Source organism: Schistocerca americana, chromosome X (assembly GCF_021461395.2).
Source record: "Schistocerca americana isolate TAMUIC-IGC-003095 chromosome X, iqSchAmer2.1, whole genome shotgun sequence".
Lineage (NCBI taxonomy): Eukaryota > Metazoa > Arthropoda > Insecta > Orthoptera > Acrididae > Schistocerca > Schistocerca americana.
This window is the reverse complement of record NC_060130.1, coordinates 701,747,546-701,819,634: the sequence shown is the minus strand read 5'-3', so window position 1 is coordinate 701,819,634 and position 72,089 is coordinate 701,747,546.

Genomic DNA, 72,089 nt, shown 5'->3' with positions numbered 1-72,089 from the left:
TACGTGAACTTGCCACTACATTGCAAGGAGAATGGTATAAGATTCCCTTGAAAACCATAAAAGTCCTGTATTTATCCATTCCGAGACGAGTGGCCGCTGTTTTGAATGCCAAGGTGTTTCAAATGCTTCAAATGGCTCTGAGCACAATGGGACTCAACTGCTGAGGTCATTAGTCCCCTAGAACTTAGAACTAGTTAAACCTAACTAACCTAAGGACATCACAAATATCCATGCCCGAGGCAGGATTCGAACCTGCGACCGTAGCGGTCTTGCGGTTCCAGACTGCAGCGCCTTTAACCGCACGGCCACTTCGGCCGGCGCCAAGGTGTTTCCTACACCGTATTAGATATGGTAATGTGTTGCGTTTTTTGGTGTTTTCACAATTTGGCTGCCCTCTGAATGTAGTAGTAGCGGCCTTGCCGCAGTTGATACACCGATTCCCGTCAGATCACAGAAGTTAAGTGCTGTCGGGCGTGGCTGACACTTGGATGGGTGACCATCTGGGCCGCCTTGCGCTGTTGCCATTTTTCGGGGTGCAGTCAGCCTCGTGATGCCAACTGAGGAGCTACTCGACCGAATAGTAGCGGCTCCGGTCACAGGAAACCATAACGACTGGGAGAGCGGTGCGCTGACCGCACACCCCTCCTATCCGCATCCACCCCTGAGGATGACACGGCGGTCGGATGGTCCCGATGGGCCACTTGTGATCTGAAGACGGAGTGCTTTTTCTGAATGTATTATAGTTAGTTGTACTTCAGCATAGGTACTGGATATACAGAGTATTTAAGAAAGGAGATCATATTCTTATAGGTGATAGTACTGGTCAAAACTAGACAAAGTCCTTCAAACATAGGCCCAGAAACAAATACTTGTTGAGACATTGGCCATTTTACGAGTGTCGAGAACGGTCAGTCCTCAGTGTTAAAGGCCACCTTATTTATTTATTTGTTGCCTTTTAGTTTCATGACCATACCAACAACCATAGTTTACATAAGTTAAAATATCAGTTTTGACTGTTATCTACGTACAAATGTAAATCCATTAACAGCAAAGAAGTATAATTTTTATAAAATTGGTAAGAATACGCTACGCTTATTTATGTACAAAGTTTAAAGTCAGTCACAACAAAAGATGTACTATTTTTAACAAAATAAATATGAACAAATACACTTTGCCTTATGTGTCCGATTTGTCTTCTGTTGTATTGGGTAATTGGGGTCCTTTCTCAAGCCAGTGCAGATCTTCGTTTCTGTTCTGTCCCCTCGGAGTGGCAGAACTTGCATGTAGTATCGTGTAACTGGTCTCCTCCTCCTTCCTGCTATACTCTCAGGATCTAGATTTTGACGTGGCTCATTATATGGACACTATTAATTCCCTGTGACCTGTGTATATATTTTTATCCACTCTAACGTCTGTTGCTCCTAAAGGAGTGGTAATGCAGTGGGGCCTCTGTACCCCATAGCACTCAGTTCATTTACTGTTCCATCTTTCCTGTCTGTCTGTACGGGACATTTTTGTTGATGTGCATTGCTGGGGTTGTTTGTCTCTGTGCTTAGACCTCTGAGTGTGATGCTGTTTCCACACGTAACATCTAAGAGGGTGTGTCGAAAAGTAATGTCTCCGAATCTGTTATGTGAAAACTCTTAAAGCTTTTTAAATAAAACTAACTTTATTAACATTGTATATATTTATTTCTCAACAGAGTCAACCTGGAGACGAACGCATTTCTCCCAAAGAGAGAACAGTTTGTTGATGCCGTCACTGTAGAATGTTTGGCTTTGTTGGCGGAACCAAAACCTCATCTCTGCTTGCACCATTTCCGGACTATCAAAGGGAAGTCCTCGAAAGTGATGTTTAATTTTTGAAAAACAGATGAAAATCGGGTGGGGCCAAGACATGACTGAATGGAGGGTGATCGATAATAGTCAGTCCAAGCCGTCGGTTGCAGATATCGCAGCGCTCGTCTGCAGTCTGGTATCTTCATGCTGAAGGAGAGGGTGCTCCATGTGTGGACGAACCCTTCAGATTCGAAACTCGATTACACCACGCACTGACACAGTTACGTTACACACTGCGATCTTACAGGCTACAATTCGGAGCCCTGTAGCGGCAGATGGTTGCAACTTGCGTCAGGAAAAAGGGAAAGTTGATCGAGTAATATGGATGACTTACAATACATCAGCCGATATTGACAATAGAATACGAAATTCGGAGTCATTACTTTACAGCACGCCCTCATACATCTGTCTCCGACATAAGCCGTACAGTACGTACCCATTAGAGTTTGTGCTGACATCAGAACAAGCTTAATGATTCAGTGAAGTCCGAACAATGAAAACAGCGAAACCGAGTCCTATTATTTCACTCTGGAAACGGTAGGCAGGATATTTTGCTATACTTTAGATAATAACGTTATTTGAGAAATCATCGAACGACATCCTCATCCCCGCATTTCATTTGGAAAAAAGAAATCAACAGATTGTTCCAGCGACTTGCAGACACGGGATCATCCACTATATGGACGAGGGACCTCGGCAGATCTCTCGCATTTCGCGCGCCGTTTCCGGAGGAGCGGGCGTTACACTGAGTAGAAGATGATCCTCTCATTCCCGCATTTCATTTGGAAAAAAAATCAACAGATTGTTCCAGCGACTTTCAGACATGAGACCATCCACAATACGGACGAGGGACCTCGGTAGGTCTCTCATATTTCGCCAGCAGACCAACATCAACTTATTCTGTGTGCTCAGATCGGCATTTATTAGCAGGCGGAGAGGAATGCTGCCGTCTTATTGGCTCCCTGGGTAAAATGCTGCCTGAAGGGTAGAGCTTATATAAACCATCGTCTAGGTGCAGTCACTCTCATTCTGCCTTCGTCAGTTCGCCTGTGTGGTTGATTGTGTGTTCTTGTGAAAAAAAATTTTTTTTCAGGAAAAAACAAACTAAGACCACGATCTCCTACGACAGCACCAGCAGCGGTTGCAGCAGCAAACACTTTCACCAGGACAGTCTACCATGTAAGATAATTGTTCTAATCACTCAATGTGGCTGTGTGCCTTATAATTTTAGCATCCCTCACAGCACCTGTTTAGATCATAGTCGGTAGAGGCATACCTCTGTACTACCAAGCTTTTGATTGGTTCGCTGCTGTAATTTCAGTGTGCGACAAATTAATTTTTGTTCTGTAGGTATTACAATCCTGATTTTTTTGCTTGTCATTGAAGCCTTCATCCCTGAGATGTTGGTCGATGTACATCGGCAGCTGGAGGCTGAGAGACTGCTGTTACAACAACCTCACCAATAATAATCGAGTCGCTGCAGCCATAGCTTAAGTGCAATAACATGTAGCTGTCAGAGAAAATATATTTTTTTTATTCACGTAATGTATTGTGGTTCTTATGATGAGAACTGAGGACTGTATATACATTTATTTTTCGTAATATTGTGCATTCAGTTGGATCAGACATATTTGTAGCTTTTCTAGGTGGTTCTATGGACGAAGAAGGAAACACAGGGGTATGTGTGGAGGGTGAGAGCCAGGAGCTACCGATTCAGTTTTGTAAGTAGCTGAATACGATTTTCAAATTCAGTGTCTTTCATACATAAGTAAATTCAGTGAACAAGAGAATACAATTTTCTGTTTATATACCATCGAGATAAAGAATACGGTTTTCTGTGTGAATGTCTCTAACATTTTCAAGAAATAATTACGTTCAGTATCTTACTGTCGTAGGTAGCATCAGTGAGCAACATATATGGCCCCAAGGCGAGGGTGAAATAACAGAGTGGGTGCATGAGATGGCAGCTGCTAAGTTAGCGGGAAGGAGCGCCATCTCGTCCTATTGGCGGAGGAGGAGGAATTACTGGATTAGGTGAGAACTACCAGAAAGCTCAACTGAACTTCTCAATCCTTGGAACCAAAATGGAAAAGGTGATTATAATGCAACCGTCCCTCATTACGGTATATAATTATCATTCTTCTGGAATGTTGTTTGTTTGCAGCATATACCTTTAAAAAATCTTGAGTGTTGAACTTAATTTTTATTCGCATGTTACAGTGGCAGCACAGTTGCCACAAGCACCACAACGAGTGGTTCCTAGAGCAGTGATTGCAGTGGCAGGAATGAAACACGCACCCAGCGGTATGCATCACCGCGCAAAGCCCCACTCGTGGATGTATGAGAGGTGACAAAATCAGCTGTGGTCACTGCAGCACTATCCTCCGCACCATCGCTTACCCTCTGGCGTCCATGAGTGATGCAGTCGGAAGAAGAAGAACATAACGATCTCCCAGCCCCCGAGGCTGGCGGTGGTGAAGGCGCCAACAAGCAGCAACAACAGCAGCATCACTGGACACCATCGCCGCAACCAGGGTGCTCCCACTGGGCTTCACCATCGCCACCTCATCCTTCTCCGACTGTTCACATTCCCCAGCAACGGATTATATGTGTGCCTCGACGCATACACCTCACACCAGCAGGGGCTTCCTCCCCAAAACCAGCATCCACTGGGTGGACGCAGCTACCTTCTAGTTATACTGTTAATGATAATGAATCTGTGGCTAGCGATAGTGCTCCATCCCATCCTAATAGTGAAGGACATCAGATTAGCGGTGTCATGACCCCTCCAGAATAGCCAGCGGTTGCTAGGGCCTTTGATGGGCGTATCTCTTTCTCTAGAACTGAGAATTCAGCCAGGGGTTTCTAGAAGCATGTCTCCTGATGCTGGAGACGGAGCTTCTCGTAGCCCTAGATGATCGAAGATATAATGCCATGAGTATGGGATGAGAATTAATCGTAATAAAGCCAACAGGCTTTATTATCAGTACATGGAAAAGAAGACAACCATAAAATAAGACAGAAAACAATTTAACAAGAATTTAAATACTTAGCGACCTTAATAAGGGCGGATGTGACATGCATCCATGAAACTGAAACAAGAATGACAATGGCTAAGCAAGCATTCAAGAGGAAGGAGAAATTACTATGCGGAAAACTGAACAGAAAATAATTGTGAAAAAAACTGGTGAAATGTTTTCTGTGGAATGTGGTTTTGTATGGCTCAGAAATGTGGATACGGAAGGAAGGTGAAAAATAACTGAAAGTCTTTAAGATGTGAATATGGAAGAGGATGCAAATAATTAGCTAGAAGAACGACTTAAGAATGAAGAAGTATTAAGAAGGATTGGTGAAAAAAGATTAATATTATAGAAGAATTTCAAGGGAAAGGAACTTGTTATTACACTCTCTTAAAAAGACAATGCTTACTGACATTTGCTTTAGAGACAATGTTGAAAGGGAAAGAAAAAGAGGAAGAAAAAGATACCACTTGATAGATAAGGTGAATGTGCGAAACATTTATCCGATGACAATAGAATGGCAGAAATCATAGAAAAATGGAGAGCTAATTTTATTTAATACCTACCTAAGGGACAGAACATTAAAATTTAAAAACAAAAAGCTCGTAATCTGCATTATAAACGCTCAATGGCTGTCACTGTACATGGCGGCAGAAAGACACTATGCGGTAGTGCATCACATGATACGTTACACTCTGTTTTGCTGTTGCGGATCACACCACCACACGCTTTGTCAAACACACGGCATTCCAGATGGCCGCATTTGTTGCTAGCTGTGCTTATGAATCCAGATTCAGTTTATTTTTAAATTGTACCAGAATTGTGTAATGACTGACCACAAGTCAGTTAAGTGGGAACGAGAGGATACACGTTCTACATGTTGGAACAGTTTCCAATTGGTCTGGTAATAGTAAAATTCCTTTCGCAGACAGATCATACGTAGAATCAGAAATATTCCAGCTGTTGAAAGAGTTGGCTTCCTTTCGCAGTAAGATTTGGCTTCATGAAGTAATATGACCCTATTGTTCTCAGCTGAAATCTGTAACATTATCGACTTATGTCACAATGAGAAACCACACAGAGGGTGACGCTCGGCGCGCCCACATTATTGTGTAAGCTGCTCCAGAGACTACCGTTAGACCTGACGTGTGCCACAGAGACAGTAGATCTTGACTCCGCCGGAATCGCAAGGTTGGTACAAAACTCCACGAGGAAGCTTCCACTCAATGTGTTCCACGTACTGATGCAATGAATCTATAGAGACAGAATCAGAATTGTTCCTGTGTACGACGATTGGCATCATTCAACATATTTTTCCCTAGCGTGGACTGAAACAGAGCTAATAAATTCCAATATCTCTGGGAAGACCCAACAGCCACCAATATAAGGGGACCAGAGTATCGAGACGTTCCTCTGAAAAGCTTGACGACACAGATAATATAAAAGGTAATAACAGAAATGACTTCGAAAATACAGCAGGATACAGCAGTTAAATTACAAAGCGTTAAAATACTTTGTAATCGTACACTACTAATTAAATAGTTACAACTGACTGTTACAGTAAACATCTAGTGTGGTGTACAGAATGTGTTACTTATCACGTCATGCAGAAGATCCAAGAAATCAAAAGTGCTAAACGAGTTCTATGCTGGTTTGCACAACTTAAGGATGAAAGTAGCTTTTGAATGATGTGTCAGTGCCAAATAACTTAGCTCGTTGTAACTCGGACTATACATAGAAAGACCTGATACAGTACAGTACAGAAGGTAACTGAAAGAAACATGCAATGAGATGAAAATAAACGACACTTTTATTCAAAGACAATAATTATACCGAAGTCAAATTGTCTCCTGGGCATTACAAAAGGCGGGACATAATTCTTGATAGGGTTTGTGATCAACAAGAATGGCAGTGGATGCCATGCAACATTCTCCCATGCTGAGCACAAAGCTGGTAAGGAATTCTTGTGGTAGGGCGTTCCATTCCTCCACCAGCCTGATTGACAGCTTCTGGATGGATGGATGTGCATTTTGACGTGCTGCTATACGATTCTCCAACGCATCTCATACATCTTCAATGGGATTTAGGGCAGGAAAACAGGCAGGCCAGTTCACTCGCCCAATATTCGTTCGTTCCAAGAGCTTCTCCACCCGCAAATGATGAGGGAGTACATTGTCACAATAACATCGACCGGTGAATGTACGATGTTCAAAAATTTGGAGATCAGTACACCCGTGCAATATTGGCCTTCTCACACCGTCACACCTGCACCAGCAAAACGATAATGTCCGACAATATTCCTTGGTGCATTACCTATCCTCGTATGGTCAAAGTTGGAAACACGGAATGCACCCAGGAACATTCTCTAACACGATCGTTTTGGTGACCCAGTTGTTATAGTGTGGGGACACGTAATGTTGCATTAGTTTATTGACCTCCAAATCTTTGAACACAGTACTCTCACCAGTCCATGTTATTATTGGCGCTGTACTTCTTCCCCATGTACTTTTTCAGGGAGCATGTGGCAATGACTTCATTTTTATGAGTGACAATGCGCAACCACATCGAATTGCGAAGGTAGAGGAACTCTTGGAACAAGAAGATAATCAGTGAATGCACTCGCCTGCTCCTTCCCTGACTTAAAGCTCATCGAGCACGAGTGAGATGCGTTGGGGAGTCGTACTACAGCACGTCAAAATGCACCAACGAACATCCAGCAGTTGTTAAAAGCAGTGATGGAGGAATGGATGACCCTACCAAAAGAATTATTTGCAAGCCTTGTAGCCAGTATGGGATCACGTTGCGGAGCATGCGTTACAGTCCGTGGTGATCACACTCCCCATTATAATCCATGTCCCGCGTTTCGTAATGTCTAGGGGATCATCATAGCTCACTGAATCGGTGTGACATTACTGTCTCTGAATTAAACTGTCGTTTCTATTCGTCTCATTGCGTATTTCTTTGTTACCGTATGCGCTTTTTTTCCTATCCTTTGCCATAAGCTAAATAAATAAATAAGTAAATAAATTTCCTATCCTTACATTCTGCACACCAGTATTTACAGTATGGTGAGCCGAAGATACCGTACAAGGCACAGAAACCACCAAACTTTTCATCGTCTTTCAACTCTGTTCTGAAGAAGTTGATCTTCAAAGCAAATTCATCAACATAAATAGAATCTTCCAGAACTGTCACCATAGAACTGCTGACATGCAGAAACAAATCTACATTTGCTATACGAATGTTGCCAAACATAAAAATAAAGAAGCTAGCGTACTATGGTTACTTTCCTTCCATAATGTCATACGGCATTACTTTCTGGGGTAACTCATCAAGCCAAGCTAAAGTTTTCCGAGCACATTATTTGTGGTGTGAATTCAAGAACGTCCTGCACAGAGCTGTTTAAGGAACTGTGGATATTAACTACTGCTCCCCAATATACACTGATGAGCCAAAACATCATGACCGCTGCCCACCGCGACGTTGTAGTCCACCTGATGGCGTTGCAGGCACGTGACGCGGTATCAAAATTACACTACTGGTCATTAAAATTGCTACACCACGAAGGTGACGTCCTACAGACGCGAAATTTAACCGACAGGAAGAAGATGCTGTGATATGAAAATGATTAGTTTTTCAGAGCATTCACACAAGGCTGGCGCCGGTGGCGACACCTACAACGTGCTTACATGAGGAAAGTTTCCAACCGATTTCTCATACGCAAACAGTAGTTGACCAGCGTTGCCTGGTGAAACGTTGTTGTGATGCCTCGTGTAAGGAGGAGAAATGCGTACCATCACGTTTCCGATTTTGATAAAGGTCGGATTGTAGTCTATCGCGAATGCGGATTATCGTATCGCGATGTTGTTGCTCGCGTTGGTCGAGATCCAATGACTGTTAGAAGAATATGGAATCGGTGGGTTCAGGATGGTAATACGGAACGCCGTGCTGGATCCCAATGGCCTCGTATCACTAGCGGTCGAGATGACAGGCATCTTATCCGCATGGCTGTAACGGATCGTGCAGCCACGTCTCGATCCCTGAGTCAACAGATGGGGACGTTTGCAAGACAACTACTATCTGCATGAACAGTTCGACGACGTTTGCAGCAGCATGGACTACCAGCTCCGAGACCATGGCTGCGGTTACCCTTGACGCTACATCACAGACAGGAGCGCCTGCGATGGTGTACTCAACGACGAACCTGGGTGCACGAATCGCAAAACGTCATTTTTTCGGATGAATCCACGTTCTGTTTACAGCATCATGATGGTCGAATCCGTGTTTGGCGACATCGCGGTGAACGCACATTGGAGGCGTGTATTCGTCATCGCCATACTGGCGTATCACCCGGCGTGATGGTATGAGGTGCCATTGGTTACACGTCTCGGTCACCTCTTGTTCGCATTGACGGTACTTTGAACAGTGGACGTTACATTTCAGATGTGTTACAACCCGTGGCTCTACCCTTCATTCGATCCCTGCGAAACCCTACATTTCAGCAGGATAATGCACGACCGCATGTTGCAGGTCCTGTACGGTCCTTTCTGGATACAGAAAATGTTTGACCGCTGCCCTGGCCAGCACATTCTCCAGATCTCTCACCAATTGAAAACGTCTGGTCAATGGTGACCGAGCAACTGACTCGTCACAATACGCCAGTCACTACTCTTGATGAACTGCGGTGTCGTGTTGAAGTTGCATGGGCAGCTGTACCTGTACACGCCATCCAAGCTCTGTTTGACTCAATGCCCAGGCGTATCAAGGCCGTTCTTACGGCCAGAGGTGGTTGTTCTGGGTACTGATTTCTCAGGATATATGCAGCCAAATTGCGTGAAAATGTAATCACATGTCAGTTTTAGTATATTATATTTGACCAATGAATACCCGTTTATCATCAGCATTTCTTCTTGGTGTAGCAATTTTAATGGCCAGTAGTGTATGTAAGCGGAGCAGACACGGACAGGGATCACCCTAGCCAAGATGATGTTGTTGTTGTTATGGTCTTCAGTCCGGGGACTGGCTTGATGCAGTTCTCTTATGCTACTCTATCCTGTGCAAGCTTCTTCATCCCCGACTAACTACTGCAAATATCCTGTGCAAGCTTCTTCATCCCCGACTAACTACTGCAACCTACACCCTTCTGAATCTGCTTAGTATTTCCATCTCTTGGAATCCCTCTACGATATTTCCCCTCCACGCTTCCCTCCAATACTGAATTGGTTGCCCCTTGATGCCTCAAAACGTGTCCTACCAATCGATCCCTTCTCTAAGATAGATTGTGCCACAAATCCCTCTTCTCCTCACTTCTATTCAGTACCTCCTCATTAGCTATTTGGTCTGCCCATCTAATCTTCAACATTCTTCTGAAGCACCACATTTCAAAAGCTTCTATACTCTTCTTGTCTAAATGGTTTATCGTCCATGTTTCACTTCCATGCATGGCTGCACTCCATACGAATACTTTCAGAAAAGACTTCCTCACACTTAAATATACACACGATATTTACAAATTGCTCTTCCTCAGAAACGTTTTCCTTGCCAGAGCCATTCTATATTTTATATCCTCTCTACTTCGACCATCATCAGTTACTTTGCTCCACAAGTAGTAAAACTCATCTACTACTTTTTGCTTCTGTCGATGTTCATCACATATCCACCTTTCAAGATACTGTCCATTCTTTTCAACTGCTCTTCCAGGTCTTTGCTGTCTCTGACAGAATTATAATGTCGTCAGTCGTCAGCAAACCTCAAGGTCTTTATTTCTTCTCCATGGATCTTCATTCCTACTCCAAATTTTTCTTCTGTTTCCTTTACTGCTTGCTCAATATACATATCGAACATCATCGGGGATGGGCTACAAACCTGTCTTATTCCCTTCTCAACTACTGCTTCCCTTTCATGCCCCTCGACTCTCATAACTACCCTCTAATTTCTGTACAAATTGTAAATAGCCTTTGCGCCCTGTAATAACCCTGCCACCTTCAGAATTTTAAATAGAGTATTCCAGTCAACATTGTCAAAAGCTTTTTCTAAGTCTGCAAATACTAGAAACGTAGGTTTGCCTTTCCTTAATCTATCTTCTAAGATAAGTCGTAGGCTCAGTATTGCCTCGAGTGTTCCAACAATTCTACGGAATCCAAACTGATCTTCCCCGACGTCGGCTTCTACCAGTTTTTCCATTCATTGGTAAAGAATTCGTATTTGTATTTTGTAACGTGATTTATTAAACTGATAGTTCGGTAATTTTCACACTTGTCAACACCTGCTTTCTTTGGGATTGCAGTTATTATATTCTACTTGAAGTCTGAAGGTATTTCGCCTGTCTCATGAATCTTGCTCACCAGATGGAAGAGTTTCGTCATGTCCGACTCTTCCAAGGCTATCAGTAGTTCTAATGGAATGTTGTCTACTCCCAGGGCATTTTTCTGACTTAGGTCTTTCAGTGCTCTGTCAAATTCTTCATGCAATATCATATCTCCCACTTCATCTTCATCTACGTCCTCTTCCAGTTCCATAATATTGCCCTCAGGTACATCCCTCTTGTATTGACCCTCTATATATTACTTTCACTTTTCTGCTTTCAATTCTTGCTTAAGACTGGTTTTCCATCGGAGCTCTTGATATTCATACATGTGGTTCTCTTTTCTCCAAATGTCTCTTTAATTTTCCTGTAAGCAGTATCTATCTTACCCCTAGTGATATATGCCTCTACAACCTTACATTTGTCCTCTAGCCATCTTTGCTTAGCCATTCTGCACTCCCTGTCGATCTTATTTTTGAAATGTTTGTATTCTTTTTCGCCTGCTTCATTTACTGCATTTTTATATTTTCTTCTTTGATCAATTAAATTCAGTATCTCTTCTGTTACCCAAGGATTCCTATTAACCCTCGTCTGTTTGCCTACTTGATCCTCTGCTGCCTTCACTATTCCATCTCTCAAAGCTACACATGCTTCGTCTACTGTATTTCTTTTCCCTGTATTTGTCAGTCGTTCCCTAATTCTCTCTCCGAAACTTTCTATAAGCTCTGGTTCTTTCAGTTTATCCAAATCCCATCTTCTTAAATTCCTACCTTTTTGCAATTTCTTCAGTTTTAATCCACAGTTCATAACTAATAAATTGTGGTTTGAGTCCACATCCATCCCTGTAAATGTCTTACAATTTAAAACCTGGTTCTTAAATTTCTGTCTTACCATTATATAATCTATCTGATATCTTCCAATGTCTCCAGGCCTCTTCCATGTATACAACTTTCTTTCATGATTCTTAAACCAAGTTTTAGTAATGATTAAGTTATGCTCTGCGCAAAATTCTACCAGGCGGCTTCCTCTTTCATTCCTTACCCCAGTCCACACTCGCCTACTACTTTTCCTTCTCTTCCTTGCCCTACTATGGAATTCCAGTCCCCCATGAGTATTAAATTTTCGTCTCCCTTAACTATCTGAATAATTTCCTTTATCACTTCATATATTTCTTCAATCACTTCATCATCTGCGGAGCTAGTTGGCATATAAACTTGTAGTACTGTGGTAGGCGTTGGTCCCGCGCTCCTATTTTTTTATTCATTATTAAGCGTAATCCTGCATTGCCCCTATTTGATTTTGTATTTATAACCCTGTATTCACCTGCCCAGAAGTCTTGTTCCTCTTGCCACCGAACTTCACTAATTCCCCCCATACCTAACTTTCACCTATCCATTTCCCTTTTTAAATTTTCTGACCTACCTGTCCGATTAAGGAATCTGACAATCCACGCTCCGATCAGTAGAACCTCAGTTTTCTTTCTCCTGATAACGACGTCCTCCTAAGTAGTCCCCGCCCGGAGACCCGAATGGGGGACTATTTTACCTCCGGATTATTTTACTCAAGAGGACGCCATCATCATTTCACCATACAGTAAAGCTGCATGCCCTCAGGAAAAATTACGCCTGTAGTTTCCCTCGCTTTCAGCCGGACGCAGTACCAGCACAGCAAGGCCGTTTTGGTTAATGTTACAAAGCCAGATCAGTCAATCATCCAGACTGTTGCCCCTGCAACAACTGAAAAGGCTGATGTCCCTCTTCAGGGACCACACGTTTGTAAGATCTCTCAGCAGATATCCATCCCTCGTTGCACCTACGGTACGGCTATTTGTATCGCTGAGGCACGCAAGCCTCCCAACCAGCGCCAAGGTCCATGGTTCAGTTGGGGGGGGGGGGGGGGGGGGGGGGCGGTGGCTAGCGAAGATATGGGCTGCAAATGAGGAAATCTATTGAGATAAGCGACTCTGACAAAGTGCAGATTATTATTACGCAGAGCCTGTCAATGCGTATTTCGAAAACGGGAAAGCGGGTGAAATGTTCACGTGCTATTGTCGTAAGCATCTACGGGAAGAGATAGAAGGACAATGAAACTACCACTAGGCACGAAATGGTTGGACGTCCACGACTCTACACAGACTGTGAGTTTCGAAGGCTTGTCTGTCCTTTAAATTAGGATAGATGGTGGTCTGCAGCATCTCTGCCGGATGAGCACAATGTTGGTGCACGCACAAGTGTTTCGGAATACACTCCATTCATCGTACATTGTTGAACATGGAGCTCCGCAGCAGATCACCTCACGTCTTCACATGTTGACCCAACGGCATCGTCAGTTACGATTGCAGTGCGCACGAGACCATAGGGATTCAACAGTCGATCAATGGAAACTTGTCAGCTCTTCGGGTTAATCCCATCTTTGCTGCACTAGACCTATGGTAATCTCCACAAACGCCGTCATCGAGATGAACAGCGGCTCGAAACGTGCAGTGTGCCAAGGACGTAGGCTGGAGGGAGCATTATGATGCTATGGGAGACATCCAACTGTGCTTGCATGAGACATATGATGGTAATCGAAGACACGCTGACAGCTGTGAACCACCTGCATCCCTTCATGACTGATGTCTAGACTGACGGCGATGTCATCTTTCAGCAGTACAGTTGTCTGTGTCTCGAAGCCAGAACCGTGCTAGAGTGGTTTGAGAAGCATTATATGAACTCACACTGATGCCCTGGTGACCAAATTCACCTGATGTAATTCCTATAGAACCCTACGGGGTCACTATTGGGCGCCATCACCGCGTACGCAAATCAGTGGCCCGTTATTTACGCAAATTAATGACCTGCGCGTCACCTGATGTCACATACGTCCACAAGCCTACTAACAAACTATCGGATTCCTGATACGCAGAATCAATTATGTGTTTCGTTCCAAAGACGGACAAACAAGCTTTTGAGCAGGTGGTCATAATGTTTTGGTTCATCAGTGTATGTATTCCTTAATGAAATTTGCCATTAGAAAGCCAACAGCTCAGTTCATGGAATCAATACTAGAAATAAGAATAGCGTTATCAAAGATTTAACGTCACTGACTTTGGTTCAGAAAGGTGTCCACTATTCAGCAATCCAGATTTTCAGTAACACGCCAGCAGCCATAAAAAGCTTAACTAACAATAAAGTTCAGCTTTAGAGGAGTCTGAAGGACTTATTGATGGCAAACTCCTTCTACTCCACTGATGAATTTGTTAGCAGAACCACTTGATGCATGTGTGTTATTAGTAATACCACATAATGTGGATATTGCGTACAATCTGACTTCTGTTTTTTGCAGTATTGCGACCGTTGCAAATAAGTGCTGTGAAGTGTTTTCTTTTACTTTTTTTATTTGATGATGCGTAGATATAATAGCCTAAAAATTATCATATGCACCTAAATGTACTGAACATTTGTTATTTGGTGATAAGTTTTATATCCTTTTAAATGTAAATATGCCTACAGATTCTTTTTTCCTAATACATTCCACATTCACAAGGGCAGTTTCATTTGGGATCTGTGGAAGGTACATTAGCATATCTGTTCTTATTTTGTAATTATTTATTGTGTATTCTTGTTTTATGACATGTTCCACATAACAGAAAATCTCCTCACTATTGATCAATTGGAACGAAAAGTACATCTAATCTAATATAATCTGTTCAGTAAAATCACTTCCATCCGAGAAAACAACAACCATAATAAAATCAAGTAGTAATAAGACTTATCTGGGCGATTAAAAAAGAGAGGGCGCACTTCAGTCGTTAATTACAAACTATAAAAAAATAGAAAGACATCGCGGATGTCACTGGATAAAGGAGGGTTCAAAGTTTCGACAAGTTGCGCTGTCGTTTTTGTAGCAACATGGCGACTACACCACTGAGAAATCATTATGTGTGTTGGAATTTGCGGCGAAGTCAATACATTGTTCAAGTGCAACGTGCATTCCGCCGTCGATTCAGCAAGATGCCGCCTCTGCATACGCAGATTTATGACTGGCATACAAAATTCTTGGAAGTTGGTTGCATATGCAAAGGTAAGAGCACAGGTTGGCTACGCATGTCTGATGAAAATGTCGAGGGTGTCCGAGATATCTTCACACGGAGTCCTCGGAAGTCCACAAGACGGGCAAGTGAGGTACTTCAACTTGCTCAAACAACGGTGTGAGGTGTGCTGTGTTGTAAAACGACTCCTGTATATGAAGCGTTACACGATGTGGTTACTGCTGTAATTATGACCCGGAGACCGTAACAGAAGGTACGAATTCTGCATTTCCGTCCGCCATGATATGGCAGTGGACACTTTTTCCAGACTACTCATTCTTTCGGACGAATCGACGTGTCATCTGTCGGGTACACTAAACAGCCATAACGTAAGAATTTGGGGACCACAAAACCCTGGCGCTGTCGTCGAACTTTGTTTTTCACAAAGTTTACGGACCTTTCTTGATTGCGGAGAAAACTATGACAGGAATGTCATACCTGAACATGTTGCAAAACTGGTTGTTTCCTCAATTCACGAAGATTACAATTATTTCGTTTTTATGCATGTCGGCGCCCTGTCTCACGTTAACCTTGAGTTTCAGCATTAATAACATCGTCTCACAACGTTGGATTGAAAGAGGTGGACAAGAAAATCTTTCACCAGACCGCAAACATAGCGATTTTTTTCTGTGAGGCTATACAAAAGACTGACTCTTTATCCCGCCTATGGCAGCTACTCTTCAAAAGATGAGAACAGGAGTCTGTTGATTCGTGTGTCGAATGAAATGGGCTACCGTTTCGATGTTTCTCGAGCAAAGCATGTATACTATAGTTTCTCTGCGAATATAAAACTTTGAACCTTCCTCTATCCAGTGACATGCGCAATGTTTTTCTGTCTTTCGTAGTTTGTCCTTAATAAACAATTGAAGCCGATTCTTTCTTTTTGAATCATCCTGTACATAAACACATGCAGAAGTTAAAGTTGTTAAAAAACAAGAGAGATGCTACAAAGAGAGCAAACTGCAAGGGATGTTATAGCAGAAGGGTCGTGATTTCAAATGCTGAAGACCGCTAAACACATATTATGGGAACAGGCAATATCTGACAGACGGAAAATAAGAGGAGAAACAGAGAAATGTCAGTGATGAACGTCCCAAACTTACAGTAGAGCTCTAATGGCTGCAGTTTTCAAATGGAGGAACTGAAATTCCTGACACAGCTAAGACAACTTCGCGTCTGCCCCAAGGGAACAATTGCAGATCCCATGGCAGTCCTGTGATGGGGGACTACATCCTCCATAAGACGGTTGTCACTGATGCCGCATTCATCAGTGATGAGTATCACGTTTCACCTGTCGTCGCCGGCCAATGTGGCCGAGCGGTTCTACGCGCTTCAGTCCGGAACGGCGCTGCTGCTAGGGTCGCAGGTTCGAATCCTGCCTCGGGCATGGATATGCGTGATGTCCGTAGGTTCGTTAGATTGAAGTAGTTCTAAGTCTATGGGACTGATGACCTCAGACGTTAAGTCCCGCCCCGCAGGATTAGCCCAGCTGTCTCAGGAGCTGCAGTCATGGACTGTGCGGCTGGTCTCGGCGGAGGTTCGAGTCCTCCCTCGTGCATGGGTGTGTGTGTTTGTCCTTAGGATAATTTAGGTTAAGTAGTGTGTAAGCTTAGGGACTGATGACCTTAGCAGTTAAGTCCCATAAGATTTCACACACATTTTTGTTAAGTCCCATAGTGCTTAGAGCCATCTGAACCATTTCAACCTGTCGTCTCATCACAGACATGCATGTGGTTGCAGTCACAATATATGCTCAGAGGACGGTTAAGAGTGTGCTCGTTGAATTTTCTAGAATATGAAATGTTTAAAATGTGACATCGAACTCCTCCTCTATCTTTAACAGGGAAAACTGTTTAGCCTCATCAGTTCTCAGTACTTATACCGGCAAATACTGGTCCAATGACACACTACAGCAAAGCTTCGTGGCTATTCTCGACCTTTACCAGTCATTAAGAACTCTACCCCTCGCACATGCTATTCAGTAGGAAGTGGCTTCGAATCTTTACGCAAGAGACCACTTCCTCATTTGGATTCGCTAGCAAGACAGAGCACCTCATGAACAAAGGTTGTCGAAATAATTATCAGGAGAGCTAACAAGACGTTATCTCTATTTAACTTCGGGACAGATTCAAGAGTGAGAGGATAAGCTCATAAGCGTGAGACCCGGCAGCTGCTGTCGAGTTTATGCCGTAAAATTTTCTCCGATTCTCAAGGCGGCCACTCCTTTGGTGAAACGATATTTGCCACTCAGTATTCAGGAACAGGAGGACGACGCTACGAATATTCAAGTGCAGTACAGTCTCAATGAACTTCGTAGTATTTCGGGTATCGATGACATAAGCAAAACGAATCGTAAAGGAGAGTAAAGGAAGGATGTGGCACGAGCTCTTGTACCGAATTAAACGAAGGCTGAGTTCCTCTATAGTACGGGAAGCAAACAGTAGGTTCTGAACTCACTGTTTAGGTCACCAATATCAGATTTACTGTCACAAGGGGGTGAATATAGGAGTACCGCAAAGATTACCCAGGCAATGGCACAAAATTATGCTATGTAGCTCATTTGACCACGGGCTGGCCTATAAACGAAACCAATAAACATTGACAGATGTCTGCCCTCTCTCCTCCCCCCCCCCCTCCAATCAATACCATGAACAAACTAATACTACCGTGCACATGTTTACCAAGGTAGCACATAGGATACTTGAACAGGGGTTCCGAAAACTACGTTTTACTCTCAGAGCCAAAAGGTAGGTTAAAAATACAATGTATAAAGGCAATATATAACATTTTTGCAACACAAAACTAAACCAAAAAGAAGGAAAAGCAAGAACAACAGCACATCGTCCTCCTGCCACATGCACAAGCAGTCAGTAAACTAATATGAATAATTCTGGGTCAAGTAGTTATGAAGGCAATCTGCCGAAACAAAACAAAGTCAGAGATGACCGCTGTCGGCAGGCTGCGAGCTCTTGCGATTTATGGATTCAGCACTGAGTCTGGTGTCAAGAACTTTATGCCACCACCTCACCTCTTGCCGACCGAACATTCGCGGTGAAAATGTCTTCCACCCAGGATCCGAACGAGTATATGACGACTGTGAGTGAATGAAACTCGTATAGAGATGTATTGTGTTGACATTTCTGTCAGGCCCAACACACTTCAGGTAATGCACCTCGGAAGTAGGATACACAGTCTGTCCGCTGCTAGTCGTGATGTACTGAAGGATAAATACATTACTATCAAAAGTTCATCCAAATGTTTATTCATTAGTAAAACGTCTTAGAGAAGACGCAGACTACTGCGGCTATCAGTTTGAGCGATTAATTATAAATTTCGATGGGAAAATAAGAAAGAATTCGGCAATTAAAACTGGCGAGAGTACTGCAAAAGATTTAAAAACATTCAAAATTGATGACAACTTAAAATGATTTCCAATATGTGTGGCCTACACGCAGAAATTACGACGAAGAAGATAACAACCATTGGAAATTACCTAAATACTAAAAAGAAGTTTAATACGTGTCATACCCATTGGCAATCTTGTATATGTTGTAAATAAGTTTAATGGAGTACGAAAAGAAATTACCTCCTTGTGCTGTTCTCTGAAAACGACACAATGTCGGCTAAATGTCTCTTGTAATTTGTAAAGCATTCGCTAACGAAGACCGACATGACTGTCCCAAAGTCGGGTAGACCGGTCGCCTGGTGCAAGGGAATCATCGTGGCATTCCAGCTGAGAGATTCTTAGAATAAAAATCTGTACGAGTGGACACCGAACACAAAATCGTTGCAGAGGGAACACAGGCAGATGTCATGCAACTACATGCATTTATTCTTCCTCAGATAAATACACCTTGCCTTAATAAACACATAAATTAAACATTATAAATCCATGTTGGATATTAGAGCTCCATGACTAGCTTATACTGGTCGTATTTCTTCACTCCAACCTTGTTTAGGCTAGTATGCTGTTCCCAAGTGTACCAGTAGAAGTTGCAATTAATATGGCTTACTTATGTCTATGTATGTTTCACATTAAGTTGTTTTACTATTTTACTCACATCTAGGTGGGGAGAGTTAATAATGCATCTCGGAGTAGATATTTGTCTGGAGACAAGTTGCGTAAATCTCGCAATTTCACCTGTATAGAATACTATTTTTGACAGTTAAAATGACAGTTCTCATTCCTGCGATGCTTTATCTTTACAGAATAAATGAAATGTCGCGTGGCGAGGGCCTCCCGTCGGGTAAACCGGTCGCCTAGTGCAAGTCTTTTTAGGTGATGTCACTTCGGCGACTTGCGTGTCGATGATGATGACATGATCATGAGGACATCACAACACCCAGTCCCAGAGGGGATAAAATCTCCGATCCAGGCGGGAATCGAACCCGGGCCCCGCGCATGGCATTCCGACACGCTGATCTCTTTTTTTTTTTTTGTGGATCTAATTTTTTTGTATATTGTTCGTTGTATTTGTTCGGGATGGACGTCGCATGACACCCGTTCAGGTTCTTTGTTGATCCACACACTCAGTTTTTTTTTTAATTTCAGAGGGGAGCTAACCCTATGACCGAACACACTGAGCTACCGTGCCGGCACTACTCATCTATGGAGGCGGACACAGAATAAATCAATCTCTGAAGTTCGGAGGTGGTAGTTGTTTATCATAGAAATTAGAATTTTATTGTTAACTGGGAATCAAATTCTATAAAAATTTCACATTTTTACCTCATATATGCTCCAGCCCCAGCAAAGATGATTTATATGTTTACGATTATTTATTTCATGATAATTTATTTTATGAATATCGTTCCTACAGCATGGAAGTAGCAATTTATGTGATACTGATGTGCTTATAAATGTACATACGTATGCAACCGCCGATAGAAGAGGGACAAAAACCAGCCTGAAATTTGTAAAAGCAAATTAAATTATCGTAAAAAGTGACTGGTTGCCATTTCCTCAACCTTTTAATATATATTTAAATTAATTCCTATGACACGCGTCGTTGACTATTGAACACTGTGCTTTACTTCTAGGTAGAAAACAAATTCTTTGTATTCCTGTATGCTACAGGTGGGAAGTTGTTTATCTCAGGAAGGGTGCCAGGTTTCGCACAATCGTCCCCGCACACCACACAACTGTTCCAGGTCCATTCGAACCGGCTACCTCCGAGTCGAGCGCCGCCGTATAGGTATGCGTTAGCGACCTCGCCTACAGAGGCAGATGGTTGAGTGACGAGAGGGTAGCATAAGCCAGGTGGAACATGAGAGGAACACGGCATGGACTACATAGCAAGTCAGCGGTGCCTGAACATCACTATGAGGGCGGATAGGCTCTACAGTTCCAGAAAGCTCACGTATTTCGTAGGGGGTCACTTACCTTGACCAGCCGGCCAAAGTGGCCGTGCGGTTAAAGGCGCTGCAGTCTGGAACCGCAAGACCGCTACGGTCGCAGGTTCGAATCCAGCCTCGGGCATGGATGTTTGTGATGTCCTTAGGTTAGTTAGGTTTAACTAGTTCTAAGTTCTAGGGGACTAATGACCTCAGCAGTTGAGTCCCATAGTGCTCAGAGCCATTTGAACCATTTTACCTTGACCAACAAGATACGAGAGGGGATGGACACAGTGAACCAGCCAGCCAACAACAATTGCGATGGTGGACACAGGCTCCCATCGTCAAGGGTGCCAACAGCAGTTGGGCTACGAGCAGATAGCTCCAGCGAGGATGGCGCATTGGGAGCGCTAGTAAATACAGGCCGAGAGCGCACAGCGAACTCTGTTGTCGTACAGCGACTGGGCATCACGGGCCAGTACACCACTACAGCTCTGGCTTCCTCCTCAATCCAAATAATCGGAAGTCAGAAATTTTAATAAAAAGTGCAACCAATACTTCTTATTCAATCAAAAATCGAGTTCCACAATGTTGTTGACAGCTGACAGCAGAAGGAGTTTGAAATATCAGTTTTTGACAACTGGGTGGGCGCTTTTATCCCAGTAAATATACCACCCTGATGAAAACTGTATGCAGGGGCCAAATGTTAGCTAACACCGCAATGTGATGACTAGGAAAAATTTGACTGGAACAGTTAACTGATATCTTCGATCAAATAAAAAAATTTTGGTCAGATGTTGTGTGTGGCTCCAATAAAAAACATATATAAAAAGAAAGGGGGCGGGAAACGGATCGCAGTAGATACAGATCAGCAATAAAAACGTGTAAGGTGAGTGCTTTGATGATACAATGTTTCATCGAGCAATTTTCTCCACTTAACACATGGATTTAAGTAGTCGTAAGTTTTAGGTAAGAGACGTTTGTTTGTTTTCTATTTGGTGATGCCGAGCGTCGGGAGTGGCAGTAGCAGAAAGAATAGTCTTCCCATCGTCAAGTTGCCGTCTTTGCTGGTCTACATTGGCTTTAAAACGCCGGCCGATTTCCAAAGAAGACTTCCCGATACGACTCGCACGACCCTACATTACAATGGAAACAAATGAATTTAATAGTTGTAAATTTTAATGATATAAAACATGCAACCATTTCACGTTCAGATTTAGCCACGAGGAGTTGAAATTCGTTCACATAAGGTATTTAAGTTTTATACGTGGCTCGGGCTGATATGTAATAAATAATGTAATAAAGTTATTCAAAGAAGAACGTAAAACATTTTGAAGATATTTGGAAATCTGTTTGACGGTAGATTTGAGGTATGATTGATTTTGGAAAGGCAGTTGTTATTAAACATGGGAGAATTCTTTCAATGTCGAAACTTCATTTATTATGCAATTCAAGATTATAAATGAAATACTGAGGTTTCTGGACTACTGGGATTACGTGGCTGAGATGTGTGGTCTTTATTTAACGACAGTTTGAATGAAATTATCTATTCACAGTTAAATGAAATCGTATCTCTTCTGCAGTGAAGAAATGTAAAAATAACTAAGAAAAAAGATTTCGAGCAATAGTTACTAGTAATAAGACAGAGAAGCTTATGCCAACAACAGTTACTGAATCACAAAAGAAAAACAAAAGTCAAATCACAACCCTGCGGAAGATATTAATGCGGAAAGGCATTGTGTTCAGGAATGAACTTTGATAACAGTGTGATACGAAGATTGGCTCTGAGCACTATGGGACTTAACTTCTAAGGTCATCAGTCCCCTAGAACTTAGAACAACTTAAACCTAACTAACCTAAGGACATCACATACATCCATGCCGAAGGCAGGATTCGAACCTGCGACCGTATCGTTCGCGCGGTTCCAGACTGTAGCGCCTAGAACCGCTCGGCCACCCCGGCCGGCTGATACGAAGATTAATTCATCTTAAACATTACAACGGTTATTAGCAACGAAAAGCTTAAGCCCTCGACAGTCGACCGCCAAAACTGAACCTGAAAAGTAGATTAAAACTTATACTCGGAACTACTCAGTGGTGTGCGCCTGTGCTACGAGTTCCACATTATTGCCTAACAGGTAACACTTTCCATACCAGTGCAAGAAAACGTGAGGAGACACTGAAAACCACTTCCTATTTCAGGTACCTTAAAGGCATATTTACTGCATCGTAACTTGAGATGGAGGTGTTTCGCCATACTTAACAGTTTTAGATTAATATTTCTGTATTTGTAAACATTAAAGGCGTAAATCTAGTTTTCAAAAGTGAAGTTTGGTCACGAGCTTACGAACCAACCACTGACTGAAATTATGATTTCATTCATTTTTTATGTACTTCTGCAGTTTTGGTACCAACGGTGCAACAATTTCATTGGCAAGCCAGTACACTGTATAGGTAAAGACGACTAACTGGTGGCTTTGTATAAACTTGAACTCAGTAACTAGATAGAAAGCGAAGAATTGTAAAAGTAAGTACGTCCAGGTGCAGTTATGATCAGCAGTTTCTCCTACAAAATGGTATCACACGTTGCATCGATAGAATATTCTAAGAATCTGTCAAAGTTAGCCCCTACTGGCATGGATTCGGAATCAGGAAAGCAAATCTTAAACAGTGGAGATTCAGAACCACTGAGGAGACAAAAAAAAAAAAAAAAAAAAAAAAAAAAAAAAACAGTTTCACGAGAACATAGGCCAGAAACAAGAGCGGAGGAAGAAGTAGCCAACGGCGAAAGCCTTGGAAAAAAACGAGGAAATTATGTGCCCTGATTTAAAAAAGCACAAAGTAAACCGTGAAGAACGCTGGCGTAATTGCGTTAGAGGGACCCACAACCCAGGAGCAAAAATTGGCAGAACGCAATCTCTTGGCAATTTGACGCATGCAAGTGACACAATTTCTGTCAGAGAGGGTGAAACAAACCGAACCGAGATTCAAAACAGGAAACAGTGAGTGTGGAAATTGTTTGTAAGGTATAGCGAATAAGAAAAGCCAGTAGATGAAACTAAATTGTATGTAAGAGTAGTGGAGAATCTAATGCAAATAGACATAACTTCACACAGACAAAGTACTCGCGGAAAGGCAGGCAGTGGTCTAGAGGGCGGCTCAGAGAGCGATGGTAAGGACAGTAGGAAAGCTCAGCAGACCAACTGGGTAGACATCCGAAGAGCAAATGCTTGTCACAAATGGACCAATTGCACCGCACAGACACAGTTAACGACAATAGAATGAAAAATAATACAAATGCCGTCAGGTCGCAACAGTACTTCAAAACGGCGAATCTCGTTATTGTGTTGCTCCAAGAAGTTCCTACGCACAAGATACTAACCATCACAGTTTAAGATGTTATTATAAACATAAGTGGCGAAACCGGTACGGTCGCTACCTACAAAAAGGGATTATAATGGAAGCCTATAGCTTTCCTGCCTACCACCAAGGGACAATCTTTCAGTTATATATAAGTTCAATGTATGATAATTTACCCGCCTTCGGGAAATAACGAAAAGTGGGAGAGATGTGTATTATTATCTTAGGATTTGTCGCTTTTATTTTGGGACTGAAGGGTCCCAACTGTCATAGTGGCAAACATTAACTGTGTATTGCACCAAGCAGATCAGACTTCCAGTCCATCTTCACCTTGGAACTACATATGTGATTAGAGAATTTAAACTAATCGCTACTTGGAGAAACACCCATCTGAAAAAAGCTCATTCTTACATAACCAAGTCAAGCTCATAAAACAGACACTATTTCCTCAAAAGGATCCGAACACCTATTAATGAACATTGACATGGAATGTTTCTATCCGTCGCCTTTATGACGTCACGAACTCTGCTGCAGACACTTTCAAGGTGGTGTCTGAATACCTGTAGAGAAATGGCAGCCTCTTCTTCTCCAAGAGCTGAACCACAGAAGGGAGTGGTGTTGGTCGCTGGAGTCTGTGAAGAAGTCGACTTTCTAACATACCCCAAATGTATACCATTGGGTTCAGGTCGGATCTCTCAGCAGACTCGTCCATTTCAGGAATATTGTTGTCTGCAAACTATTGCCTCACAGATTCTGATTTATGACAGGGTGCATTGTCATGCTCATAAAAATAACCATCGTCTCTGAACTGTTCCCTACTGTACGATGTAGATAATGCTGCGAAATATGTTCATATCCTTCCACGTTTAGCGTTTTCAGTAAGCGGATCACACGCCAACCACGGAACACACCCCCATATCTGAACACCACCTCCTCCGTATTTAAACTCTTAGCACTACACATGAGTAATAGGGTAAAGCAGGTTCTGTCCCAGTTTTTATATGGAACTGATATTAAATTAATTATGCTAATTAATTAATTGATCAATTAATTATCACCCCACACCCAAATAACGTCATGGGTATTGCCACGGGGTGCTCCCAGCCCCCTCCCCTCCCCCTCCCACTCATGATATAATCCAAGACGCTGGCACAGGGGAAAAAATGACAGGTAATTCGCTCAGTCTATGTCGAGGTGCTGGTCTGGGAGGACCTCACAACAGTAGGCTAACATAGCGTGCTTAAGGCATTGTTTAAGTAATTTGTTTAAGAATATTGTTTATTTATTTCTGAAATCACAAACACCTCGAAATTGACACTGATGTTTAAACCATTTAGACGATGGCAAACAATTGTGGTACTTTTCTTAATTTGATAATGAACGGAACCACATAATTACACTATCACAGATTGCACTGAACATATATGAAAAACATTATAGAGCGCACTCTATCCACCAGAGCCATCTGCTAGGTTTGCAGCACCAACATGCAGCAGCAACAGGTCGGTGCTTACCACCTCCTGTCACATAGGGAAATACCTCAGACTTCTGCCTCCTTAGTGCACTATCTTTCTTTGTGTCACATGGATTCTTCTTCTCATTGAGAATGTCAGGAATTATTAATCTAGTGTTCAAGCTATGTGCAGAATATTGTCACATACATGGTTCTGCTTTAGAAGATGTGCCACAGGAAATATTAATTATATAATTCGCCTTAGAAACTGAACATATATCATAAAACTACTCAAAAAATACACTTTCACAGAAAACACTGTGCAAACTAAGGTTGGAATAGTTAGACAATTTATGGTGATACACTATATTATTTGAACAGTTTGGTAATTGTGCGGAACATTTCACACATTATTAATTGAAGATGTCACAGTAACTAAATACAACACTGCACAGGGAGAGAGAGAGCTTTGTAGATGACACAAGAATATTTAAACAATTTGTGGTGTAATTAAGTTTTTATTCCAAGGAATACCGCCACACGTGAACACATACTCTGAAAAGATCGTGGCAGATTTTGGCACACTTGTAAAACCTCCCAGGCTTCATCCAGCCTTCCTCCCTGAGACATTCCGCGCTTTTCTGGGAAACAGGGCAGTCTTGCTTCGTTTTAGTGTGTGAGCGGCTTCAAGCGGTATTAAATCCCACTGAATATATCTCTAAATACACTTTCAAAAGGATCAGTGAACAGTGGTTTGCTTGAAGATGTGTCATAAATATACTACTGTCCATTAAAATTACTACACCAAGAAGAAATGCTGATGATAAACGGCTATTCATTGGACAAATATATTATACTAGAACTAACATGTGATTACATTTTCACGCAATTTGGGTGCATAGATGCTGAGAAATCAGTACCCAGAACAACCACCTCTGGCTGCAATAACGGCCTTGATACGCCTGGGCATTGAGTCAAACAGAGCTTGAATGGCGTGTACAGGTACAGCTGTCCATTCAGGGTCAACATGATACCACAGTTAATCAAGAGTAGTGACTGGCGTATTGTGACGAGCCAGTTGCTCGGCCACTATTGACCAGACGTTTTCAATTGGTCAGGGATCTGGAGAATGTGCTGGCCAGGGCAGCCTTTCTGTATCCAGAAAGGCCCGTACAGGACTTGCAACATTCGGTCGTGCATTATCCTGCCGAAATGTAGGGTTTCGCAGGGATCGAATGAAGAGTAGAGCTACGAGTCGTAACAAATCTGAAATGTAACGTCCACTGTTCAAAGTGCCGTCAATGCGAACAACAGGTGACCGAGACGTATAACCAATGGCACCGCATACCATCACGTCAGGTGATACGCCAGTATGGTGATGACGAATACACGCTTCCAATGTGCGTTCACCGCGATGTCGCCAAACACGGATACGACCATCATGATGCTGTAAACAGAGATTCATCCGAAAAAATGACGTTTTGCCATTCGTGCACCCAGGTTCGTCGTTGAGTACACCATCGCAGGCGCTCCTATCTGTGATGCAGCCATGGTCTCCGAGCTGATAGTTCATGCTGCTGCAAACGTCGTCGAACTGTTCGTGCAGATGGTTGTTGTCTTGCAAACGTCCCCATCTGTTGGCTCAGGGAACGAGACTGGCTGCACGATCCGTTACAGCCATGCGGATAATATGCCTGTCATCTCGACTACTAGTAATACGAGGCCGTTGGGATCCAGCACGGCGTTCCGTATTACCCTCCTGAACCCACCGATTCCATATTCTGCTAACAGTCATTGGATCTCGACCAACGCGAGCAGCAATGTCGCGATACGATAAACCTCAATCTCGATATGCTACAATCCGACTTTTATCAAAGTCGGAAACGTGATGGCTCCTCCTTACACGAGACATCACAACAACGTTTCACCAGGCAACGTCGGCCAACTGCTGTTTGTGTATGAGAAATCGGTTGGAAAGTTTCCTCATGTCAGCACGTTGTAGGTGTCGCCACCGGCGCCAACCTTATTTGAATGCGCTGAAAAGCTAATCATTTGCATATCACGGTATCTTCTTCCTGTCCGTTAAATTTCGCGTCTGTAGCACGTCATCTTCGTGGTGTAGGAATTTTAATGGCCAGTAGTGTACATTGGTAAACAATTTACTGGGGCGAATTTAGCAAATTTGAAAATTTGAAATATTCGCCTGCATAAAAAAAATTAGGTTACGTGTTCGACACCTCAATGCATGAACAAATATTGCTTTAAACAATTTGTTCCAAACACAATAGCATACAAAACACTGCACTGTCTTCCCGGGTGGACGTGGAAGGGAAAGACACCACATGAAAATAAATGAATGCAAATACACTCTAAAATACATCGGGCGGGAATATTGTTCATAAATCACTATAGTTTCGTTAAATGAGGCATGGTCGTAACCCAGGACCCGTGAAGTGGCGCGTCCGTCAGCGAAAGCAGATAGCCACATAGTGAACTGGCGACCAGAAGAGGGCCCTTCGGCCGGATGACGAGCGCGTCCAGCACAAAGAACGGATCAGTGGAACAGGTTGGCGTTTCCAGAGTTAGCCAGATCTGTATGCAAAAGCGCACGAAATCCGTGGCCAGCAGACTAACACCAACTTGTTCTGTGTGCTCAGACCGGCATTCATCAGCAGGTAGAGAGGAATGCTGCAGTCTTATTGGCTCCCTAGGTGCAATGCTGGGTGGAGGGGTAGAGGTTATATAAACCACCGGTTTGGTGGAGTCGCTCTCATTCTGCCTCCATCAATGCGCCTGCATGGTTGATTGTTTGTTCTTATGCCATGTTTGTTTTCATGAAAAATCAAATTAAGCCCACTATCTCCAGCGACAGCATCAGCAGCGGTTGCAGCAGCAAACGCTTTCGCCAGGACAGTCTATCATGTAAGGTAATTGTTCTAATCATTCAATGGGCTGTGTGCCTCGTAATTTTAGTATCCCTCACAGCACCTGTTCAGATCATAGTCGGTAGAACCATACCTCTGTATTACCAAGTTTTTGAATGCTTCGTTGCTTTAACTTTAGTGGCTGACGAACTAATTTTTATTCTGCAACTATTATTACAATCACAATTTTTTCTTGTCATTGAAGCCTTCATCCCTGAAACATTGGTCGATCTACATCGTCAGCTGGAGACTGAGAGACTATTGCTGCAACAACCTCCACCAATAATAATCGAGTCGGTCCAGCAATAGTTTAAGTGCAGTGACACATAACTGTTAGAGAAAATATTTTTTTTTTATTCACGTAGTGTACTGTGGTTCTAATGATCCGGACTGAGGACTGTATATACATTTATTTTTCGTAACGTGGTGCATTCAGTTGTCTGAGATATATTCTTTGCTTTTATAGGTGTTTCTATGGACGAGGGAGGAAACATATGGGTATGGGTGGAGGTTGAGAGCCAGGAGATATCAAATCAGTTTTGTAAGCAGCTGAATACGATTCTCAAATACAGCGTGTTTCATACATAAGTAATTTCAGTGAACAAGAGAATACGATTTTCTGTTCATATTCCATTGAGACAAAGAATACGATTTTCTGTGTGAATGTCGTTAACATTTTCAAGAAATGAGTACGTTCAATATCCTACTGTCGTACGTAGCACCAGTGAGCAACATATATGGCCCCAAGGGGAGGGTGAAATGACAGAGTGGGTGCATAAGATGGCAGCTACTGAGTTACCTAAATGGAGTGCCATCTCGCCGTTTTGGAGGAGGATGAGGAAATACTGGATTAGGTGAGAACTACCAGAAAACCCAACTGAACTGCTCAGTCCTTGGAACGAGAGTGGAAAAGGTGATTATAATGCAACCGTCCCTCATTACAGCATATAATTATCATTCTTCTGGAATGTTGTTTGTTTACAGCATATATCTTTAAACATATTGAGTGTTGAACTTAATTTTTTTTCGTTATTCGCATGTTACAGAGGGAGCACAGTCGCCACAAGCACCACAACGAGTGGTGCCTAGAGCAGTGATTGCACTGGCAGGAATGAAACAAATGCACCAGTGGTATGCATCACCACGCAAAGCACCACTCGTGGGTGTATGAGAAGTGACAGAATCTGCTGTGGCCATTGCAGCACTGTCCTACGCACCATCGCATACCCTGTGGCGTCCATGGGTGGTGCAGTCAGAAGACGAAGAAGAAGAAGAAGAAGAACACAACGATCTCCCAGCCACCGAGACTGGAGATGGTGAAGGCTCCAGCATGTAGCAACAGCAGCAGCATCACTGGACACTATCGCCACGACCAGGGTGCTCCCACTAGGCTTCACCATCGCCACCTCATCCTACTCCATTTCCGACTATTCACACTCCCCAGCAATGCATCATATGTGTGCCTCAATGCATACACCTCACCTCAGCAGGCGCTTCCTCCCCAGCGCCTTCATCCACTGGGTGGGCAGAGATGCCTTCTAGTTGTGCTGTTAATGATAATGAACCTGTGGCTAGCGGTTGTGCTCTCTCCCATCCTAATAGTGAGGCACATCAGATTAGCCTCGTCATGACCCCTCTAGAATAATCAGTGGTTGCTGGGGCCTTTGATGGACGTATCTCTTTGATTAGAATTGAGAATTCAGGTAGGGGGCATCGCAACCCAGTCAGGTTCCTAGAAGAATGTCTCCTGGTGCTGGAGACAGAGTTTCTCAAAGTCTTAGATGAGCCGAGATATAATGCCATTAAATATAATGCAGTACTCTGCTGCAAATTCACTCACTCACCACAAGCAGCAGGGTGCTACTGAAAAGAAAAGCCTGCTCAACATCTGGGGTGACAATGGCATAATATCTCGGAACATATTGTACGGCATTTTCATTTCATGGACATTACATCAGCTTGATCCATAACAACAGTACGATACAGTATGAGATCTACAGAAAATAATAGTTATATTAAATCAACAAAATGCAATTGCAGTAATCTAATGTACCAAAAACTAACAAAACAATAGCTAGCAATATGGACAGGGGCATGAATATATAAGTTAAAGTCAAATGCAATTTGGAGATGAACCGAGCAGGTGGTTAATCGCTTCTGAAAACCTCCCTTAACAAGAGAACTCTGAGCTTCATTGCAGGAAGGGATGAGGCCAGAGCAATACATTATTCCTTTTAACACAAAAACGGCCAGGACCAAGTGTAAGTGGCTGGACGGCTTTAAGAGGACTAGGCGGCGACCTGCCAAGAAAAGTAAAATACAGCTCTAGAGAGATGGCGATTGGCTGAAGACATACTGGGCAACGCAGACGCGACATGGTGGGCAGATACCCATTATATAAAAGCATTTTGAGAACTAAAATTTATAGATATCTCTCGTCTCACATCAGACCGCACGAGTGTGTGGAAAATAGCGAGGGTGTTGAGAGCTTTGCTTTCTCTGAAGTGTGGACGATATACTTCATGCATCATGGTGACAGATAGCAAAGAGGTAGTTAATTATTCCTGCGGGAATTTTTGTGGGAAAAGAAATTGTGCATGTTGCTCCAACCCTTAGCGAGTCTGCAGTAGCCAGTATTTCGACTAGCGAAAGATTAATGTTCTACGTAATGCAGGAAAGTTGACACTGAGTGAATTTAGTCAAGGCCAGAATAGGGAATTAGAGTTTCAGATCCAGAACGGAGACAACACTGTTGCAGATGCTGCTTGGTAAAGTACCATTGTGCATTAGGCCACAGTAAATGCTGAATCGAGATTTTGCTCACTCCAACTTGCTTCCACTTTGACCATTGAATATCAAAAACTAGGATACTAACGTACCATCACACTGAGTACATGAGAGTTTTTTCGAAAGTAAATATATTCTCCACCAACTCAGTGCGTTGACCAGCTACGAAATTGTAGATGTAAATGAGCTAATGAAGATTTTAATCATCCTTTCCTCTGATAAAATGTTTTTCGTATGTAGAGATAACGATTTTAATAACCGTCAATTCAATACGTCCAAGAGTTAAACATTTTGTTATTCTGTTTTGAAAATAATTGAACATGATTGCTGTGTATCACTTGACCCCTGAAAGCACAGTTGATAAATTGTATGAAGGAAGAAAAAAGAGGAAAAGAATATACCCCAAACTTTCACTTTTATTAATTCATTCATTCTTGTTAAGTTCAAAAATGGTTCAAATGGCTCTGAGCACTATGGGACTCAACTGCTGTGGTCATGAGTCCCCTAGAACTTAGAACTACTTAAACCTAACTAACCTAAGGACATCACACACAACCATACCCGAGGCAGGATTCGAACCTGCGACCGTAGCGGTCGTGCGGTTGCAGACTGTAGCGCCTTTAACCGCTCGGCCACTTCGGCCGGCTCTAGTTAAGTGACAGCAGCTTTTTTAATGATTTTTGTTATGACTGCATATGATATTAGCTGCCTTGCAGGGTCATATTTATATAGAGTGTCTGTTTAACACCCTGGGCTTGAGAAGACAGTTCAGATATTTTGTCCATTTACGTGCTAAGTGGTAAGCTAAGTTTGCACGCATTAGTCCACTTGCTGTGCAGATACAATACCAGTCTCTGAGTGGCATCGTGAGCCCACCTTGAGGGCTACACTGGCACAGATTTATGAGATGGAAGTTAGAGAGTCAGCTAAGGCACTGAATCAAATACCACTCCTGGATATCAGTATTCATGTCTATGATCCGTTAAATGAAGGGTCAAATTATAACAAGCTCCAGACCATATAGCTGATAAGAAGGCATGTATTAATGTCCAAAGTGGAAAGGATAACGCTTATTTTGAATGGTTGATCCTGGTTTGCCAGAGAAATTACAAGAAACATGTGCAGCACACATCTCAGTACGCACGAGGTCGCAATATTTGTGGATGCTATAACTTCAATGGTATGGAGTTCCCTGTAAAGACTCAGGACATACAAAAATTTTAGGCTCAAAATCCCGGAATATTGGTTCACGATTATGGCCTGAGAAGAAAAGCAAGCCAGATGAGCAGAACAAGCATACTGTAGTTGGACCACTCCATTTTTCAAAACATGCAGGAGAGCATAATTTTCATGTAAACATGCTGCTCTTGCCTGAAGCTGGTAATCAGCATTATGTATGGCATCTCGTAGGTGAGTAAGTACAACGATAAAGAGCGTATTTGCTTCAGGTATCTAAATACCTTTTCAGAAGACAAGTATTTAAAAAGGCATCTGAAGGACTCTAAATCCATGGAACCAGTAGATGTTCTTAAGCCTTCAGAAGAAGACAAGTCCATTAAAATCAAGAATGCTCACCACCAACAGCAATGTCCGTTTGTTTTGCAGACTGACTTCTAACGTCCCCTTGCCCTATCACCTGCAGTGAAGGGAACTCCTTACCCTCAAATACCACCCTCAAAAGCATGTACCATATGTGGCAGCATACCAAATTGAATCAGTCTTAACAGCTTTGAATCTTATGTCTGGGAAAATCCTGTGGTTTGGTTGTTCTCTGAGCTTGAAAACCTCTCATGGAATGTTGACATGCTATACAGCACCAATATCCCCTCGACTGATTTGGATGAGAATGAAAAATATACAATAATGCAGTTAACAGTCGTATTTGTGGGCTGCCATTAGATTGAATACCTGAACCTACCCACAGAGATAAGTTTCATCTTAGGGGTAGGTTCTGTGGTGCAGCTCACAATGCATGCAATATGAAGTATAAGTTACCATGGCACATACCAATTTTCTTCCATAATCTGAGTGATATGACGCTGTCTTTCTAGTTAAGCGGTTGGCTAATGACAGTATGAAGAAAGGTTAGGTCAAGTAATGACAGTGTAGAGAAGTATATTTCTTTATCTAAGCGCATGACGCCAAATATTATGTTCCACTTCCTTGACTCTGTATGTTTCATGCAGACTTCACTCCAGAAACTTGTTGACGCACTACCCCAGGAGGATATGCACATCACCTGATCTGCATATCCTGATGAGGAAAAGTTTCAACTTGTGAGTAGGAAAGGAGTTTTTCCTTATGAGTATCTGGATAGTAAGCCGAAATTTGATGAAACTAGGCTGCCTGACTTAAATGCATTTTCCAGCACTCTCACAGGCGATGCCATAACTAGTGTTGATTATGTGCATGCCATGAATGTCTGACAGGAATTCAACATTCCCAATTTGGGTTAATACGCAAGGCTATACATGGACACCAACATGTGCTTGCTTGCAGATATTTTCAAAACTTCCAGAGTGTATGCATGGCCACGTACTCTCTGGAACCCACCTTTTATTACACAGCACCTGGTTTGAACTGGGATGCAAGGCTCAAGGAAACTATCCACAGCATACAACTTTTGATGGATGCTGATATACTTCTTTTCTTTGAGTGCGGTATTCGTGTCCGTAGACACCTGAGGGCAAATAACCTGTGTAGGGGTGCATCCCTAGATTCAATTTACATTCTATATTTGGATATGGATAACTGATAGGGGCATTCCATGATGCACTCACTGCTGGTTGGTGGGTTTCAACAGGTGCACCTGATTCTGATGTGGGGTATGTGGTGAAGGCAGATCTCATATAGTCTGTTAGTATGCATGAACTGACAAGCGACTTGCCGTTATGTCCAGAGCAACAACTTCCATGAGGAAGCACTGTCACTAATTTTATGACCAATGTTGGATGGAAGCAGAGGTACGTAATTCATTATTGTAATCTCCAGCAGTGCCTCAGCTAAGGGATGGGGCTAGGTAGAATCAAATGGACCATCTCCTTCAACCAGCCCCCTGGTTAGTGAGTAATACTACTTTCTGTAAAACAATATAGAATCTATGAAATGAAAGCAATTTTTTGATTAGAACCGAATGTGAGTGGAGTTGGAGGGGGGGAGGGGGGTACGAAATTGCATGACCAGACCAAATTTTAAGACTGCCACTATTTTCAAAGACAACTTTGTTGCTGTGGAAGTGTCGAAATTTTCAGTAGAGTTTACAAAACCTATCTATTTGGGAATGTGTATACTGTACATCTCAAAGCTCAACATTTACTGATTCCACCATGAGTTTGGTAAATCTCATTTCGTGGAACCAAAGTCACTTTATATGGATGCAGATAGCTTCATCTATTGGGTGAAGAACTGCACTCCATATGATGTAATGCGGTGTCACGGTGATGAATTCAATGAATTCAATACATGTGGATATGTAGCTGATAACTCATACCATATTGTTCCTCAGAACAAGGAGGTTATAAGCTTAATGGAACATGATTCGAATAGATTGCCGATTGTGGAATTTGTTGGTCTAAGAACCAAAATGTATGCATATCATATAGTAGATGCAGCACCCAGAGGCAGGTTAAGGGTGCGAAATATGCAGCTTCATGCGTCCTCGCAGTCGAAGACTACTTGCAGTGCCTGTACAGCGGTGTTTGTGTTGCTCCATCATAACCTCTGCATATGGTACAGGAAACTAGTATTTGATCACGAAGTCATGAGGTGTACACTGTGCTGCAGTCTAAAGTCAGATTGTCACCTCATGACGATAAAAGAGCCATTTGTGATGATGGGATCAAAACCCTCCCATACTCACACTATTTACTTGAAGCACGAGAAGCGATGTGGGACTCCGATGGTGTAAATGAGAGGGAGAGAGAGAGAATGAGTGACTGACTGAGTGAGAACTTGTGGCAAATAGTATGCCTCTTTTATCATAGTGTGATGTATAGTGTGCCTGCATGTTCGATTGCTTATATGTCTGCATGTATGCATGTGGGTGCATTTGAGTGTAGATGCTTGTGTAAATATGTATGCCTGTGAGTAAATACATTCGGTTTATTTTAACGAGTAGCATACTATGTTTGCAGGAATATATATGAGCACCATGTGCTGGAAAAAGTTTTTAAAAACATTGTAAAAACTATAAAAAATTTTAAAAAGTGTGCAAAGTATTTATAAGGAAAGTTTAAAATTGTGGGAAAATCGTCAAAAAAGTTAAAAATTGTAAATGGGGAAAAAATATATTTTTACAGTATTTCTCTCTTTTTTGCACTTCATATGTGTGTGTTTGTGTGTGTGTGTGTTGTGTGTGTGTGTGTGTGTGTGTGTGTGTGTGAGTGCATGTGTAAGCCAAGTCATTCTAGTTTTAAGTGTGAGTTGCACCCAGTTCATTTTAGTGTCGCTGTTTGAGATAGACATTTTAGAGCCTCCAAACCCATTGTATTATTAAATTGCTTCAGCTGCTTGAGGTGGAAAATGTTTAGAAACACCTACTTCAATGTATAAATTAAGTCACCTGTTTGAAGGGAATGTCACTAGTAATAGTATTAGTGTAAGAGAAACTGTACCTCTGAAATAGCTGTAATTAGTACTGCAATGTAATGTAGAAATTTTCACCCAATGCTGTTAATGATGTAGGAATATGAGGCGTATTAAAAAAGAAAACGAACTTTCGCTGTATCAGCTTTATTGCTTATTGAACAACATTTTAAGCACTGTACACTTCAAAATAGTCCCCTCTTCTGACAATACGCCGTTTCCATCGCTTCTTCCAATTTTGTAACGCCTGCTTGAACACATTTTGTGGGATGGCTTGCAGATTTCTCGTCGCATTGCATTGTATCTCCTCTATGGTTTGGAAACGACGTCCTTTCAACGTGTTTTTCAGTTCGAGAAACAGAAAAAATTCCGCTGCGGCTATGTCCAGAGAGTATAGTGGATGGGACACAACAGGAATGTGGTGTTTTGCTAGATAGCTGCAGACAAGGAGTGACACATGAGCTGGCGCAGAGACATGATGCAACATCCAACTCTGATATTCCCACAATTCAGGCTTCTTCAGGTGCACAGCATCCCTCATACGCACTAGGATTCCCAGGTAGACTTCATTGTTTATCAACTGACCATGTGGCACAAATTCATGATTGATAATGTCTTTGTAGTAAAAAATCTCAACCAACATCACCTTGATCTTTGACCGACTCATGCATGCTTTTTTTGGATGACGTGACCCTTTGCCCATACACTGCGATGACTGCATCTTCGTTTCAGCGTCATAGCCGTACATCCACGTCTCATCACCTGTTATGATGTTCTGAAGAAAGTTTTCATTGTTATCAACAGCAGCAAGCAGTTCCCTGCACATTTCAACAAGGGTCTGTTTGTGATCTTCAGTTAACAAACGCAGTACGAATTTTGCGCTGACATGAGGCATCACAAGTATTTCACTCAAAATTTGATGGCATTCCCTCAGCAACTCCTCGAACAGTTAAACGACGACTTCCGCGAATTACATCGCGAACGCTATCCACATGGCCATCATCTGTTGGTGTGGAAGGACGTCCAGACTTGGAATTGTCATAGATCGAAATTCTGCCCTATTGAAAAGATTTAAACCATTCGTAGCACCGTGTGCGACTCATACAGCCCTCCCCGTTTGCTTGGCTAAGCATTTGAAATTTCTCTGTGTTTGTAGCAGATTTTCACATACACACACACACACACACACACACACACACACACATTGTTCTTCAAGCTCCTTCACTCTCTCTACCCTATATTACTCCCAGTTGCTTAACCATCAGCATCAGTTATAGTGACTGAGGCCTTCACAACAGGGTCAGGCGCCATCGCCGTCATCCAGATGGTTCAAACGACTCTAAGCACTATGGGACTTAACATCTGAGGTCATCAGTCCCCTAGAACCTAAAACTACTTAAACCTAACTAATCTAAGGACATACACTCCTGGAAATGGAAAAAAGAACACATTGACACCGGTGTGTCAGACCCACCATACTTGCTCCGGACACTGCGAGAGAGCTGTACAAGCAATGATCACACGCACGGCACAGCGGACACATCAGGAACCGCGGTGTTGGCCGTCTAATGGCGCTAGCTGCGCAGCATTTGTGCACCGCCGCCGTCAGTGTCAGCCAGTTTGCCGTGGCATACGGAGCTCCATCGCAGTCTTTAACACTGGTAGCATGCCGCGACAGCGTGGACGTGAACCGTATGTGCAGTTGACGGACTTTGAGCGAGAGCGTAAAGTGGGCATGCGGGAGGCCGGGTGGACGTACCGCCGAATTGCTCAACACGTGGGGCGTGAGGTCTCCACAGTACATCGATGTTGTCGCCAGTGGTCGGCGGAAGGTGCACGTGCCCGTCGACCTGGGACCGGACCGCAGCGACGCACGGATGCACGCCAAGACCGTAGGATCCTACGCAGTGCCGTAGGGGACCGCACCGCCAGTTCCCAGCAAATTAGGGACACTGTTGCTCCTGGGGTATCGGCGAGGACCATTCGCAACCGTCTCCATGAAGCTGGGCTACGGTCCCGCACACCGTTGGGCCGTCTTCCGCTCACGGCCCAACATCGTGCAGCCCGCCTCCAGTGGTGTCGCGACAGGCGTGAATGGAGGGACGAATGGAGACGTGTCGTCTTCAGCGATGAGAGTCGCTTCTGCCTTGGTGCCAATGATAGTCGTATGCGTGTTTGGCGCCCTGCAGGTGAGCGCCACAATCAGGACTGCATACGACCGAGGCACACAGGGCCAACACCCGGCATCATGGTCTGGGGAGCATCTCCTACACTGGCCGTACACCACTGGTGATCGTCGAGGGGACACTGAATAGTGCACGGTACATCCAAACCGTCATCGAACCCATCGTTCTACCATTCCTAGACCGGCAAGGGAACTTGCTGTTCCAACAGGACAATGCACGTCCGCATGTATCCCGTGCCACCCAACGTGCTCTAGAAGGTGTAAGTCAACTACCCTGGCCAGCAAGATCTCCGGATCTGTCCCCCATTGAGCATGTTTGGGACTGGATGAAGCGTCGTCTCACGCGGTCTGCACGTCCAGCACGAACGCTGGTCCAGTGAGGCGTCAGGTGGAAATGGCATGGCAAGCCATTCCATAGGACTGCATCCAGCATCTCTACGATCGTCTCCATGGGAGAATAGCAGCCTGCATTGCTGCGAAAGGTGGATCTACACTGTACTAGTGCCGACATTGTGCATGCTCTGTTGCCTGTGTCTATGTGCCTGTGGTTCTGTCAGTGTGATCATGTGATGTATCTGACCCCAGGAATGTGTCAATAAAGTTTCCCCTTCCTGGGACAATGAATTCACGAGGTTCTTATTTCAATTTCCAGGAGTGTAACACACATCCATGCCCGAGGAATGATTCGATCCTGCGGCCGTAGCAGCAGCGCGGTTCCGGACTGAAGCGCCTAGAACTGCTCGGCCACAGCGGCCGGCTCATCCAGATGGGTAATGATGCATCGTTTTAGAGTATACTTTTGCATAATTGGCTTCTCTATATAATATAGCACTTTTATTTTTGTTATTACAGCGGAAACTCTGATGATGGCCCATAATTAAAAGGTCAAAACCGGTCAAAAGTTAACATTGGGTGCAAACAAGACGGTTTTTAAGTAATTTTATGAAAATTCATTTATTTCTCATCCAATTTAAAAGTAATTTTACACAGCAACACTATTTTCACACATCTTCTTCTTGAGTTGATGGAGAGCAGAACATCTGTAGAGTTCCAGATCTTGAATAGTAGCAAATTTGAAGACTCGACACATCCATGAGATCTCCTCCTTCCTCTTCGTATAGATGATGGTATCTGTGTGGTCGAATAATCAACGTTGGGTCACCATATCTTTATAAGGTTTCCCAGAATCATCCCAGTGAATTCCATGGTAGAAGTGAGTTAACCAGTTTGCACTCTTCCGTGTTTTAATGCACTTCACATCCTTGAAAGACCTCGGTGGTGCATTGCTTACTGAGAATGTCTCTATTATTCCGGCCCGCATCTCGTGGTCGTGCGGTAGCGTTCTCGCTTCCCACGCCCGGGTTCCCGGGTTCGATTCCCGGCGGGGTCAGGGATTTTCTCTGCCTCGTGATGGCTGGGTGTTGTGTGCTGTCCTTAGATTAGTTAGGTTTAAGTAGTTCTAAGTTCTAGGGGACTGATGACCATAGATGTTAAGTCCCATAGTGCTCAGAGCCATTTGAACCATTTTTTTCTCTATTATTCCGGCATCTTCTGTGTACTCTATGAATGCAATATCTTTAACTATGAACCGCCTATGCTCATCGTCATAGAAAACCTGAGTGTCTGCAATGCTGTTCACACCTTGAGATACCATTGTGGAATGCTCTGGGTATGGCGCAAAAAATGGTTCAAATGGCTCTGAGCACTATGGGACTTAACTTCTGAGGTCATCAGTCCCCTAGAACTTAGAACTACTTAAACCTAACTAACCTAAGGACGTCACACACATCCATGCCCGAGGCAGGATTCGAACCTGCGATCGCAGCGGTCGCGCGGTTCCTGACTGTAGCGCCTAGAACCGCTCAGCCACTCCGGCCGGCATATGGCGCAGCACTTGTTCATTTATACTACTCGTTGCACAACATAGGTGAGAGGGCAGTAGTTGATCACACGGTCATGTAGAACTAGAGCATATGCTGCAGTGTGTTCTGGGAAATTTGCCAAAGGTTCAAATTCAGTTTGTACATGTATAGTTCCAAATTTAATTATCTCGTTCTGTTTTGACAAGTCTATTGCTATGATTGGTGCTAGTTCCTTGAATTTCCATGGACTGTATAGAAATCCTCCTCCTTCTTCTTCTTCAACAGTTTCCTACACTGAAGTGTTTAAGAAACTGGTATAAGCATGGGCATTGAAATACAGAGATATGCAAACAGGCAGAATACGCCGATATGGTCGACAACGCCTATATAAGAGATGAAGTGTCTGGCGCAGTTGTTAGATCGGTTACTGCTGCTACAATGGCAGGTTATCAAGGTTTAAGTGAGTTTAAGCCTACTATTATAGTTGGCGGAGGAGCGATGGGACACAGCATCTCTGAGGTAGTGATGAAGTAGGGATTTTCCCGTACGACTGTTTCACGAGTGTAGCATGAATTTCAAAAATCTGGGAAAATATCAAATCTTCGACAACACTGCACCAGGAAAAATATTCTGCAATAACGGGACCAACGACGACTGAAGAGAGTCGTTCAACGTGGCAGAAGTGGAACCTTTTCGCAAATTGCTGCAGATTTCAATGCTGGGCCATCAATAAGTGTCAGCGCGTGAACCATTCAATTAAACATCATCGATATGGGCTTTTGGAGCCTCAGGCCCACTCGTGTACCCTTGATGACTGCACGACACGACGTTTTACGCCGCACATGGGCCTGTCAACACCGACATTGGACTGTTGATGACTGGCAACATGTTGCCTGATCGGAGGAGTCTCGTTTCAAATTGTATCAAGGGCATGGACGCGTACGGGTATAGAGATAACCTCATGAATCCATGGACACTACATGTCAGCAGGGGACTGTTCAAGCAGGTGGAGGCTCTGTAATGGTGTGGGGCGTGTGTAGTTGGAGTGATATGGGTCCCCTGATACATCTAGATACGACTGTGACAGATGACGCATACGTAAGCATGTCCAATGTGCATTCCGACGAACCTGGGCAGCTCCAGCAGGACAATGCGACACCCCACACGTACTGAAATGCTACAGAGTGACTCCAGGAACACTCTTCTGAATTTAAGCACATCCGATGGCCACCGTACTCCCCAGACATGAACGTTATTGTGTATATCTAGGATGGAACGTGCTGTTCAGAAGAGATCTCCACCCCCTCGTACTCTTACGGATTTATGGACAGCCTTGCAGGATACATGGTGTTAATTCCCTCCAGCGCTACTCCAGACATTAGTCGAGGACATGCCACGTCGTGTTGCGGCACTTATGCATGCGCGCGGGGGCCATATACGATATTAGGCAGGTGAACCAGTTTCTTTGGCTCTTCAGTGTAGTAAGAAGCATGGAATCTCGCATACATATCATATGCTAGACGGTATACATTTTCATCCCACTGCAGGTGTAAATTGTCATATGGGGAGAATTTTTTATTCAGTTAGTCTCTGGAGTTAGTTAACTTCAGTTCTCGAATACAATGGCCTCATTTGCTATATTCCTTCTTCTGTCAGTGTGAACTACAAGTACAATGGATCTTCCCATCTCCATGGGAGATTTTGATAGCCCATGTCTTTCTGCTTGCAGGCGGTAGCACTGGCTACTCGAAACCCTCCCAAGAGCGGAACATTAGTTATAGATACATCCCAGCTTTCAGTACTTTTAAAAGCTTCAAACGCCCCTCGTCTGATACACTCATATGAGACATTTTCCATATCATCTTCTGACTGTGATCATATTTCCCTCTTGAGCTTCCTGAATGTATGGGTTACTATCCATTGCACTCCATACCAGAATAAGTTCCTGTTCAGCACTCATAATAATCTGCTTCATGTCCTCAAAGTAACCCGTAAGCATTTACAGAGATATGCGTGAAGTAAATCGTTTGTAGTCTTCAACTGTTCTATCCAATGGATCGTCTATGAACCATCCCACTCGTTATATTGAGTGAAGACCTCATTACGAGGTTTTAAGTCAATAGATTTAAGGAACTCGTAATTCACACGTGTTGTCACTTCGCGGTTCGGCAGCAAAGTGGCACGCTCTGGATTGCGTCCACTGGTGTTATGCCATATGCCCATCCCGCCTTAAACGTAATCGTACAATGATTTCCTCACCACGAAAGTCAACAAGTTGATTATTCTGGTCCACAATACGCAACTCCAAATAGTCCAATGTCTGAACTGTCACTGGAAGGTATAGTGCATTGGTGGGAGTCTTAACAATCTTATACCCTTTTGCAACTGTGATGAAGAATCCGTAAGTAGTATGAATCAGACTTTCGTTGAGATAGGAGTTAGTTGCAATGCGACTCGGTTTGTACTGACGGACAGTATGTCCACAGTCTGATCTGACTTGTAAGATTTACTAGGATCCTCCTTCAAAACCTTTCCTTTTGTGAAGCCCAGTAGGCGCCCCATTGAACCTTCCTGGTTGAAGTCAATCGTTGTATTCACAGTCCTTATTTCAGGTTTAAGTCTATTTATGTTTGCACGAGCTCAGCATCTTTTACAGGCTGTTTTAAAACGTCGGTATAGTATGCACCAGGTTCTACTTCCACAATGACTTTTTCGCCATTAATATCCAGATGCAGTTTGTTGTTAGCCTCGGTGACTTTTGGGATGCTGTTGTACACCTCCAGTCCAATCAATGCAATACTCCATTCACCAACGCTCAAATCAATTGCCGGGAAGTAATTTGCACGTAATACAGATGATTGTTCTTTTAAAGTCAAAGTGTACGACACTGCATCTCAACCTCAACTGATGAAGGGATGTTTAAAGTTCTTCCTTATATATTCTCCTTCTTCTTTGTAAACGTCAAGAGAAACATGATGCGTAGATGTCCGCAGAGGTCTGTATTAAAACCTTGATAGCGCCGAAAATTATAGAACACGCGTCTTCTGCGGGTGAAGTATCGCTGTAATTGTTTTGACGGTTGTAGGTAACCAAATGCGTCGAACTAGTAGATGGTATTTGCATTTTTCATAATATATGACACCCAGTGGGAGCCGCGACCTCCAGCAACATCTAAATTCTCAATAACACATTCACCAGTTTTCCACACAGTCTTCGGTAATGTATCCCGCATAAATATACCACGAAATCTTGGATTGCTGAAATTTTTTCTATCAAACTTAAGTAGATCAGTATCTGTGATTGTTCGATCTGGTAAGATTGCTAACGGGCTTTCTTTTTATTTATGAATAGACCCAGTGCTTTTCCGATGGCTGCAGTTTCCATCAAGCAGTTATGTCTTCTTGCTTCTTCTAACTGTGCTTGGGAGTTTTGCGTGTTCTTGTCTGTTCGAGCAATGGTTGCAGCACCACCAGCGATGGATCACACCGCCGAGAGCGCGGATGATGATGATAATGATGACGATGTTTAGTTTTGGGGTGCTAAACAGAGCGCTCATCAGCGCCCATACAAAGTTCCAATTTTTACACATTCCAGTCGAGCTACTGTCATGAATTATGATGATGATGATGAAATGATGAGGACAACACGAACACCCATGCCCCGGGCAGAGAAAACCCCCAACCCGGCCGGGAATCGAACCCAGGAACCCATGAGAGAGCAGAGATGGCTGGGATGAGGAACGGAAGAAAACCATAAAACGTCTTGGGGTATTGGTAGAAGTCGAGGTGTTTTAACCGACCCTCTTCTTCTTCCCGCTCCTTTCTGCTTCAGAGCGTTTTTAGCTGCATACATCGCTGTCAGGATAATGTCGTTCAAACACCTTTGCTTCCCATTCTTCTTCTTCTTTAGTGCACAACGTGCAGTATTGATAAGTCGCTTTAAATTCGTCACTCATAAACCTGACTAAATACTTCCATGCATGGGTTTATCAGCTGCAAATGCTGCAACGCGTTGACATATACCAGTATCCTTGTATTGGTCTCGTAATGGTTTTATATTTCTTATTGCTCTGGCTTTTTGCGATCTTATGTACTTAAGTCAAATGCAATATTTTACGGTACATTTTCCTATTATTAACTGGAAAAAAAAATTTCGTGGGTCTTAGGAAAATAAGTTGCATTAAGCCAGGTGTTCTCTTAAACTGCCCGTCACCAGTCTGTATTGTGTCATCAGTTACAGTTATACGCTGCATGCCCAGCATGTACGGTCTTCCACTGCTGACGCCGAATGTCCTATCTACCTGGGAAGGCTGGCTCAAATGGCTCTGAGCACTAAGGGACTTAACATCCATGGTCATCAGTCCCCTAGAACTTAGAACTACTTAAACCTAACTAACCTAAGGACAGCACACAACACCCAGTCATCACGAGGCAGAGAAAATCCCTGACCCCGCCGGGAATCGAACCCGGGAACCCGGGCGTGGGAAGCGAGAACGCTACCACACGACCACGAGCTGCGGACACCTGGGAAGGGGCGTGACGGATAATGAATTCGTCAATGGCAACACCATCGTTATCGTGTGGTTTTATTGTTGCTGAGAGCTGCCTGAGAGATTCAGTAACCAGCTTAAAGGTCTCTCAACCTTAGCAACCGTAATTTCTCTCGAGCTGTTTTCCATGTTTGGACGACTATCTGCTCCGTCGACATCTCTATGTATACTAATCAGACTTTCTGCAGCTTGAGAATTTGTATATCCGCTCATCTCCCTCTAATTATGTGGCTGCTCCCCCTTCTCAATAACAGGGACTTCTATATCTATTGTCCCCTCAATTGCCTCTGCCTTTTCAGTTAAGTCGGTTACTTTCTAACCAACTTCATCAACTAACTCATTTAATGTGTTGATCATTCCCAGAAGAGTCCGGTAACGTCTCTAGCTCCCTGCGCATACCTCCAACTCTATGCACGATAGTCTGAATTTTAGCATCCACGTACAAGCGCATGTTTTGTCTATGTACACCCATTCTCTCGGCTTGAGAGCCAGACATGCACTCGAATTTGTCCTTGGTGCAGCGTATACTGGTGTATTCACCTCTCTTACCAGGCTATATATACAGAAACTCTTTGAAGTTTCGCCTATACCTACCATAATTCAGTTTTCTTGTTTTATCACCAGCGAGAAACCTATACTGTGAATGCTTCGAGCAGTCAGCATATACCTTCCCAAAATCATTGAACGACATGTCAGTTGCTACATGTGCATTGTAAATGTGTTTTAAATTCAGATTGTGTTGTTTGAAAGCTATAATGGGATTCGAATTATCCCGGACCAACTGTTTCGGGGTTCCGGAATAGGTCTGGGTTAAATAAAATAAATCAGCACCCATATGACGTCCGAAGCAGAAATATTTTCGAATTTGGTCTTAGTTTTCCACAACAACATTGTCAAATATGAGCACAGTGTTCGGCTTTACTTTTTCAGGGATATCACTGCTTTCACTGAATATCATGTGTGCAACGCCTTTTACAACGCGCAGTATCTCCTGAATATCTCCTGTAATAGCTGATACTTGGTTTGAAACACTGTATTTGAAAATATACAAACATGATCAAATCGGACTCCATCTACGTGTGTTAGCAGCGTCATGAGACGATTAGTCTTGCCACAAATGGATGGACCTATAATAATTGCTCGTACGTTATCAGGAAGGAGTATTCCATTCTTCTTCTTCAGGCCTTCTTTTACGTCTTCACAGGACCAGCCACCTGCAAAAAATTCCTTGTGCCAAGGATGTTTCACCCACCCTGCCATGTGTAGTCTTTATAGCTCCGTCACTTAACCAACTGAGATACGATGGTTACACAGAGAATTCAGTACATATATAAAAGAAGACCTGAAGAAGGAGAATGGAATACTCCTTCCTGATAATATACAAACAATTATTGTAGGTCCATCTAATTGTGGCATGACTAATATTCTCATAACGCTGCTAACACACGTAGATGGAGTTCCATTTGATCATGTTCTTGTATTTTCAAAAACAGAAAAATTTGGAAATGTGTGGTAAGGGCTTATTGGACCAAACTGCTGAGCCTACACACTCCTTAATCTAACTTAAATTAACTTACGCTATGGACAACACACACACCCATGCTCGAGGGAGCACTCGAACCTCCGACGGGGGGAGCCACACTGACCGTGACAAGGTGCCCTAGACCTCGCGGCTACCCTGCACGGTTCAAAAACAGATATATATATATATATAATTGTCTGCTGCTGCATGATTATTGGCGCAGCATTGAAAATAGTGAATAAGTGTAATACTTGCCGGCCTCGTGGCCGAGCGGTTCTAGGCGCTTCAGTCCGGGGCCGCGCTGCTGCTACGGTCGCAGGTTCGAATCCTGCCTCAGGCATGGATGTGTGTGATGTCCTTAGATTAGTTAGATTTAAGTAGTTCTAAGTCTAACGGACTGATGACCTCAGATGTTAAGTCCCATAGTGCTTGGAGCCATTTGAACCATTTTTTTGTAACACTTGGAGTATAACGAGAGAGGTATCAAGTAAAACACAAACAAATGTTCAAATGTTCAAATGTGTGTGAAATCTTATGGGACTTAACTGCTAAGGTCATCAGTCCCTAAGCTTACACACTACTTAACCTAAATTATCCGAAGGACAAACACACACACCCATGCCCGAGGGAGGACTCGAACCTCCACACATTATATATACACATTATTTATTAACGGATGTAGTCTTTCAAAAAAAATCATCAGACTCTTTCTTTATCTTCTTTGCATCTGTAAAATATTTCCAAAATAAAGCTTTTTGATATGCAATAAATTCCGCACATTCTCCTTCAAACTGATGGGCACCTCACAATACGCTGGTTTTTCACACACACACACACACACACACACACACACACACACCACACACACACACACACACACACACACACACACACTTAAAGTCTTTCTCTTTCAGCTCTACGTTCATGCAGAAACAAGGGTACTGCTCCAGATCATTAACGTGTATACTATGCATGCGTTGAAAGATCACAACTTCGTTGTATGTGGAGTCTGTACTTAACAACCATCGACTCAGTCTCTTCAACGCAAGGCATAGCGCAGTATCCACATCGTATAAGTTCATAACTGAGATGTGTCGTACATAAACACACTTGTCGCCCGATTTCAAACATAGTGCATAGTCTTCGTAAACTGTTGTAACAGATAGTATCACACCAGTAAGGCGGATTTCCAGTGCACTAAGAGTTGGATAATACTCTGTGGTCATCTGCTGATTGATGTAGTCGCTCCGCACGACATTATTTGTCCCAGTCGAAGTAGGCACTTTAACACCCTTCGATGCATTTTCAGTTTCCATCCTTACATACAGGCCTCAGTCATGATGTGCTTCTATACCCACAATTACACATTTCGTTCTACTATGAGTTAAATTGTATGCAGTACTAAAATCATAGGCTCACGTGGTACTCTCTTATCCGCAGCATCTGCTCTCTGTTCCTGCACTACGACAGGGATGAAACCTCCTGGCAGATTAGAACTGTGTGCCGGACCGGGACTCGAACTCGGGACCTTTGCCTTTCGAGGGCAAGTGCTCTACCATCTGAGCTACCCAAGCATGGCTCACGACCCGTCCTCACAGCTTCACTTCTGCCAGTACCACATCTCCTACCTTCCAAACTTCACAGAAGCTCTTCTGCGATAAAGATCTGTTTTCTTTCCTCCAGTGCTCTACCCGCCTTGTTACGGCGTACGGAACTGTTAAGTTGCCGTTTTGCTGTCTTCTGTGCAAATTAGGGCACAAAGAGATGTTCTGGCGGCGAGCGAAAACAAGCTGGTATCTATACGATGCATGCATGTCCGCAGGAACATGGCATCGTACTTTTGAGCAACACAGGCATTGCAATATTGTATTTATCCGATGACACCGGGTGAGCGGCTTTCAATCAAAATGTCTCCGCTATACAGGAATATATATAATGGCTGCACGAGTGCAGGTCGTAGACACATAGTTGACGAAATATGGATGTTTGAAGGTGGCAGTGAGCGATGTAACAGGCTAATGGTGAGGCAACAGCTCGCGAGATGCGGGAAATCGGGTACGAGTCACATATTTTCATTGTTGTCATTCTGTTATACAGCTGATGGCTGTCCATATTCGCAAATGCTGATATATTTCAAACTTGTGTCTGATAACAGTTAGCCACGTTTATCGTAACATGTAATGGGTTCAAGGGGGTAAAACCGTTACGACAGGTCCTCAGTGGATAAAATTTACTTCCGCTGGTAATTTAAGGAATAATAATGGCGAAACGTAATGTCAGCCGATGGGAAGAAAAGTATGCATTTCGCCTAAGAGAAAATAAAAAAAATTATTGAATCTTGTCGTACTGCAATATGGTTAGCGATAGTTTAAAATTAGTGTACTATATGGCGTGGTTACATTCGAACGTTATTAACCTGCTCTGGTCATGTACTTGTGTCAGTCTCTCTTGTTTTTACTGTACGGTTTGCGGAAGACGTGAAACTCATGTAGCGCAAAAAGTATTATTTGTACGCTTTTTACTACTATCTTGAATAAATTTATTTTTGCAGTAAAATTTATGAAGGATGCATATACCAGCCGTAAAGACTAACAATAACGGTTTTTCAGGACGTTTTTAAGTATCAAAAAAAAAATAGTAGAGTTTACTCATGGGAAAAAGAGTACTTCCATAGGCTTGTTCCTGATATAATGCCTGTTTCTCAAACCATACTTACTGAATTCGGCAATAGAAAATATCATAGCACAATTTCTTTACAGGCGGCAATTCCTTTAAGAGAAGACGGCGGTTAAGCGTTCGGCTGCACATTGTATGTCGTTACCTGTTGTCGCTTATTACATTGCTATGCAGAAGTCGGAACTTGGCAACGGTGGTTCAAATTCTTCACAGCTGGATCTCAGCGAGAGGTCAGGCGGAGCGTTGATCTTTTCAAGGTTAAGCTACGCTAGATGAGAAATAAGAGTAGCAACAGCCGCACAGACGTCGGCCCAGACAAAGGCCGGCGGCTAACTGAATGTGATTGTGTAGAGCGCAGCTTTTCACTCGCTCGCCACTCCGATTCGGCGAGTTAGCTGGCACACTGGCCTCGCCGCTTGCAGTGTCTACACGTCGCTACGAACGCCGGATGTATTCTTGAGGGACATAGTAGGCCGAAGGCAGGAGCAGAGATACTTCGGAGCACTCTACAAAGGTGAACATACTTAACAAAGGCAAATATTTTGTATACAACTAATGGTTGTGCGTTACAGTTACAGTTCCGTTACAATGGAAGATGACTTGCCACTTACGGGACAAACTAGAGGAACGAGATATCGAACAGAGAGGATAATCCTTTGTGAAGTAACACATGTTTTATGATAAGTTCTTTTTGCGTTGTATATCCATGTTTCAAGCGTATCGAACGGAATACGTGCGTCTGAATGTGGAGAGTTTTATTTCGAGCTAGGCATGTGTGTGCCTAGCAAGGAGGCCAGTCATGCTGCCCTTCGGAGAGAGACAAATCGAGTCATTAATGTATTCAGACCAAATGAAAAACGGAATACGGTACCAACCAAGGGAGAGGAGAGTAGGTTAACGTATACAGTACAAACACAAATGAAATAAACTAGCAACGTGTTTGAAACGAAATATGCACTTAGATTATGGATGAGCAGGATGTGCCTGCAAAGACAATGATGCACTTGAACTACTATTACGTCTGCATTTTTTCTGAGCAAAAGAATGAAAGGATCACGTTTTTGGAAACCCGTCATTTTCCCCCACTCCGACGCATAAGTGTGAAATTTGTCTCAAATGTGCCTACAGCCTACCTCTGTATTGGTGAAAAAGCGTTGCGCCCTGCGACGTCACCCTCGAACTTGGCAACGCTTCAAATAACAAGGTGTTGACGCATGTGCGAAAAACGGAAGAGCTCAGATGTTCATAGGAGGTGTAACGAGGGTTACTGACGTCACATTGGCACCACGTATCACCAAAATTATGTCCAACGCCACCGAGAACCTGTTAGACGGTGGGAAGGTCGCTGCTCCCCCACCTTCTCCCCTCCTACCTCAACCCCCGCACCCCCACCCCATTAACCACATCTTGTCCTTTTCTTGACACACGTGCAATGAAAGTCTAGACTGCTACGCCCAGTGTTGAATTCCGGCGGTTTTCATATAGGAAAAGATTTCAGACGTACCGCCGCTCAGAATCGACACGAAAAACCTCAGGGGACTGCATAAAGGGCGTCAATGAAATCACACCTTTCCTTTGGGCGTTCGTTCACACACATTTCGCGATCGAAAACGACAACTTGCAATACGATGTGCAACGAACGACGTTTTTGACCAACTTTGGCACTGCCGAAACAACCCAGTTGTTTGACCCCATCTCCGAGGACACTGTGGTGCTGCAACCACACTGAACATTATCTAACCCTCTTGGAGTACGGTGCTACTGCAGTTTCTGCTCTGCTATACAGGATGGAACAACTAGGGACTGCCGAAAACCACTCGACTAAATTTTAACGTGTTTCCAAGCAGCAAAGGGTGTTTATGCTGTTTTGGCCCTCATGTTTCGCGTGCCCTCCTGTGACATCACTTCTTTTTTGGAAGGGGGAGGGGGAGCGCAGGGGAGTCTCAACCTTGGAACGTGCATAAATGAAATGGCAAAGGTCCCTCTAAGATCCTTCATTTTGGCAACACCCTCGGAGCCACGTGTACCTTTGTTCAGCACTTTAAAAATGTACCTATACAGAGACAACCCTTGACCGATTGTAGGTGCCTGTGGGCAGGAAACCCCTTCGACACCCTATAGCTGAGTAGCGCTACACTGCTGCTCTAGCACCTGCCTGTGGGCATGCCCAATCTGACAAAAGCCATGCAAGCTCACATTCATTTTATATCTTTTACCCGGGCTAGCCCGTCAGCTGAGAAATGACAATACTCGGGGTCAGGTTTAGGCAGCGCTTCTCTACATCCAAAATCAAACACAGTAATGGCCTATTGACAAAATTACACTTCTAATAACTTTACCAATAAAATAGCTCTGAATAGCCGTATGGAACAAGGGGGCTGAAGTAAGCACAGTCCCCAACTTAAGTTTTCATGTTACTGATCGCTTATTTTCTTAACACATTAATCATTATCAGTTACACCTTATAATTGTTTATAATTTACGTCATTCTATCTATATTTACGTCATTCTATCGATTTTTACTTAGATAAAAAGTATGATTTTGATTTCTTTTCATATTCCAGAGACTTCTCTCGGTGGTATGTTCGCTGTTTTGAGTCATTTAATGTAATTGAAAATCAGACAGGTATTGCTTTTTTCATTAAAAATGCAAAGGGAATTTGGTCCTGTCACTAAGAGTAATGTACATTAGCATCCCTTTATTTCCTTAAATTTAGCAAAAGAATCGCGAACATTCAAATATCTTAGTTTTGCAGCGCCACGAAGGTCAAATTACAAATGTTTCAATTCTCAAACGGAGTCGAATCTGATTTGGATATACAGTAATTTTTAATTACTTTAACGGTAAGACGCCTAAACCAAAATAGTTGTGAACCACGAGCGATTGGTGCAAAATAGTTTCGGGTTGTGGTGTAAAGGGGCCACAGAGCGCAGTCCGCGTGTGTGGCGTTCTGGAATGAGTTTCCCCGTCTCCGGCGACACAAAGGATCCGGTGCAGCCGCTGCCGTCTCGCTGGCCGCATGGTATGCAGTCGTTTCCCATGCTTTCCGTGATACCATAAGTAGATCTTTGGAAATTTGTGAGATACTGAAAAGGCTGGTGTGCCTTCTACTCTCCCTTCACTAAAACTCTTGCAATCGCATACTTAGATCCGTTTATTCACAACTTTCACCCTCAACGTATCTAAAAACTCTGTGAAAAGTTACACAAAAGGAATTCCGGTGGTAATAATAATTTCACTAACCAATTTACCTTACGCCACCTCGTAACTCTGAGCTTTAGGTATTTATAAAAGTATTTGCAAGGTACTAGTTTAGGTGGTGAAATAGAAACTAAGAGCAAATTGTTGCCAATTAGAAGATAGTGATCTTCAAATGGGTTTTATTCCATCACTTTTAATATATTTGCGGCCTGGTTCATTTTGAAAATAAGGCAGGCTCTATGTTAGATATACTGCAGTTAAAAGAGGCTTATTTTTCACATGATAGAAGTGTGTTTCTACATAACTGTGAAATGTATGACACCGTTACACCAAGTTTTAAAAAATATGGTGTGTAACGTGGCGCCGATTGATGTAATTGTTTCAACAACAACTTTTTTTCCATTATTAGAATAAATTCAATGTCCTTGTACTCATTTCTATGAAAACAGTATCAAAATTTAGACCGAATCTTTATGTTGAAAGTGACTCTGCTTTTTAACGCTTTCTATTCCAGCTGTATGATCTGAATACCGTGCAAATTGCATATGTTAAGTTTTAACGTAAATACTAAAGTTGATTCACAAGGCCACTTTCTGATTAAACAAACACCGTTAATATTTCATAGTGACCTGCAAACTCATTTCCATTTTCCTGGTTCTCATTAATGATCACTTTCTCATCATCAGCATTTCCCTTCCGATCCTAATTTACAAATACAAAAGTAATTATCCGTCATCAGTTAACAGCATTTGGTCTCACTATACCTCCTCTGTGGCAAGATACCGGACTCGTATTTGGAACGACGGTGGTTCAAATCTATGACCAGCCATCCAGAACTTAGGTTTTCTGTGGTTTCTCTGCTTGCTGAGATTGTACTTTGAAATGGCATGGCTGACTGTATGTATTTGTGAGTACACAAGCCTCTCATCTCTCAAATATTTAACAAAATAAAAAGATGGAAACATTTACAGACATATTGTTGCTCCTATTGTTTTATCAAATCTATGTAATCAGACAAGCAGTGATTAACTTCTGTTATTGATCGTCTCAAAGCAAGAAAGTCTTCACGCCTAGGGCAGGCATGCATTCGATTTAGTTTCGTCGGTAAGTTTGGTCAGTGTCGTGACAACAGTTTCATCTTAGCGGAACGCAGTTAGAAACTTTGGTGAGAAACGAACACTCGGGTTTGGAGTATAAAAGTCTGTCTAACATGCGCTACCTAATGCACTGCATACGTTGGAATTTGGCAACAACTAATTCAGTAGCATTATGCTTATAGGACGAGGACCTAAATGTCACTATTACTATCTATATTGTCTTGTAGCCATTGAATCTCTGTTCACGCAACTTCGTGGAAAGCACATGAAATTTATTGAAAGTTATTCCTATGTGTTGTGGTGTCAGCTGTTCAATAACAAGTGGCCACGTATTTAGCTGTGGGCCTTCAACCGTTGACCACGAATACTAAGAACGTCGATGTACTTTGCAGCACTTTATGTGGAATCAGTCGCTAGTCTCGAATGTCAGTTTCAGATATAAGGTTCACCGCTGTGTTAATTCACGAATTGCAGGACAGATTTCCAGAGATATTCGCGTGCGCACGCTGTTATTGAATAGTCAAGTTAATTCATTTTAGGGCTATTTTCAATAAGATGGATTGTTAAAGCACATTACTTATGGGTTTCACTCACTGGTGTAGACAGTGTCTATTTTCAGTAAGATAAAGTAACACAACAAGAAAGTTACAGTGTTTATTTTTAGTTGTTTTAATTATTAACTGCTTTTTGAAAAGGTTTCATCTTTAATGCACTGATTGTACCACTAGGCTTACTAGTTAATATGGAGCGGGAGAGAGTGTTAGAATTCCTAGTAGACTGAGTAGATGACTAGGAAAGCGATGTAGTTACGAATTCTAGTAGATGTACTGGAGGATGATGTTCAGACAAATCAGCAGTTCAAAGCAGGGTTTTCCAGACTGTGTGCCGCGACACATTGGTGTTCCACGGAGACTGATCAAGTCCTCCATATAAAACTATTAATGACATTTTTTTCGACACCTGATTATCTTTTTTAAAAAAAATATTGGTATTCCGTGGGAAGTGATCAAGTACTCCGCGGAGAACTATTAATGGCATGTGTTTTCCCGATATTTTGATGAAACTGATTATTTTTAAAAACATTATTAAAACTTCTGAGTTATCATTTATGATTTAAAATTTACGTTATCACTGAATAAAAGAAGTTTTCTCATTTCAAACAGTTTTATTAACTTTGAAAGTAAACAAGGTGTTCCATCAAAGCACGAGTAGTGTCAAAGTATTCCGTCAAAGGAAAAGCTTGGAAATTCCTGGTTTAGAGCATTCACAGAAGTGGAGAAAGAACAGAACCTTTCGGAACATCTGCAGTGTGATGGTATATATTGGAACTATAATTGTTCATAGTGACTAAGGATAGATAATTAGATCGAAAGAGTGTCGTAAGACAGGCATAATTGACTGGGAATGCTCGAGTCTAGAGTTTGTAGAGGAAACCAGAATTCTACAAATGTTCATAGGATTTCTCGAAATCAAAGGACAGAAATATGAAAGATATTTGGACATTATGTTGATGAGGGAGAAGACGGGTGGGTTGAGCTAAGCAGGCAAATAGATAGACTGAATGCAGCTAATTAGGCACACCCTCAAATAAAATATTTCTGAGGCAGTGCAAAAAGTATGATATTTACATCGCTAGTTGAGATTAATACATGACAAAAAACGCTGTAATACTCAAATCAATTAAAATGACATCACATATGTCTGCAATGTGAAAGAAAGTATGAGTTAATTTCCACATGCCAGTTGCAGAGGGCTCCCTAAAAGCCTTATAGACTTTATTTGTCCTATATTATTACTCACAGTATTCTAAAAAATCTGTCAGCAGCGAAAAAAGAGTGATGTACACGTATATAAATATGTAAAGTTAGTATTCAATCCGTGGAGTTGCATTTCTGGAAACTACGGCTTGCGAAACTAAAAACCAGTAACCAAACTACACCATCACAAACACACACACAAGAAAATTGCGCTATTAGGAAAGGAAGGAAAGGATGAAGTGTTTTTTTTACAATCAAAATATTATTTAGATAATACAAGTACATGTACAGCTTGTAAACAAACCACCAAGATAGTAACAGAGAGAAATGTGACATTTCCGATGTCAATGTCCGAGCCGGTATCACGGAAAAACGACTTACCATAGTGTATATTGAAAGACGTCTCACACGTTTCAAGCACAAATGAATTATTGCTGCATATAAATCGTCTTTTCCACTCATTAAAATACATGTTTATCACATCACTACGAAAATTAGATTTCGAATACCTTGCGGACACAAAGAGCCATCATAATACGCATAACGCAAGACTTTATATGACTACCCTCCATTGCTATAAATGCTAAACAAATGGCACAACAAGTATTAAAGTGATGCTGTTCTCTATAACGTACAGATATGTTGATGTAGATGTGGAAGTCGTTGTGTTCTCAAAACAATTAGTGCACAACAACTAGAAATATCGTTAGAGATTCTACCAGCCATGATGCTGCCCTCAGCTGTATTATATGTTTAATATCAAGCGTTGTACATATTAGGACTTCCAGTAAGCAAAGATCAAACACAATGGCTGTAGATATTATGAGGTATGGTACCTCAACATTCAAGTGTATCAGCATGGCAGTGCCGGTTTGCAGAGAAGACGATATCGAAGCCCTAATACAAGAAAACAAAAACGAAATAACAGGGATCAAACTCTTGATCCATTCTGCAGTGGTCTCCAGCCTGGTAATATAATGTTCCTTAGGCAAGGAAGATGTAAAACGTTTCCTGCAGTCGCATGTCTGGATACTTTATAAAAAGCAGTTGGCACAGAGTAGAGTGGAGCACATCGTAAATACTATTAGATTGTTTTTAATACACTTAAGGACTCTTGCAGTGGGTTAAAGCACATGATCCGTCCTGTTCTCAGCTATAAGATCCCATTTTACCCTTTGTTTAGATTCTGAATGCATTGATGATCTCTCCTAATAAATATGAACTGTAAGTAAAGTTCTAGCGATAACAACATAACAACCGTTTGCAGAGTTTAAAATTAATTTGATAGCAGCTTGTAATGGGAATTCAAAAGTGCTCCATTGTAACCTGTTGTCAATCTAAGTGTGGTGTTTCAGAGCTAATAAATGTTGTTATTCCTTTTGCTTTAACATCTGCAAACGGTTGTTCTGTTGCTAGGTGCACAACATCCAGACCAGTATATTTACATACAATATAACCATCCTTTATAAGCATATCCAGGTGGGAATGGAGCTTTGACACACAGTTTTTTCAAGTGTCCTTTAGTTTAGTGTCAAGTGTTCCAGTCCATCATTTTCTGCTGGGACTCCAACGTATGACCACATTCCCGTGTTGTTTACAGTAAATGCAGGTATGTTATAATCCCCAGTCGTAGCCAGATTTCGCCATATACAGTGTTCAAAGCGATATATAAGCCCTGCCTGCACATCTGAATAGCTATTTCTTCTTCTGCCATTTGTCTTCGCCATATACTCCATTTTTACTTTTTTGGCTTCGATCGCTTTCGTTTCCAGTTTACTGTTCTGTAAACACAGCACAGTATCTGCATTTAAAGGCCTCATTTCTACAATGGGAAATGGTTTATGTCTGTGCGCTACATTTACTCTTTTTCCTAGGATTTGTGGGATGATATTGTTTGTGGGTACTAGTCCTAATTCGGCGAGATCTATATCTGACGGTATTGTAGAGGATAATGTCTTTGATTGGCAGAAATGTTTCCCCTGCTTTAATATAACGCTTCTGTGTAATATTTATGTTGACTTTGTTGGAGTGGTTTATACGTAGATAATTATAACTGTATGCCAACAGAGAATAATTTATAAGCTTTTTTCTGTCTTTTGGGTTAGGAAGGATTATCTGTACACCAATCAATTTGCGGGTAGTCTTGTTACCCCAGTAGACAAACAGCAGAACCTTATTAACCACTACACAGCAGCTGTTCTGTAAGTTATTGGTTAGCTGACACCACGTGGACGTGTTTGGCATAGAATACTGTAGAGCGCATTGTAAATAATGTTTATTAGAGTCTCATATTCTTAAACAGTCTTGCACAGAGTAAAACACACGATCCACTCTGTTGTTGTACTCTGTAGCCTCTAGCCTGGTAATAAAATGCTCCATAACCGAGAAAGTTGTAATAAGATTATCATAGTCGTGTGTCCGGACACATTATAAAATGTATAAGGTATTACCAATAACTTTGTTTACTCCCGGACTTGTGATTTTACATATAAATTTATTACATATCTTTACAGTTGGAGATCATCTACCTTACGCAGTCTATTCGAACTGTCTTATCGTTGTCCACAATCACATTGTTGTTTCTCTGGCAGTCTCCTTCCATGCAGAAGTTGTAGTATGATTTGGAAGTCTCACATATCCACTTTGTTAAAAATTCCGGCTAAATATTGCGTTTTGTCCAAACCCAAAAGATATTAGTCGTCTATATTAAGCTGATGTGATATTCGAAGCAGCTCTTCCATTAGAACACCCATTTTAATGTCGGCTAATTCCACTTTATATGGTGTAGCCACTAGATGTTTATATTTACCCGAAATGGCTTCCAGTACTTCCTTTCCGATTTTTTACAAGTATTCCTCTTGCTGTCACGCTGTCATTCCCGTGTAGGGGAAAAGGTAGCTTCGCCTTGAGACCATCTCTAACAGTGACGAACTTAGAGAATTACCTAAGTAGGTAATAATTAAACGATTTACACATCTCCTTCTTTAACATTTCAGACCTCCCCTTCTCTAATTGCTTCTCACAGTTCACTTGATCACAGATTTTTAACAACCATAATGTTATTGCAAAACGGTTTTGTAAGGGGTATAAGCACACTTACATTCTCCCTACTAAGAATCGTACCATGTTTGGTGTAGTTTATACTACCAGAAACAGTAACGAGATTGTCCATATCCTCCAGTAATAACTACAAATCAAATTCGTCGATTGGTCTCTTTTTGCTCCCTATAGCTATGGGATGTTAAGCACATTGGAGGAAGACATGTTAATCCTTTCCAATCAAACAGAAGCCTGCTTTTACACTCTAAAGGTAAAAGATTGCGGTGCTTCTTGTCACTCCTTCTAAATTTGCTTGTACTTGCAGTCTAATTGTAAACTCCAAGCTCAATTGCACTATCATGTGTGCACGTGTGTCAGTTTCTCGTATGGTTGTCCTGTGACGGGCATTCGGTGTCATGTATTAGGAGACAGGCGTTGGCGTCAGATGTCAGACTTCAGGCGTCATATGTCATGAGTTGGGAATCTTATGTCGAACATCGTCGGCAGTTGTCAGAAGTCAGGCAACCAGCACACACGTTTGAACCTATGTTCTGTTAATGACACATAGTAAGGCAACACCTCATCTTGGCATGCTAGTACCACACGTTGTAATTAATGATGCAGCAACATAGGTGTAAAGCGGGCAGAGAAACAAGGCAGCCGATGTCACTAACAGGTATGCCGAACCACCTAGGAAATTTCAAGTTAACGGTCATATGATGTGCAATACTTAAGGCTCGAGATATAGATGCAGCATCTATCTGTAACATATTTTTTTCCGCCAGGATACCCATGCAGTCTGTGGTTTTCTCAGTGATAATTGCCAAGGAATTTCTAAGGTTACACTGTCTTACGTGACGTGTGGATGAGTACCTTAACTGGAATCTTTAATTAAATATCTTAATTTTGTCCTGTATATTTGACATAAAGTAAGTCATAATCCATAAGAACAGTGATAAAGGAATTCATCTCACTGTGAAATAAAACAACTATCTCAATGAATTGAGTTTATTACATGTATGTAATTAAATCGGAAGAAATGGTTCGACAGTTATTGAAAACAATGAGCTAAAGCCTTAGGGTACCTGAATAAGTGATCTGGAATGTGTTTCAAGTGAACATTTATCTAGAAAAAATAGTTATCTTCACAGAAGTCGTACCGTGATATCCAAAACTTAGAGCATAAAGATAGAAAATACTACAGAAGGGTATATCTATGCATCTACCGCCGGAGTTGAAAGCATGTTGAACGTCTAACTGGAAAAAACTCATCAGAAAGGAGATTGAAACGACTCAACGCCGTTAAAAATGTTTTGCCTTTCCCTACAGTTCACGTCGCTGTTGTGGCTGATATCTCATCATACTCATAATCTGCAAGTGGTCGCTGACATGGCTGCAGAATCAGTTGTTGTTCCGGTACCAACAACTGCTCACTTTCTGCATCTAAGCTCAGCTCAAATGGATGAGAACCACTAGTCCCAGACGAGCCTAGATAAGTTGTCTAGAAGTGAAGTCTGTCCAAGAAGGAGCCTGCCCTAGAAGTAACTAACTGCAGACTGCTTCCAACAAGGAAATCCCTGCGTTCTTTGTTTTGGTTGGCTGAATAATATTTCTTATGAATGCTGACCCAATGAGAACTTATCTTACAAGATGCTGGTCTCCCTCTATTACCAGATCGTTTGAAACCTGCAAAACAGCAGGCCTACAAAAGTATTTTCTCAGATCATAATATACATACTTTTCTAGGGCAATGCCAAATCAAACATGAGATTCAGTGTTTATGGAGAGCAGTCTAAATTATACGTTCCTTAAATTTTGCATTTCGTTTAAGTTAATTTTTGAGGCAAGATTTCCAAAAGTAGCCATTTCTGCTGGATCAGTTAAGGAAAATATATGGATAACTACAGGAATTAGACAGTCCTCACAGTGCCTTAAATTTCTCATATTCTTGAAAAAGAGCGGCACGAATCCACAATTCTTTGAGAATTATTACAGATATAAAAATTTGCAGGATGGTATTGCTTGCAGCAATAAAATCATTCAGTGACGGATTAATATATACTGCAGAAAATAAGAGCAAAGTGATGTGGGATGTTGTGAAACAGGAAACTGGAAAAGATAGACACGAGAATAATAACAAACAAATCAAAAATGAGGATAGGATAATAGAAAGTCCTCAGGAATTAGCAAATTTTCTAAATGATTATTTCTGTCTTACCGAGGAGAAACTTCAGCAAAATCTTCCTAAAATGTATGTAGCACCGACAATGAATTACGCAATAAGCACAATGACGTTGTTTCCCACAACAGAGCTTGATGTTAGGAAGAAGGAAATACAATAGCTAATAAATGAGAAATCAGCAGGCATACATGAGGTTCCAGTCTCTGGTGTGAAGGCATTCATTGATACGAGGGTTGTAACTTTAATATGGCAACTATTTATTTACAGCTCGTACAAAATAGATAAGTGTTTCAAAGTTTTACTGACCTTCAAAGCAGTCACCAGGATTGCCTATAACCCGTTGCCAGCGATGTGGAAGTTGTAGGATACTCTTAGTGGTGCCAGTTGTGTTGACAGTTTGAGCGGCGCGGTCTACTGCCCGACGAATTTGTCGCAGTTCTGAAGCGAATGCCGTGAAGTGTTTCCTTCAGTTTAGAAATCGAGTTGAACTCCCCAGGGCTTAATTCAGGGGAGTGCAGTAGGTTGTCTACCACTTAGCAGCCCCATCAGTCAAACAAATCAGTAACAGCTTGCACTGTATGTGCTTGAGCATTGTTCTGCAAAATGATGGTCAGGTCCTGCAGAAAGTGTCATCACTTCTGTCTCTACGCCGCTCATTTTTGGAACACAACCTGTGACCAGCTTAGAGACAGAAGTGATTATACTTTCTGCAGGACCTGACCATCATTTTGCAGGACAATGCTCAAGCACGTATAGTGCAAGCTGTTACTGATTTGTTTGATGATGGGGCTGCTAAGTGCTATAACACCTACTGCACTCCCCTGCCTTAAGCTCTCGTAAGTTCAACTCGATTTCTAAACTGAAGGAAACACTTCACGGCATTCCCTTCAGAACTGCTACAAACTCGTCGGGCAACAGACCGCGCTGCTCGAACAGGCCGGCCGCGGTGGCCGTGAGGTTCTAGGCGCTGCAGCCCGGAACCGCGGGACTGCTACGGTCGCAGGTTCGAATCCTGCCTCGGGCATGGATGTGTGTGATGTCCTTAGGTTAGTTAGGTTTACGTAGTTCTAAGTTCTAGGGGACTGATGACCTAAGATGTTAAGTCCCATAGTGCTCAGAGCCATTTGAACCATTTTGCTCGAACTGTCAACACAACTGGCACCACTAAGAGTATCCTACGACTTTCATATCACTGGCAACGGGTCGTACACAATGCTGGTGACTACTTTGAAGGTCAGCAAAACTTTGAAACACGTATCTATTTATTACGAGCTGTATAAAATAGTTGCCACTATTAAAGTTCCAACCCTCGTAGCTTAGAAGCCACATTAACAAACATAGTAAATTATTCCCTTAGTTCAGGTGTTTTCCAAGAGTACCTAAAGCACGCACAAATGGTTCCCTTACTAGAGGAAAGTAATGCAGAAAGCAGTGAAAACTATAGACCAGTATCACTGCTGTCTTCACCGTTAAAAATAATTGAAGCAATCATAAAAGAGAGACTGATAAGTTACGTGAATAAATACAACGCCTTTAATGAAGCATAATTTGGTTTCAGAAGTGGAAGAAGTACAATATCGGCCATTGCAGAGTTCACGTAAGTAGTACTTGAAACTCTTGATAGGGGTGCTCGTGTTAGACGCATTTTCTTAGACTTATCCGAGGCTTTTGGTGCTATTGATCATAATATACTATTGATAAAGATAGTCGCGCTAGGTATAAGAGAAACTAAAAAGAGTAGTTTCAGTCTTACTTAGAAAACAGGGTGCAAAATGTGGAAGTTATTAACACGCCTGCTGACGATAAATTTTTAGTAAAACAATACTCTGGCAAGATATATATATAGATATAGGTGTTCCTCAGGGTAGTGTATTGGGTCGAATCCTGTTCCTAATACATATCAATGACTTTCCAGACAGTGTAAAACATATAGAAAAAGTTCTCTTTGTCGATAAGAGCAATATCATAGTCACCAGTAAAATATCGGAACTCCTGTTAGGGAATGCGAACGAAACCCTCAAGGATGTTTACTGCTGGACAGTGTGTAATAAATTAACATTGAACCTAAAGAGAACGAATAGTATGCACTTAAGCATAATGAGAGGAAGCAACTCTATCACCTTAACCATCAATGATAAATCTATAGATTGTGTACCCAACACGAAGTTCTTAGGGATAATTTATTGTCATCTAACGTGGAGTGAACATACTAAGATGCTGGCAAAAAGAATATCACCAACAAGCTATGCTCTTATGATATTAGCATCAGTTTGTAACAAACATTGTCTTGCGGTGACATACTATGGCTACATACACTCAGTTATGAGCAATGGGAATATTTTCTGGGATCGAAGGCACAAAACATTATCCCTGCCGCCATTGGATAAGCAGCTGCCAGCAGCAAGTTGTATACTCTTAGCTCACTTATTTGTTCCATAGTTTAATTCTTAATTTCTGTGCGTGTTTTTGGGTACTTGCATTATTTAATTCATAAATTTCGGGCGTATTATAGTATTTGAGAGTTGTAGCATCGCGTTTTTAGTACCTGAGTAGTGTAAATTCGCGTAGTCGTCTGTCTTCTGTTTTTGTTTTGAACGGCCAATGTCGGCTGGTTACAGCCAGTGTGCTCCCTGGCGCAGTTGGATAAGCAGCTGCCAGCAGCAAGTCGTATAATCTTAGCTCACTTATTTGTTACATAGTTTAATTATTAATTTCTTTGCGTATTTTTGGGTACTTGCATTGTTTAATTCACAAATTTCGGGTGCATTATAGTATTTGAGAGTTGTAGCATCGCGTTTTAGTACCTGAATAGTGTAAAATCGCGTAGTCTCCTTCTGCCACAGAGCAGTGTGTCAGCAGTGCGCAAGTAGCAGCATTACTGCATTTACTAGGCAATCTTGTATTTTAATAACCGTTTAAATTTTATGTCGAATTGTTTGTGCTCTCTGTAGATTAGTTCAGACGTTCTTTGCATAACAGTATTTAGCATGGATAGGGACTGCGACTGCTGTGTTCGGATGCGGGCTGAGTTGGCATCCCTTCACTCCCAGCTTCAGGCAGTGTTGGCTTCGGTCACACAGCTTGAGGCTGTTGCCAATGGGCATCACTGGGGGGGGGGGGGGGGGCGCGGATGGGGGTTTGTCGGGAATGGCCAGCTCGTCCCACACATCCCCCGATCGGACTACGACTGTGGTTGCCCGGGATACTGCCCACATTGTGGCTGACCCCTCATCAATGGTAGAGTGGGAGGATGTCTCGAGGTGTGGCAGGGGGCGAAAGACATTCCGGTGGGCTGAACGGAAGGCCTCTCCAGTTTGTCTGACGAACTGGTTTCAGGCTCTGTCTCAGGCTGATACTGATCTTCTGCCAGACATGGCTGCTTGTCCTGTTCAAGAGGTTGCCTCTCAGTCTGCAAGATCTGAGCGGTCGCAGAAGGTGGGCTTACTGGTAATTGGGAGCTCCAACGTCAGACGCGTTAAGGGGCCCCTTAGGGATATGGCTGCAAAGCAGGGGAAGAAAACCAATGTGAACTCCGTATGCATACCGGGGGAGGGGGGGGGGAGGCATTCCAGATGTGGAAAGGGTCCTTCGTCCTTCCGGATGCGATGAACGGTACAGGGTGCACCCATCTGCAGGCAGTCACTCATGTCAGCACCAATGATGTGTGTCGCTATGGATCGGAGGAAATCCTCTCTGGCTTCCGGCGGCTATCTGATTTAGTGAAGACTGCCAGTCTCGCTAGCGAGATGAAAGCAGAGCTCACCATCTGCAGCATTGTCGACAGGACTGACTGCAGACCTTTGGTACAGAGTCGAGTGGAGGGTCTGAATCAGAGGCTGAGACGGTTCTGCGACCGTGTGGGCTGCAGATTCCTCGACTTGCGCCATAGGGTGGTGGGGTTTCGGGTTCTGCTGGATAGATCAGGAGTCCACCACACCCAGCAGTCGGCTACACGGGTAGCAGGGGCTGTGAGGCGTGGACTGAGCGGTTTTTCAGGTTAGATGGCCTAGGGCAAGTACAGAAGGGGCAACAGCCTCAAAGGGTGCGGGACAAAGTCAGGACATGCGGGGACCAAGTAGCAATAGGTATTGTAATTGTAAACTGTTGAGCTGCATTGGTAAATTACCGGAACTTCAAGCGTTGATAGAAAGCACCGAAGCTGAAATCGTTATAGGTATGGAAAGCTGGCTGAAGCCAGACATAAATTCTGTCGAAATTTTTACAAAGGCACAGACATTGTTTATAAAGAATAGATTGCATGCAACCGGTGGTGGGGTGTTTGTCGCTGTTAGTAGTAGTTCATCCTGTAATGAAATAGAAGTGGATAGTTCCTGTGAATTATTATGGGTGGAGGTTATACTCAACAACCGAGCTAGGTTAATAATTGGCTCCTTTTACCGACCTCCCAACTCAGCAGCATTACTGGCAGAACAATTGAGAGAAAATCTGTAATACATTTCACATAAATTTCCTCAGCATGTTACAGTCTTAGTTGGAGATTTCAATTTACCAGTTATAGACTGGGACACTCAGATGTTTAGGACGGGTGGTAGGGACAGAGCATCGAGGGACATAATACTGAGTGCACAATCCGAAAATTACCTCGAGCAATTAAACAGAGAACCGACTCGTGGAGATAACATCTTGGACCTACTGATAACAAACAGACCCGAACTTTTCGACTCTGTAAGCGCAGAACAGGGAATCAGTGATCATAAGGTCGTTGCAGCATCCCTGAGTATGGAAGTAAATAGGAATATAAAAAAAATGGAGGAAGGTTTATCTGTTTAGCAGGAGTAATAGTAGGCAGATTTCAGGCTACCTAACAGACACTGTTCCGACACTGACAATATTGAGTGTTTATGGAAAAAGTTCAAGGCAATCGTAAATTGCGTTTTAGACATGTACGTGCCGAGTAAAACTGTGAGGGACGGGAAAAACCCACCGTGGTTCAACAACAAAGTTAGGAAACTACTGCGAAAGCAAAGAGATCTTCACTGCAAGTCTAAACGCAGCCAAAACCTCTCAAACAAACAGAAGCTAAACGATGTCAAAGTTAGCGTAAGGAGGGCTATGCGTGAAGCGTTCAGTGAATTCGAAAGTAAAATTCTATGTACCGACTTGACAAAAAATCCTAGGAAGTTCTGGTCTTACGTTAAATCAGTAAGTGGCTCGAAACAGCATATCCAGACACTCCGGGATGATGATGGCATTGAAACAGAGGATGACACGCGTAAAGCTGAAATACTAAACACCTTTTTTAAAAGCTGTTTCACAGAGGAAGACCGCACTGCAGTTCCTTCTCTAAATCCTCGCACCAACCAAAGAAGTGGCTGACATCGAAATAAGTGTCCAAGGAATAGAAAAGCAACTGAAATCACTCAAGAGAGGAAAGTCCACTGGACCTGACGGGATACCAAGTCGATTCTACACAGAGTACGCGAAAGAACTTGCCCCCCTTGTAATAGCCGTGTGCCGCAAGTCTCTAGAGGAACGGAAGGTTCCAAATGATTGGAAAATAGACAGGTAGTCCCAGTTTTCAAGAAGGGTCGTCGAGCAGATGCGCAAAACTATAGGCCTATATCTCTGACATCGATCAGTTGTAGAATTTTAGAACATGTTTTTCGCTTGCGTATCATGTCATTTCTGAAAACCCAGAATCTACTCTGTAGGAATCAACATGGATTCCGGAAACAGCGATCGTGTGAGACAGAACTCGCTTTATTTGTTCATGGGACCCAGAAAATACACTCCTGGAAATGGAAAAAAGAACTCATTGACACCGGTGTGTCAGACCCACCATACTTGCTCCGAACACTGCGAGAGGGCTGTACAAGCAATGATCACACGCACGGCACAGCGGACACACCAGAAACCGCGGTGTTGGCCGTCGAATGGCGCTAGCTGCGCAGCATTTGTGCACCGCCGCCGTCAGTGTCAGCCAGTTTGCCGTGGCATACGGAGCTCCATCGCAGTCTTTAACACTGGTAGCATGCCGCGACAGCGTGGACGTGAACCGTATGTGCAGTTGACGGACTTTGAGCGAGGGCGTATAGTGGGCATGCGGGAGGCCGGGTGGACGTACCGCCGAATTGCTCAACACGTGGGGCGTGAGGTCTCCACAGTACATCGATGTTGTCGCCAATGGTCGGCGGAAGGTGCACGTGCCCGTCGACCTGGGACCGGACCGCAGCGACGCACGGATGCACGCCAAGACCGTAGGATCCTACGCAGTGCCGTAGGGGACCGCACCGCCACTTCCCAGCAAATTAGGGACACTGTTGCTCCTGGGGTATCAGCGAGGACCATTCGCAACCGTCTCCATGAAGCTGGGCTACGGTCCCGCACACCGTTAGGCCGTCTTCCTCTCACGCCCCAACATCGTGCAGCCAGCCTCCAGTGGTGTCGCGAAAGGCGTGAATGGAGGGACGAATGGAGACGTGTCGTCTTCAGCGATGAGAGTCGCTTCTGCCTTGGTGCCAATGATGATCGTATGCGTGTTTGGCGCCGTGCAGGTGAACGCCACAATCAGGACTGCATACAACCGAGGCACACAGGGCCAACACCCGGCATCATGGTGTGGGGAGCGATCTCCTACACTGGCCGTACACCACTGGTGATCGTCGAGCGGACACTGAATAGTGCACGGTACATCCAAACCGTCATCGAACCCATCGTTCTACCATTCCTAGACCGGCAAGGGAACTCTCTGTTCCAACAGGACAATGCACGTCCGCATGTATCCCGTGGCACCCAACGTGCTCTAGAAGGTGTAAGTCAACTACCCTGGCCAGCAAGATCTCCGGATCTGTCCCCCATTGAGCATGTTTGGGACTGGATGAAGCGTCGTCTCACGCGGTCTGCACGTCCAGCACGAACGCTGGTCCAACTGAGGCGCCAGGTGGAAATGGCATGGCAAGCCGTTCCACAGGACTACATCCAGCATCTCTACGATCGTCTCCATGGGAGAATAGCAGCCTGCATTGCTGCGAAAGGTGGATATACACTGTACTAGTGCCGATTTTGTGCATGCTCTGTTGCCTGTGTCTATGTGCCTGTGGTTCTGTCAGTGTGATCATGTGATGTATCTGACCTCAGGAATGTGTCAATAAAGTTTCCCCTTCCTGGGACAATGAATTCACGGTGTTCTTATTTCAATTTCCAGGAGTGTATTAGACACAGGCTCCCAGGTAGATGCCATTTTCCTTGACTTCCGGAAGGCGTTCGATACAGTTCCGCACTGTCGCCTGATAAACAAAGTAAGAGTCCACGGAATATCAGACCAGCTGTGTGGCACGATTGAAAAGTTTTTAGCAAACAGAACACAGCATGCTGTTCTCAATGGAGAGACGTCTACAGACGTTAAAGTAAACTCTGGCGTGCCACAAGGGAGTGTTATGGGACCATTGCTTTTCACAATATATATAAATGATCTGGTAGATAGTGTCGGAAGTTCCATGCGGTTTTTCGCGGATGATGCTGTAGTATACAGAGAAGCTGCAGCATTAGAAAATTGCAGCGAAATGCAGGAAGATCTGCAGCGGATAGGCACTTAGTGCAGGGAGTGGCAACTGATCCTTAACACAGACAAATGTAATGTATTGCGAATACATAGAAAGAAGGATCCTGTATTGTATGATAAAATGATAGCGGAACAAACACTGGTAGCAGTTACTTCTGTAAAATATCTGGGAGTATGCGTACGGAACGACTTGAAGTGGAATGATCATATAAAATTAATTGTTGGTAAGGCGGGTGCCAGGTTGAGATTCATCGGGAGAGTCCTTAGAAAATGTAGACCATCAACAAAGTACACGGCTTATAAAACACTCGTTCGGCCTATACTTGAGTATTGCTCATCAGTGTGGCATCCGTACCAGGTCGGGTTGCCAGAGGAGATAGAGAAGATCCAAAGAGGAGCGGCGCGTTTCGTCACAGGGTTATTTGGTAAGCGTGTTAGCGTTACTGAGATGTTTAGCAAACTCAAGTGGCAGACTCTGCAGGAGAGGCGCTCTGCATCGCGGTGTAGCTTGCTCTCCAGGTTTCGAGAGGGTGCGTTTCTGGATGAGGTATCGAATATATTGCTTCCCCCTACTTCTACCTCCAGAGGAGATCACGAACGTAAAATTAGAGAGATTCGAGCGCGCACGGAGGCTTTCCGACAGTCGTTCTTCCCGCGAACCATACGCGACTGGAACAGGAAAGGGAGATAGTGACAGTGGCACGTAAAGTGCCGTCCACCACACACCGTTGGGTGGCTTGCGGAGTATAAATGTAGATGTAGACGTAGAACATGGACATATATTTTAAACTGAAAAAAAGGGGCATGAGTGTAAGAACTAGAAGTATTAGTCGGGTTCAGTTTAAAGGACTGTTTAAAAAAGGGGCATGCTTACTGCACCAAGCGAATTCATACATCGCTCTTAGCTGCACATCAGGGAAAATATTAATAAATACGTGTACTGCACCAACAGTTCTATACGTTATCATGGAACAAGAGCCAGTTTGAAGTTACAGTTATGCCTCTAAGTAACAATCGAACATTAGCAATCGATCTGCAACAAGTAATGTTTGTGCCAACTCTTAAACACTCGCATATGTTCTACTTACACCAGCTTTCATGTTATAACTTCTGTGTTCATGCTCATGATAATGGTGAGGCAGTAAAGTGTTTGTGGCATGAGGATGAAGGGTCTTGTGGAGCTAACAGCATAGCATCATGTCTGGTCCATGTCCTGAATTGTGTTAAAAATACTGTCAATGTAACTAGTAACAGAAGGAAATTCGTTATTTGGAGTGGCAACTGCTGTGGACAAAGCAAAACCCAAGTACGTCCTTAGTGTCTTGTGGCCTATTTTATTGTATAGAGCATAATTACCTGATTTCAGGCCCCAGTTTCCTATATTTTGATAGAAATTTTATCTTAACAGAAAAGCGTAATATGGTAGTTAAGTCTTATGTACCTGATGGATTGCAAGAAGTAATTACTTCAGCACGCCCTTGTTAACCACTCAACACATTCAGAATGGAGGAAAAGGACCACTGACTGCTACTGACAAAGTCATCAACACAACAAAACCACACGCCAGTTATGCTTCACAAATTAAAATCACCTCACCTGTAATAGTGCACATCAAAAGGACATTCAGTGACACTGAACAGTGGGAAAGTGAGAATATCTTAAAGATAGGGGTAACGGTTGACGATTTCATTCACGACTGTCTGCTGAAAAATCGACTTGACTCCTACGGTACCCTTTATTCCACTTCACCATCGTCAGGCTTCACTGATTTGTGTAATGATACTGCAAACTGATGATTTTTGTTTCGTATTGTTTACGTGTCTTAAGACACTTATATTACGTTAGGTGTTATCAACCATTATAGCATAACAGCTCTGTTGGACTTGCCCATTTAGTCTGAATAAGGTAATGTGTAAGACACATTCTGCTCTCAAGTTTTTAGTTTTATTTTTCTAAACAATTCAATGCAATTTTTCTCTGGACGTGCGGTATTGTTTATCTTTCCTAGATGATAAAAAATGTTTGATGCTATAAAAACGCGCATGCTAATTTTGTATGTCATACAATTTTTTTCATATCTCAAAACATTACGTTTGGTTCTTCGCATGTTGAAAATGTTAGGTCTTCATTTGTTTAAAAAGACAGCTAAAATGTTCTCCACAAATAACGTAAATTACATAATTAAAGATACTTACAGGACCCAGAGTAGTAGATAGTAATGGAAGGGGATAAATGCAGCATCTTGTCACATTTCAGTACTTGACTATGTTTACTGCATTCACAAGGATTATGTGTCCAAGTGTATAATGCATGATATTAATGTCCGTTGGCTTAGTTTTTCAGGTCGACAATAGCGCTAAGCTGAATGTGAAGAAAAGAATTTGGAAATTTGTGTTAAGGGATCCCTAGGCTTACTCACTACTTAGTCTAACTTGAACTAACTTACGTTAAGGACAACACACACACCCATGTCCGAGGGAGGACTCGAACCTCCGACAGGGAAGCCGAGCGAACCGTGACAAGACGCCGTGACAAGAACAGAATTGAGTCAAGAGGCAGAGCAGCATTTTCTCAGTCCAGAAGTCATTGGTCGGTATCTTAGTGTGGTCGGCAGTGAAGAGTATAACTACGTTTTATATTGCAAGCTACATGAAACAATTTGTGTCTAAATGAAGAAACATTATTCATTAGAGAATTACCGAATGAGGCAAAGTAGCTGTTAGGACACTGGTCTCATATTTGGGAGGATGGAGCTGCTCTGTCAATCCATCCTGAATTGGATTTTTTGTAGTATTCCTGTATCGCTAAGGCAAATGCCTGGATAGTTCCTGAATCAAGGCCACAGCCGGACACCTGCCCGATACCCGTTGGATACCTGTCCTATCCTATTGATGCATGTAATGCACGCTGTGTGCTATATTTTGGAACAATGATTGGCATTGTATTACCTTGAACAACCCTATGTTATTGTGAGATCATACTTGGATGAATAAAAAATAAATAACAAATAAAAAGAAGCCACATCTGATCAGGCTTCTGTCACAGCGGGAAGTGTTAACATTGATTTCTCCAGAGTGCTGAACATCCTCAGCTTTAGAGACGCTTTGTCCTATACCCGCTGGCTACCTGTCCTATTCTAATGATGCATGTAATGTACGCTGTGTGCTATATTTTGGAACACTGATTGGCATTGTATTACCCTGAACAACCCTATGTCATTGTGAGATCATACTTGGATGAATAAAAAATAAATAACAAATAAAAAGAAGCCACATCTGATCAGGCTTCTGTCACAGCGGGAAGTGTCAACATTGATTTATCCAGAGTGCTGAACATCCTCAGCTTTAGAGACGCTTTGGTATGTGGTTATTGCTCAAGAACCTGAGCAATCTTGTTTCTGACACTGGCAACTGAAATGGAACGCTCCTTAGCAAGAAGAATTTAAATGTGCATCCCCCAATGCAGAAACGTTTTACGGTAGCATTATGGTAGTTAAAAATTACCCAGGGAGTAGACAACATTCCATTAGAACTACTGATAGCCTTGGAAGCGCCAGCCATGACCAAACTCTACCATCAGGTGAGCAAGACATATGAGACAGGCGATATACCCTCTAACGTCAAGAAGAATATAATAATTCCAATCCCAAAGAAAGCAGGTGTTGACAGATGCGAAAATTACCGAACTATCAGTTTAATAAGCCACGGCTGCAAAATACTAACGCGAATTCTTTACAGACGAATGGAAAAACTGGCAGAAGCCGACCTCGGGGAAGATCAGTTTGGATTACGGAGAAATGTTGGAACACGTGAGGCAATACTGAACCTACGACTTACCTTAGAAGATAGATTAAGGAAAGGAAAACGTATGTTTCTAGCACTTGTAGATTTAGAGAAAGCTTTTGACTAGAATACTCTCTTTCAAATTCTGAAGGTGGCAGGGGTCAAATACAGGGAGCGAAAGCGTGTTTACAGTTACTACAGAAACCAGACGGCACTTATAAGAGTCGAGGGCCATGGAGGGGAAGCAGTAGTTGGGAATGGAGTGAGACAGGGTTGTAGCCTCTCCCCGATGTTATTCAGTCTATATATTGAGCAAGCAGTAAAGCAAACAAAATAAAAATTTGGAGTAGGAATTAAAATCCATGGAGAAGAAATAAAAGCTTTGAGGTTTGCCAATGACATTGTAATTCTGTCAGAGACAGCAAAGGAGCTGGAAGAGCAGCTGAACGGAATGGACAGTGTCTTGAAACGAGGATATAAGACGAACATCGACAAAAGAAAAATGAGGATAAGCAAATGTAGTCGAATTAAGTCAGGTGATGCTGAGGGAATTAGGTTAGGAAATGAGACACTTAAGGTAGTAGATCACTTTTGCTATTTGGGGAGCGAAGTAAATGATGATGATCGAAGTAGAGAGGGTATAAAATGTAAACTGGCAATGGCAAGGAAAGCGTTTCTAAAGATGAGAAATTTGTTAACATCAAGTATATATTTAAGCGTCAAGAAGTCTTTTCTGAAAGTATTTGTGTTGCGTGTAGCCATGTATTGAAGTGAAACATGGACGATTAATAGCTTAGACAAGAAGAGAATAGAAGCTTTCGAAATGTGGTGCTACCGAAGAATGCCGAAGGTTTCATGGGTAGATCACGTAAATAATGAGGAGGTACTGAAGAGAAATGGGGAGAAGAGGAATTTGTGACACAACTTGACTAGGAGAAGGGATTGGTTGGTAGGACATGTTCTGAGGCATCAAGGTGTTACCAGTTTGGCACTGAAGGGCAGCGTGGAGGGTAAAAGTCGCAGAGGAAGACCAAGAGATTAA